Here is a 72,089-nt window from a genome sequence, read left to right as displayed (position 1 = left end):
TTCATTTCTTTCTGTACACTATGAGATGAAAGCCATTACTACATACAATTTGTGTGTATATCTATTTTTATGCCAAAATGGCATATCCACTCTAATCCATGACTCATCTTCTGAAACACAGTTTTGACATCAGATATCTCCTTTTTTGCCGTGTGATTAGGAAAAAGTATAGAACACGACTTAATTGTGTCCCTCTTATCAATAAGGTTTACTTGATTGATGCAACAGTGAAATTAGCAAAATGATACACAAAATAAGTCCTAACTGATGCATTTTGTCCATAAAGAAAGCATTTTATTTTCTAGCCAGTTTTATGAAGCTGCACTGTTGAAGAAATTATTATAAAAGTCCTGTAGACGGTATAGCTCACTGATGACCTGACACCACACACATCTAACGCCTTTCACTTATTAATCCCTCTTAGGACAGTTTATCATATATCTCCTTGAGGGTGAAGTTGCACATCTAAAAAAAAGATGCCTTCATGCACTGTTACGCTACCTGTTTTGACCTGGCTTCCACTTTAACTTAACCTTACTTGTTATGCGGAGAGGAAATTGGTGAAATGATGTAAATGCGTAACCATAAAAAGAATTTCAGCTGAACAGACAAGAATTTTTATGAAATAAAGGGAATTTAGAGGTATGTTTCATGAGGGAAAAAGTCAGAGAAATGATGAGAATATATTAAGATAGTGTTTTAGCTGAAAAAAATGGCATTACATTTTGAAAACTAATTTCTGAAAACCTGGTTTTACTGTCTTATAGATGGAGAAGGGATGCAGGTTTCAAATTAGGTATACTTTGAAGTGTGCATTATTGTATTTAAACATAATTTGAATAAATGTTCTATATAACCAAACATTTTAAAACCCACTTTATTAAGTTCAGTGTTATGGGGACTTGGAGTCTATCCCAGTACCATTGGGTGCAAGGCAGGAAACACATCTGAGCAGGATGCCAGCCCACTGCAATTACCAGTCCCCTAGAATGAGTGACTTTGGCAATGTGGGATAAACCTGGAGCACCAGGAAAAAACAAACAAACAAAAAAAAAACTCACACAGGTGTAATAACTAGGCATGGAAATGAAACCCAGAATGCTGGATCCAAGAGGCTGTAGCGCAACCACTCTGCCACCTTGCTACCTCAGTTGTTTTAGTTTTAGTATAATTGTTTATTTTGATAGAACAGCTTTGACTGGATTCTTATTATTTTGAAGGGGAATATATTAATGCTGTGGGTAGTAATGATGACTCCCATTACAAGTCATGAATGTTTATGAAGCAATTAACTTCTAAGTTCCCATGAGGCAAGTATATTTTTCTGGATCTGGCAGATAGATAGATAGATAGATAGATAGATAGATAGATAGATAGATAGATAGATAGATAGATAGATAGATAGATAGATAGATAGATAGATAGATAGTATATCCCAAAAATGAGCGTGTCCTTTTAATTAGCTTGTTGATTCGGTGGGCCTCTCTCAAAGTAATGTTACAGGCTTGGCACACCACAGTGTAGAAAACTGCAATGGCCATCACAGAGCAGAACTACAGAAGATGTGAAGGATGTGACTACCCACATTAACGCAAATCAGTCTCCTAAGGAAAAACAGCCTGGTCTGCCCTTTCTTATATAGTTTTTCTCTTATTGATGTGGAACCCCAAGTACCTATAGGAGTGGACCACCTCTACATCCACTCCTTGAACAGTGACCAGACACAGAGGCTTTTTGGTGCAGTGAATGTCAATAACCTGTTCCTTGGTTTTTCTGATCTCAATATGGTGCAGACAATTCTCTTTGCACCAAGAAACAAATGCTGCCATCCAACTTCTTTACTCTGTCTTATCCCCTTTGTCAATACACCTCATAAGGGCAGAATCATCCTAGAGTCTCTGCAAGTGACATGACCTTGGTGTAATATTTATAATCTGAGGTGCACAGAGTGAAGAGAAAATGAGACAGGGCTATCCCTTGTGGTGCTCCAGTGTTGATCACATCCATAACAGAAACACTGTCCTTAAGTCTCACACACTGATCTGCCCGACAGATAGTCCATTATCCACGACACCATAGGCTCATCCACTTGTATATCTCCGAGTTTACCACTTAACAGGGGCGGCTGTTAAACTGAAGTGTGCCCGTTTAATCTATCACAAGAAGACTCATATAGTCCATGACCAGAATCTCAAAGCATTACATGATGTGAGATGTGTTTGTATTACCTTATTAATTTTAATACTGGAGGCAGTATTTCAGTTGTGCTTTTAAAAAAAAAATTGCTCTTTAAAATTTTACTTGATGTCACATGGTTGTACCTGATATAAAATATTTACTTTTTAAAATTTTATTAGAATGGTAAAACAAAGAGTTAAAAAAAGATTTGACACTGAATGTTGCATACACACTACCAGAATATACTGTACATATATCCTACTCAGCAAATGAGTTTCCTGCCACTGGCTATTATTACAAATGCAATGGCAAAAACTAAATATAGCAAATGCAGATGCTGATTTAAATGAGGGCTCATGGGTTTGCAAAGTTCATGGGAAAAAAAGCTTTAATGTTGTAAGATTGCAAGGTGCATTTTAAACAATCAGTCTTTTTGTTACTCAGTAATTTGGCAAAAACAAAATTATGTTCTGGTTTTGGAGACATGTTTGCCTACCCAGCTAGGCTTGTTTATTCCTCTTTCATTGTAGTGGTAGTAGCAGCTTTGGCATTGTCAGTGTACACACTATTGTGAAATTCTTATTTGTATGTCCAGCCAGCATACAGCATGTCACCAATTTCTGGTATTGTGATAAACGTTTCCTTAATAAGTGACACAACTCCATATATGCCCCTTTTCATATTCTTTCTCAAAGTTCTCAGAACATTCAGCTAATTTTTGGCCTATAGCTGCAATTTTGAATTCTAATTGTTTTCAATATTTCCACTCACACTTAATAATGTAATGGTACATTGTCACCTCTCTAAGCCTTAATCAAAGTTGGCCCACAGCAAAATCACCATAGAAAATAGCCTTGGGACATATGTCCATGGTCATTGTGTAGGAAATGACCTGTGGTATAGTCTGGAGTACGTCTCTTTGGTGGGACAAACATATGAAGCATCCAACTGCATCCGTTTGCCAGTGAAAAAGAAAGATATAACCCTATCCCTTAATCAATAACGTGTGTGCTTTCAAAACAATTAAAAGAGATATGGATTTGGAGAACTGCTTAAAATGACAACTGAGCTTGACACTCTCTTGTCACTAGGAAAAAGGAATGCTGCTCAGTGATACTCAATACTCATACTCATGAAAACTGGAATATAACATCTTCCTACATCATTAAACCATGAAATCTGTCCCTATTTCTGCACCACAAACACACAATTTCAAACCACACAGTAACCCAAGGATAGAAATTTCATCATGAATTAAACTGCTTAGGTTATTTCAATACATTTTCTCTGTGGTTGGTTGTTAACCTGACTTCACTGTTCTCTGTGGTTGGTTCTTAACCTGACTTCACTGGGTATGAGGCAGGAAATAAATCTTATTGGGAAGATAATCCATAACAAGGTACATTCATACAAACTCACACAAAGCCTAGTTAGACTCATCAATTTAACTGAACCTTCACATTAACAGTGTGCAGGAGAAGAGCCCATAAACCTTGATAAAAGATGCTTACCATCCACTACTGTGCACTCACTTTGGATGGTCTAATCACCAATCAGAGCTCCTGCTGTCAGTTTGCAAGAAGATAATGAAACTTGACAAGCCAGCAAGAAAAATAGTTGAGGGCAGTGAGACAGCTTTGATTGTGTTACCTGGGACATATTTAGAGATTTCTCATGAGATGTGATTGAATATACCAGCATTGTAACGGAATTCCTTAACAAATATATGGACATTGATATGTCTTTGAAAACAAACCATATATTTTCTAAAAAGAAACCAAGGTTAACCTTTGATATCAGGAATTTACTTAAGGAAGGTAGCAGTGTATTTCAAAGCAATGCAAGAAATGCAGGTAAGAACACCAAAAAACACTCAAACTAGCTAAAGGTCTGTATGACAATAAAGTAGATGCAGAGCGTAGCAGCGATAATAATTCACGCAAACACTAGCATGGATTGGAGAAGTTTACAGTTTACAAAGTAAAAACTAATTCAATCTCGTCAACATTTTCTCTCCTTAATGAATTAATTAAAAGCCTCTAAACCCATCCCGGATTTTAGAGTCAAAGCAGGCTTACAGCCTTCCCTTTGTTTCTTTAGTCCAGTGCAGAAATTCTTGCCAGTTCCACTTTTTTTCAGTATCTGCTTGCAGGGTGGCAGCTGGAGTACGGACAAGTGACCAGACCATCAGTGTGGTTTGATGTTGCTAATATGCACAGTTATTATTATTATTATACACAGCTGCAGATAAAAACAATTCACAAAAAAGAATAATAGTTTCTTTGAAGTAACAAATATTTTCACTGAGCTTTCCAGAGATAAGCCAATAGTGTTGACTGGTAAAATTAACTGAAACGTTTTACACAGTGAATATGGTGTGCTGGCCAGTGATCTTGTTCACTGAATATTTTCCTGGAAATTTCCTATTCAGCTGGATTTTTTCCAAGCACCCCATGATGTTTTACAAGCCTAATTTGATGTCACAGAGTGTAGCAACCATGCACGGAAATTTTACACATGCATAATGTAAGTTCATTGCCAACTCTGGGTTGCAAACACACAAATTAAAAAAATAAAGCCGCATCACACTTGATGTCACTGAGCGATACTTTCCTCCATTTCTAACCATACTCATTTTACCAAGAGGAAACACTGCTCTTCCACTTGCTCTTTTTTCAAATCCTTGGCACTTCGATTGCTGCCTCTGGGTCATCAACGACAAAGATTGAGAAACACTGCTAGATTTCCATTCCACATGCATTAAAAAAAAACAAATAAATAAACTTGTAATATTTTCATTTGAGGGGTTCCTTAACTGACCACAATGAGAATATTACAAATACTGTCACAGGATACCTTTAAGGACCAAATGACTAATTATGCATGCACATTAACCATGAGCCCAGCTAGGATTCCAAAGGAAGCCTTAAAGAAACTCTCCCATCTCCCTCCCCTTCATCAGAAAACACAAGACACTCTGTAAAATAATGAAAACAAAAGATTTATTTGTATTTACAAGACATTTCTTTCTTCTTGATGAAAGTATCTGTACAGATAAATCTGAAACAAAACAAATGTTATAGCTGATCTTGCTCAGAGCCACATCAAACCCTGGAAATGAGCCAGTTCCACACCACTGCTTTGTGGCATGGTTAACGTGTGTGCCAAGAGTAGAACTCTAAGAGTGCAGTAATCTAAATTTGATTTACTTATTGCTAGTTTGTGGCTGTTTATTGTATTTTGTTTGCAGTACTCCTTCTGTCAACATTTTTTGTTGTTTGAGGCCCTGCTGTCGTACAGCTCAGATAACATATTTGGCCACCATAATTGGCAGACTTTTACATAGCCCTCAGGGACACTTAAAAGACCATTGCATCATTACAATCCCCTCAAAACAATTTTTTACTTTTGACTTTAATGCATTTCACCGAGTTTGGCAAAGTTTGAACTCCATGGGGTTCACTCATCACTACTAGCCAAAAAGGGAAGTACTGTATGACATTACTAAACTTTTAACTGCATAGACATATTAAAGTACATAGTTAAATATCTTTGTTAATGAGTGACTAGGAAAAGTATAATAAAGTAAATTAAAAAAAAAAAAAACTCATGAAAAAGCACTAAGTGCTAAGTTCAAGACTGAAAAACTATCCACCAGTATTCAATTTTCTGCATTTTTTAACAGTATGGAGGTCACTTACTGTATGTCAACCTCAAATCAAGATACATCATGTAGTTCTTTAGCTGAGTAAATGGATACATATTGTCAAGGTTAATTTTCCATTATACGTTGTGTGGGTGAATGCTAATAAAAAGTGCACAGTTTTCCTTAATATTCAGGTCATCGGAAGCACTGTTGCAACACTCCTGTGATGGTAATTTTGCAGAGAGAAAGTATTTTTGAATAACTGATAGATACAGTGTTGTTGTGTATAACCTTTGTTCTACATTATATTATAAATTGTGCATGCGTATTCTATAGCTGTGCCATACAATCTATAAAAACATATTATATTTACAGTATGTAAGCAGAGCTTAACATATTAAAGAATTACCAGATGTCAATGTTTAAAGTAAACTGTATAAATGAGGTAGTGCAATCCTATTATAGGGTAAAGCTCATTTCATTTAAAGCAAGCAGAGTGGAATTATTGATATGCTGTATTTATACTATTGTTTTAATTAAAGTCAAGTGCATCTTCTATTAATACATTTTAATCTTTAAAATAAAGGAAGTATTGATGAAAGAATGCCCTTACTTGCAGGCAGTGATTCCACATGAGATATGGTAGCAAAACCTATGTGGTTTTCTCTGATTTAAATCGCTGTGTTGCAAGTAATCGTAAGACATTTGTCAAAGAAAATATCACTGTAGGTTTCTTAATACCACTTTAACCTGCACATATCAGACTTGTTAATGATCATGAGTAGCTTCATTTGAAATTTTCTTTTAAAATGGATTGTTGAATATCTGCTATATAATGAAACGCTAAGGTCTATGTGTGGGTTCAGTCCCTTAGAGCAACTTGATTGTCAGTTTGCCTTTGGTGATGTGATTGAAAGAGGAAGTGTGAGTGTCATTGTCTTTTTGAGGTTCATTGAAAGTCACCTTCAAACTTTGAAGTTGGAATACAGTAGACATAAAAGCTGACAGGAGATAAGCAAGGAGCCTCGACATAACAGTGTCTGAAAAGGAGGCATTACGGGAATGAACTCGACAGAGGAAGTGTTAGTCAAGAGAAGTTCAAACACAAGGATGCTGAGGAAAGCCACTGAAAGTACTTGTAGGGCAAGAGATATCAAGTATGTTTTACATTTATTCTATTACCTGTCTTCAATAGCTAATGTGGCTTTAAGTAAATAAAACAGTGAATTAATATAATGTAGTCAATTGATTAAGGTGCTGGTTAGTGATTTAGTAATTTAGACTTACTTTTATATTAACTTATCCTTACACTTTTATGCAGGAAACCAGGTGTATCCAGCATGAGGTTTTTTAACAATTGAAATCAATGAATCTTGCCCACTCCTCCTCCTAAGCCCATGGCAGATATACTAGAATTAAATAGATATTACACTGAAGGAAAGATGCAATAAGTTAGATTGCAATTTGAGCTTACAGAACCAAATGAATACAACCAAAAGAATCCCATGGAACAGCACATGGCCAAAGTGAGTCTCTGATGTCCATCAGTGTTGTTTTTTGTTAGGGAGTAGGAGTCATCTTCCTGGATACAGAATTGGGATGTCCTCTCTTCTGAATAAGCATGACGCAAGTACTAGTGCACATCAGTGAAGGGTTCCCATTTTCTCTAATATTTACTTTCTTTTGAAATTAAGTGCTTGCTAAATTGTGACTAGTACTCTTCTTTTAATATAAATTATTAACACATAATGACATATTTTCAGTGTCTGCTTTTTGTTATGAGAAATGTGTTCTGAGATTTTTCAGGATTGGAAGACAGACCTTTCGAGGTGTGTTAGTTATATTTGCTAATTATAGTGCAGGAGAGTAGCAACATTGCATATTGATTAGCACATACAAGTAAGACCTTAACTGTACTCTCTACACATGTCAGTAATGATCCTATAATTTTGTGAATAGATGAGCTGTGATGTTGTATTGGGTGCGTCACATATTTTGGCTGTCATAACATAGCAGCCTTAACTGAAATACCAGTCGACTACAGACACATTCTACAAGAATTAACACACTACACTAGCTAACATCTGGTTCCTCTCTGTTCTGAGCAGGCAGCTGGACAATTCACTCCTCCCACACAAGCATACTTTATTATCAGATTCCTACCGAAGTCCAAGCCTGAGGTATTGTAATGTTGCTGCCTTTATTAACCCTTTGTCTTTTTTTGTATCGTGTCTACTAATTAGCCATCTTAAACATCATATTTTATTGTTTATATCATATTTCATTGTTGACATATTTGTACTTCAACTTCAGCTTCCAGGAAAAGGTAAAGCATTTAGGTGCAATGTTCCTACTTCTTTTAACCCGGTGTCATTTTTTGTACAGTGTCTACTGATTAAGCTGCTATTATATTGTAATGACCCGGCAGTCAGCGCTGGCGGCATGGTGCATTGTGGGTATTTCTGTACCGTTACTGTTTGTACTGGGCAAGCAAGGCAATTGATTTCCTGTTGTACTATAAATATTATATGTGTTTGTGTTGCAGTTGCTTGGGTGGGCTTGGGTCATTTGCAGCCCAGGAGTGGTAAGTGTAACAGTTACCATCATGGAGAAGGATGTCTTTCTGAATGACCTTGGCAATGACCTTGCAATATGTGGAGCTTTGTTTCTGACTATCTGCTCTAATAAAGAGATACAAAAGGACAGAGCTGTGTGTTGCTAGATTCCAACTATGCAATTATGTACGGAGACACTCGGGGTCGTGCGGTGTATGGGACACAAGTGTTCGCTTGCTTAATGAGCTAGGTACAGCTGCGTGCATGGCGCTGGCATTCCGCTGGCCGACCAGCTTGGGGGAAGTGCACGGCAGAGTTCGGCTCTGAAAACTTCAATACTCAACCACGGGTTGTTACAATATTTTATTGTTTATACGTATACATATTACATGTCTCAAAAATGTTACCCATGTAGTTATGTGAAAGATTGTTAATACTCAGAAGAAGGCTAAGAATTTTTAATGAAAAGGGTCAGGATATTAGAAGTAGATAGAAGTTAACTAGTTACTAGTTCTATTTAATTTTAGGACATGATTTGATCTGGCTTTTGGCTTGTCACTGACCGTAGCCACTACAAATCCTATAAATGGATTTTAAATTTACCATTGATCTGCCGCTGACATTGCAAACCCAGGTGCCATCTCATCTCAACTGCCTTTCAGACAAACTGCAAACCTCAGGAGATGTGACAGGGTGAGAAAAGAGTCTCTCAAGGCTACCTTATGTCTGCAGCACCTGAAAGCTACTGAGAAACTAAAAGTGAGGTGTATTAAATATTCTGGTAATCAGCTGCTAGCACTGCTGTCATGAGTGCCTAAGCAGCTTTTGTTACACCCTACCATAATATGTGTTTTTCTGAAGATAGAGATATTTGTTATCTATGTGAATGAGGAATGGTGTAATATCACAGTTAAACCTAAAATTTGTAATTCAGACACTGAAATTCTGGCTGTCAGAATCTTTCCATGTTATTTTCCCAGGGAGATAAGTTTTATCATCCTCATTAATGTTTATATTCCTCCGTCCACAAATGGGAACTCAGCAAGAGAAATGGTTCACTCCATTACCAACGCTCTAATAATGAATCATTCTAACCCTACAGTTATAATATGTGGTGACTTTAATCAAGTGACACTGGAAGAAACAATGCCAAACATTCTCCAGTATGTGTCATGTTCCACTCAAGAAAACAAAGAACAAGCTGGACCTGCTCTACTCAAATATTAAATATACTTTAAATATAAATCTGTGGTAGCTTTGGACAGATCTGACCACAATCTGATCCATCTAATTCCCACCAACAAGCTTGCGATTAGAGAGCAACCTTTTACTACCAGTATAGTGAACAAGTGAAGTCTCGAGGCCAAAATGATTAATTCCAAAGAACAGACAGGAAAATGATTTGTAAGTCACATGGAGACAGTATTGAGAGACTCACTCATGGGATCATAGACTATTTTAACTTCTAACACTATTGTGCCCTCAAAAACAGTGTGCAGCATTGTGACAGGTGTCCCGGTCACACTCACAGGAAATCTAACTTAGACACCATTTAAATATGAAAGGTGCAGATGACTAAACTATGGTGACAACCCAAAACACATTCACTACGCCACCCAGTTTTATTAAGAGACTGGGAACTTCTGAAATTTACCAATAATAGCACACAGGTTTCTTTAAATTGGGCAGTGAGTAAACACACAATGAAAGACACAACAGTAATTTCAATTACACCAGACAATAATAAGTACATTAAAAAGATAAATGAACATAAACAAAATCTACCAGCATCAGGAAGAAAATTCCTTTTTTTGAAAGGAAAGCACACAGTCCACCCTCTAAAAGTCCATTAAAAACAAGAATTGGAGGATACAACCTTTAGTGGTGCAGAGTCCAGTTTGTTCTCTGTGTTATCCCAACACTTAATTGTTCAACTGTCCACCGATGCAGTCTGTTCACCGGACACTCGTTTCCCAACAGAAGTTTTGACAAAATCACAGAATCCCTGTCAGCATCTCTTCGTCATTCCTGTTTTTCCACTCTGGGCTCCTTGTGTTGCTGTGATCTAGGCACGCCTCATTTCTCGTCTGCCAGTTTTGCTCAGTCCTTTCATGCGGCTCCCCTCTCTCGCTGGACCAACAACTGACGTCTCCTTGTGGAGCTGTCTCTTCCTTCCTGGAAGTAAGTGTTGCCGTCCTTGTGCCTTATGTCGTGCCAGCCAGGTACCCTCATCTGCCTACGAGCACCTGTGCTCTGTCCAAGTGTCTTGGCAGCGTTCTCAGTGGACTGTCCCTCTCTTTTCTTTCTCCTGCCCAGAAGTTTAAATTCCCTTCAGTTCCTGCCATTATCAGTTCTGAACATTCGGATTAAACAATGGAACATCTAAATTTCCTGGGTTTAACAAATAATGAAAACACAAGTTAACAAAATGTATTGTTACCAACCATTAATGAGTACAGATCTGCTGTTTAGAAACCAATATTGTGAAACATGTTAATTGCCAAGTCAGGTAAATACAGACATCCTCCAAGGAAGGAGCAGTTCTGTTATCACAACTTGGTATTCTTTATAATATCAACCAGCCAAAAACTTCAAAGTGGTGACTCTTTTGCAAGGCAGTAAATACCGATATCCTGTAGACAGCCATCACAATAATCAGTTACAATATTAACCCAGGAAATTTGCCTTTAACTTCTTGCCTCAGTCCAAACAATGGGTGCCTATTGCCTGTTCATCTGCTGGGCTTTAAATTTAATATTTATATGATTCTTTTCCTAAGAGAGAAATGGAATGGCCCAGTGTACAAAAATGTCCCCCTCTGACAGCATTCCAAAAACACCTTGGATTACTAAAGAGTTAAAATGTCTTCAGAATAAGAAGAAGACAGCAGTCAAATCTGGTGACAAAGAGGCTTTAAAGGACATAGGGTGACTGTTGAAGAAAAAGTCAAGTGAAGGAAAAGAAGCTTACAAAGCTAAAAGAGGAAACAAATTCACTTAAAGTAAAAAGAAGATCATTACTGGACTCAAGCAATCCAGGGCTCAGGTACTAGAAAGGAATGTGGACAAGACTAATGCCCTGAATCATTTTCTTACTAGAGTATTTCTCCAAAATAACATTCAACCAAAATTTGTAGGTCCCTACACTCCTACTCTCTGTCATACTACCTGGTAATTTATTCTGTGTATTTATAGTTCTCTGTGTGAAGAAAAACGTTTTGTGAAATTTACCTGGAACAAGTTTCCACCTGTGCCGCTGTGTTCTTGTTAAACTCATTTTAAAGTAACAGCCTCAATCCACTGTGCTAATCCCTTTTATAATTTTAAACACTTCAATCATGTTGCCTCTGAAGCTTATGTCACATTACACAACTTTTCCAGTGATTTTCAATCATAACTTTCATTTACATAATCTTGGTGAGTCGGAGGCAGTTGGCGGGCATTTAGTGTTGTGAAGTGCTAATCGCCTAATCCTACGATTCACTCCAACAAGTCCACAATTCAGGTTTGATTTTGTGTTTAGTCAGAGGTGGGCTGTGTGTGCAGGAGAGCTGAAAACAACAAATGCTCATCTGGAAGTTCAATGCATAAGATGTAGTGATGAGGAATAAGGAACACGTGTTTTTTGAATTTCCCATATAGAAGAGAAGCTCATCTGTCTGATGTCTGGTGTTTCAAAACAGAATAGAAAAGAGAACAAAAAATGAATGAAACCCTATTAACACTTCTTACTGTGCCAGTTCCATCAGGCAGAATGGGGGCTATGGACCCCACAAACTGAAGAGAAGTTTGGCTGTCTGATTCCTAATATTTTACATACCATCACAGAATGGAAAAAAGAAATAAAAGGCTGACCTGCTGCTGAACTCACCCTTTGAACAGCATGGACTCCTTCAGGCAGCAAACTATTGGCTGTCAGAAGAAGGAGCGAAGACAAGTATACTGGAAAGTCAGCACACAGCCAGTAAATGTGACATGGACTGGGATTTCTACTCATGTAATTTGAAAGGGTGCAACTGTGAGATCAGCGACTGTGGTGAGCAAAATCTGACATACCCCACAACAAGACGACACGTAATGAAACAACAGCTTTAATCTTTGTTTGCTTGAAAGGTTCGGCTCCCATAATATTTCCCCGTAACACATAGGCTACAGTCCCAAAATCAGCCTAGTCACTCTTCTCTGGACTTTTTCTAGCACCACTATGTCTTTTTTTTTTATAGCTTGGAGACTAAAATTGCATGCAGTACTCCAGGTGAGGCCTCACTTGTGTGCTATTAACCTCCTATGATTTGTATTCTACACATCATGCTATATAGCCTAACATTCTGTTAAACTTCTTAATAATTGCCATAGCAAGAAATAATCCTAATGTCTAAAGAATAGCGGCACCTGTGACTGAACAAGATGAAACAACATTAAAATTAATCAGCTTATCCATAAATCATTGTAGATAAAAGCAAAGTCAGGATTGAATTCTTCAGGTGACAGAACCCCCAACCCTGTTGCATACTTTGCTCAAAACACTTCTGGAAATCCCATTAAATATGTACAAAAACACCAATCCTAACAAATATAAAGCTTAAGGAACAAGACCCATGGCACTTAGAAGATACAGGTCAGGAGTTGTTTATCTTTCCTTTTTGTGACAACATTAAAAGCTGAAGTACACTTTTGTTTTCAGTAGACTAGATTATTGTAACGCACTCCTCTCAGGACTACCCAAAAAAGACATCAATCACTTGCAACGAGTGCAGAATGCAGCTGCTAGAATCCTAACTGGGAAAAGAAAATCCGAGCACATTTCTCCAGTTTTGATGTCACTACACTGGTTGCCTGTGTCATTCAGGATTGACTTTAAAATGCTGCTTATGGTTTATAAAGCCTTAAATAATCTCGCTCCATCTTATATATCGGAATGCCTGACGCGTTATATTCCAAATCGTAACCTCAGATCTTCAAATGAGTGTCTCCTTATAATTCCTTCTGCCTTCTGCTGTTATGCACCTAAAATCTGGAATAGCCTGCCAATAGGAATTCGCCAGGCTAATAGAGCACTTTAAAACACTGCTGAAAACACATTACTTTAACATGGCCTTTTTATAACTTCACTTTAACTTAATACTGATACTCTGTATGTTCAATTCTTCATAATAACTATTCATAGTGGCTCCAAAATCCATACTGACCCCTACTCTCTCTTCTGTCTCTTTTTCCGGTTTCTTTGTGGTGGCGGCCTGCGCCACCACCACCTACTCAAAGCATCATGATGCACCAACATTGATGGACTGAAAGCCAGAAGTCTACGTGACCATCATCATCAGGTCCTTCCATGAAAACCCTAAATACAAAGAGGACTGTTTGATTTATGTTACGTAGATTGCCCAGAGGGGACTGGGCGGTCTCTTGGTCTGGAAACCCTACAGATTTTATTTTTTTCTCCAGCCTTTGGAGTTTTTTTTTTGTTTTTTCTGTCCACCCTGGCCATCGTTGACTTATGTTTATTTTTTATTGTGTCTTCTATTTTTCTATTCATTTTGTAAAGCACTTTAAACTACATTTTTTTTGTATGAATATGTGCTATATAAATAAATGTTGATTGATTGATTGATTGATTGACTGAATGGTGAAGCATCTTAAAAACATTTATAATTTGTCATGTGACTGAATTTTAATATTATAACAAAGTGTAAACTGATATACCCCTTGGAATTGTATGACTTAGCAATCATTACATTGTGAGCACATTATTCTGTATGTATTTATATGAAGTAGAGGATATACAGGTGAATGGAGAGATTTCAGATGCAGAGTGCTGTTGTCCGAATAGGTTGTCCACATGAGCATCAGTTAGGAAGTTCTACAACAACAAAAAAAGGAACTTGTGCATTATGGAGTACCAGAGCTTTAGTTCTCTAACAAACCACAGACAGGGTAGTTATCAGAGACAAAAACACCTTCTAGCTACCAGGCGACAGCCTCCTGCTGTTGTGTGGCATCCTGGGGTTTGCTTATGGCTTCTAGTTTCTCGCATTAAAATTGCATGAGCAAAATATATATATATATATATATAGATTTACACTTTTAAATAAAGTGACTAGCTAAAAAATTGAAAGAGAATGATTTCAAGTACATACAAGCTTGGTTAACCATCAGTGCTTAATCTGCTTGTGTTAAGTGTGGACGTGTGTCATGAATTTGCTATGATGGACTACTGTTCTGCCTTTTTTTGCTTTTTTGTGTCCCTTGTTACTTAAATAAACTCTTTTGATTATGCAATGAAAAAGCAGGCATGGAAACTGAATGAGTGGATGGGTGCTCCAAGTGCTATGCTTTTGTTGCATTTATGCTAACACTTCAATGTTTACTATGTAAATATGTTCATGTGATGTCAGATGAAAGAAAACACAGCAAGAGGTCATAGCCCTGGGTGTTTTTAAGATGGCCTTTAGCTCTCTCCTCAAGCAATTTTTCATAAAAAAGATATCTAATTTTGCAACAAAATAAAATAATTAGTAATTAAGGAATTGTTAGTTAATAAAATGGTAAGGTAAACATCCTCAAAATTCAACACAATAAAGCTAACATGTCACTTAAATCTAGCAATATTTTCATTTTTACTCTAGCACAAATGCACTTATTCAGAAACCAACACCTATGGCTGGTTCTCAGCTGCATAGTAAATTGGTGTACCATTTAAAATGACTTTACAGAAGCAGTCCAGTGATATTAGTGCAAAATTAAAATGATGCTATTTGTGACAAACTTTAGTGAAAACCTGCTGCCCCCTACAGGACAGCCGGGTATGACACTTGTTAACTTCTGGGCCTGATGAGGATGATATGAAGACACACAGAGGCAATGTTGTACAATTGACAAATTGTTCAAAACTTAACGCTATTTAATTGTATTTATCTCCAAAAATACATTTGAAGAATGTGGGAAATTCATTTATTTACTGTGTTAATACTGAAGGTATTTTTAATATTATTAATTATTGTCAGCGTACACCAATCCATTAGGGAAAAAATATCAGAATTATTTGAAAAGAGATTAAGTGTAATTTTCTAAGAAGAGGCTTTTAAATGTCCGCTGTTGGTCTTCATCTCTGGATGGGCATGTATTTTTTTCCTTTGTGCCTGTGTGTATTGTGGAGGAAAGGGGTGGTCTGCTCATGGTTCATTAGTTCAAGGACTAACAATCCTTTAATGTTATGAATGTAGATTACCACTTAGAAATAGTAACCTAGTAACACACATAAAACCTCTTATGTGCTGTTGTAAAGATAACATGGAAAATGTTCAGGAAATAAACAGACTATGTGGTAACTCTGCTAATTTAGATCTGCCACTTGAGAGTATGTACTGCATAAAATGGACATGTATTAGACACGACAAATAAAATATAATTCACTTTAAATAAAAAAAAAAAAAAAAATACGAATTACCAATGTAATTTAAGCTGCTCAAATGTAATGTAAAAGTATGTAGTGTAACAAAGGCGCTATATAGGCGCCTGACCCGGCACAGATGGACACAGAGGCACGTATAATAAACACAAAGCCTTTATTTTTTTTCAGCTGTGGGACACGTCTTCCCCCTGCCACACAGCCCAAACACAGTCCCAAAAGCACAAAACACAAACAATTCTCCACCTCGCTCCACCACTCCTCCCAGACAAGCTTTGTCTCCTTCCTCCCAACTCTGGCTCCATGAGTGGTGGTGGCTGGGCCCTTTTATAGCCCACCCGGAAGCGTTCCAGGTGATTAACCACCTGGTCCTAATTGCACTTCCGGGTGGGGCTGAAGACTCGTCCAGCCGGGCTGTGGGAAGCAGACAGCGCCCCCGGTGGCCATCCTGGGCCCCGACCAAGCTGTGGAGGACTCCATCTTCCATGGAGCCCTGCGGGCGGTTGGGAAATCACCGTCGGCCAGGGAGGCTGCCACCAAGCATCCCGGGGGAGGTATTGGACTGCCCATGGAGGCTCCCCCGGAACATAAGCAGCAGGGGCGTCCCTGCCAGGCATGGGACCCGGCTGTCCTTCACAGTAGATGAAAATAAGTAAAAATTGAAAAGAACAGTATGTGTTCGTATTGTTTTCCATATATCTGAAGCAGGTTGTCTGGCTTGAAGTACTACCAAGGATTAGAAAAGATGGACCCTGTTGAGATATGCGATGCCCCAGAAGTGTTTACTTCTGATAATGAGAGACAGAAAGACAGCAGAAGTTCTCTTGTCCTAAAGGGAGTGAAGAAAAAAGATGTCTTGCATGAGACCAAATTAAAACCTGCTGCTGATTACAGACAGAAGAAATCTTGGAATTTTGTCCAAATAAAATATCTTTCCATGAGAGAAGACAACATTGCTGGTAGTTTTATTCATTCTATTTCACAGGAGACAGAGGGAAGAACACAAATACTGAACCTGGAATCAAAAGACAGACACGTTTGTTCATTTTTGTGCAGTCTTCATTTCTTAAATAACTTGCCATCGGATACATCATCAATTATAACAGGAAGGCGTCCTTAGAAACAAAAATGAATGTAAAAATGAGAGACGTCAACAATACAAGATGAAAGAAAGAAAACAACAATATTAATTTTCAAAGAAGTAAAATGTGGAAATATTAATGCAATATTAAAAGCAATAAAAAATAAATCTAACCTTCAAACGACCGTATAGGAACCTACCAACAGTGTCTGACTGTAACTATCAATTGGGGCTCAGGCATATTAGAAAACCAGGGGTCACAAACACCTCTGGCAGGGTGACCACAGGATTTTTTTAAGCTTGTTGCTTATCTCAGACGTAATTCTGGGCTTGCATTGAAGTTACTCTTAGGTGGAAGCCAGCTTCGTATTGAGCTTGCAAAGAGGCGAATTAACTGAGGAGGAGGCAGAACCCCATTTTTTGCCGGAGTTGATTGGGACCTCCAAAAGTTCTCCAGGACTCCAACATCAACATGGAACAGTTGTTTTTTTATAATGTTTAAATAAACAAAGCTTATTACAAAGATTTTATTCAAACCTTATTATAGCATCCTAGCTAATGTTATGACTGTTTTTTTTTAATTGGTTGATATGAAAAAGAAAAATGTGCGGCAAAAACACCAGAATAAATGTACTACGCAGAATGCGGAAATACTAATTTATGCATGTGAGTATATGTGTAAGCAGGACTGATTTCATGTGTTCAATAGTCCAATGACCTAATTCAACATTAACAACACTGGCGTCTGGCGCCTGATTTGCCGTTGTACGCACACTGCCATTCCACCCCCAGACAGTCACTATGAGTTCTGGTACCTGATGAGTTACAAATTAAGCACTGGAAGGAGGTTCTTTATCCATGCTGTAAAAGGAAGGATAGAGTTAGAAGAGAATTCAAGATGCTCTTAGGTTTACGTGAACTAGTACACAGTCTGATAGTTTAAGACACGTGCCCGATTCTAGCAAGGCCGAATTGGACAGATAGAGATATTCCTGTGCTGTGTTTTGTTTGACACTTTGTGTTCTGTCTTTACAGAATATCATCCTGTGACACAGAATTGAGTTTTAAGTTTTATACAGCTAAATATCATGGAGCTACTAAAGTGAAACATCAATGTTAAAAAACTGCAAATACCATTAACATTCAATAGCGACCTGAAACTCCATGGGGAGTGCTGCTGGGGATGGTCCTTGCCTTTCTAAGACCTTAACGTTGGATTAAAGTACTGTCAGTGCTTGAGAAAATAAATACTCAGTGCTGCAAAGGACCTGGTACATGTGCTTATAGTCTTACATCCAGTGCTGCTGGAATAATAATAATAATAATAATGTTGCATAGGTTACTTTTTTAATCGGACAACATAACACACATTACTTTTAATGTGTTGCCCTTCTGCATGCAAGATTATTTTGCTTTTAGCATTGCAAGTTAATAATAATAATAATTCTTTACATTTATATACCGCTTTTCTCATTACTCAAAGCCCTCTCTGCACAGGGAGGACCCAGGAAGCGAACCCACAATCTCCTTACTGCAAAGCAGCAGTTCAATTCATCAACATAAATTTAGCGATTTCTGAAATATTAAGACAAATTATTTCAGCCAGGATGTGACCACCCGAACATTTTCCTCTGAATTTGTTTTGTGGACGCTTCTACCCGCAGTTTCTGATAGTTTGTGCAAAGAAAATACATGCGTAGGCTGACAGAGTGAAATGGACATGTGCTGACTACAAAATCCTTAACAGTAACCGGTTAAGGGTGTACATGGCACATTATTTATTCACTGAGAAATCTACCTCTGCTAACCAAGTTTTTCAGCGACCAATAACTAGACTTCTCTAACCAGAATAAGAGTTTACATGACATTTTAGATACCAGATCACCATGTTATTGAGGTGCATGTAAACTTGGTTACTGAGTGTGAGTTCCTAACCCCACAATACACACACAGGCACAAAGGAAAGGAATCATCCCTAACTAGACCTGAAGTGTTCAGAAAATGAATGAATGGATGGAAAAATAAATTAACAGTCTATTACACCTTTTGATTTTCTGACATTTCAGTAATCATGGAGTTTTCATTATGATGGAGTTATGTTTATAAAGGAGGCATCACTTTATGCATGAGCCCAAACACAAAGAAAGCAACCACTCAGTTGGTATTTCATACTTATTGTCTGCATATAGTGGTGCACAATGAGCCATTATAATATATAGTCCTTTCCAATTGAGCAGCGTCAGGAGATTTAAGACTTTTTTGCTGTTATTGAACTTGGTACAGGATTTTATCTGATGAAAATATCGTACTAATTAGTACCCAACTTCAATAGCTTTGTGCTACTTAGCTAAATATGTAAATTGCATTTGACCCAAAGATTAACCAAGTGCATCATTTTATACTTAATATGCATATGAGATGCTCTTTTTATTAATTACACTTTTGCTGTAATTATTTTACCACCGAGCTTGAAGAAAACTGCATTTGAACTAGTTCTCTGATTCATATATCGAATGGTCTCCCCTTAATTACAGCACTAGTGCTTTTTCCCTTATGAGCAGGAGTTCACAGCTGTTGTTTAAGAGCTGAGGTTGATTTTTCTCTCATATCATATTTCAGAGCAATGTGGATTCAAATACCAGTGTGCACTAAAAGAATAGGCCTAGTGTATTGGTTCAGCTGATTTGACTGCTGTGGGGGCGAGTAAACTGTGGTGTACTTCACACATAATAACCCTACTGTAGCTTTCATTTCCAATAGCAAAAGAACGAGTGTTCTGAGGTCACGTTGTTCAAAACAGATCTTTGAGTTGCAAATGAGTTATTACAGATTGTTTTCTAGCTCACAGTGTAACCAGGAAAACAACACGCTGGACATTACAGGGGATGCACAGGGTATGGTTAAGAATGGCATTACTTTAGTTATTCTGATAGGCGCGTTCCTGCCTTAGAAACTGCAAAAGGAAACATGGCTTCAGAATAACATATGGAAGACAGGAAACCAGGGATAGAAATACTCCCCAGAAAGACCACCAAACTGCCTAATGGAGTAATCATGAGCATAAGAATGACACACTTGTTTTTTTAGAGAAAACACAATGAATAATATTTGGAGCTTCAGCAGCCACCTCAGAATGTAAAGAGACAAGCAAGTAGGACAGAGAGGAGAAAATGAACTTGTTTTTAAGAACCTGTTGAAAAACCAAGGGTGGGCACCATATCAAGGGGCTGACTTTACTCCAGTCCTTCATTGTTCTACTCATATCTCCTCCTTTCTCCTTCTGTCTTGAGCATTTTAGTAGTTGTGGCTAACACTGAATTTGACACAGCTGCCGAATGCTTTTATATCAAGATCATCTATTTACATGTATGTATCGAGGCTGCAAACACCCATATTGACAGCAGAATGGTCAGAATGATTTGGTTACAACAAACCAGGCATAGTTTGTCTTTTATCATGGACTGTAGTATTGGGACATGTTTGGTAAAAGGCTTCTGTGTGTGGGTATCCAACCTGGGTATCAATTTAAAAAAAAATAAATCTATGGCTTGGTAAGATTTGATTTTAATTGGAGAGTAGTTTAAAAAAGAATGCATCACAGTTCCCCAATAATTCCTGAATGACAGTGGCATTCACAGTAAGTTGTATTATCATTATTATTCCTTGTTTAACAGAAATTGTATCCAATGTGACAAAAAAAAAAAATCAAAACACATGCATTTAAATGCTTTGTAAGACAGTGCAAAGTAAAAAGGCAAATGGTAATGTAATACAGGCAGTCAGGAAGAAATACATTTAGGTAACAAGCCAAATGTAATGAGAGAAGGCCTCTATGGCAGCCTTCCACACAAAGAATAATTCCAATTATAGAAAAAGTGCTGTATAAATAAATACCAGAACACAGTGGAGTAAATAAGAAAAAAATAACTTGTAAATGCCACATGGGCTGGGCGGGCATCCAGAAGAGGGGAGGAGAAGGGGATCAGACCTGTAAGAGAGAGCCAGAAAGGATGGACAGATAGCCCACCCCAAGTGGAAGATGTCACTGGGGACACTTTTCACTCCCCCAGCATGCTAGATGGCAGTGGTCCTGGGTATTAGTGCCCAGTAGGAAGCCAGCAGGGCATGCCGGGCTGTTACGCAGACCAGCCCTGCTGGGATCAGAGGGTGTCGCAAGAGGGCGCTGCAGAGAGAGATGCTCCACTGGCAGCAGCCCTGGCACCAGAGGTACTCCTGGGTCCTTAATAAAAGGGACCTCAGTCCCTTATCCAGGCGAGTCGGAGCTGGGAGGATGGAGAACAACACCCAACTCTAGGAGGGTAGTGTGGTGGTGAGAGGTGAATTGTGGAGAAAGAAAAAATATGTGATTGTGTTACATTGGAGGTATTGTGGTGAATAAAAACCATCCTATATTTGAACCTGGGACTCTTGGTGTGTTCGTGTTGGGTTTTGGGGCTCGCTGATGCCCTGGTTTCTATCACAAACTAAAAAGATTAAAATATCCACATGTCAGCCTATAGGATGTTAAACTCTCTAGTTCACTCAGTTACTACCTTCTGTTTTGAGTTGCTGGGACACACGATCCACTCCAGTCCGGATGTTTGCTCTGTGCTAACTGCAGGTTGCTAGCCTTGTACTAGTGACACCTTGGTTACAGAGGCTCTCAAAAGCAGCTCCACAATTCTTTGAACAAGGAAGAGGATACCTCATGCTTTGGTGTGCAGAAAAGGCCTCTAAACTGCTGCACTTCCTTGGTGACATTAGCTGAGTCCCCACCAAAAGAAATTCTCAAAGCGCTTTGTGGCTGTCCAGCAGGTTTCTGAACCTGTTGAACAGATCATGGTGTTTCCAACCACTCCATGACAAAACAGCCTCTCATGTTCACACACTCTTTTCCTGTTTCAAGACCATTGCCTCTTCTTTCTGCAAGTCTTATTTCATTCTATCTCTCCTCCCGACTCTAGACTCTTTGAATTTTGAGTTCAGTAGTTACTGCATTTTTGTGCCTGATATATACAAGGTTTGAATCCTCTCTTTTCTATACTTAAAGACCCTGGTCTATCTCAGGAAGCTTTCACCTCCATTCCTTTAAAGGGGCAAACCTATGCTACGCTCAGTAAATGTATGGGAGAGTCTGGTCCCCTGCCAGTCCTGGATGAATTTATGTTAACAGGGGCGCCCTTTCCACATTTTCCCCAACAGACTACTACCTTGGACAAATCGTCCCTTAATTACGGTTCAGTTAAATGCTGTAGACTTTCTAGCCACTTCACTAACTTCTAGTCGCCTACTTTCTTGGTTAAAAAAGAAGGTCAGTAAACACCACTGCTGACACCTCTGTCTTCTTACTAATGATTTGCAGGCAAAAGACAAAAATGTAAATATATTGGGAATACATAAGGTTTTTGAGTCTCAGCTTTGCAAATAGACATTTTCAGGCCTATGAAACTTAGCTAAATGCAACTTAGCTAAAAATAGTGCTCACTACTGCATAGTGGGGTTCTCAGGCTATTTTCCACAAGGTTTCAGGAACTGGGAGCACCAGTGAGACAAGTGTAAGGAGTAAACTAGGTAATACAGTTATGTGTTTAAATGCTTTCTTGTTTATTATAGCACTGGGGAGTAACAATGTGTTGCATGTTGGTCAGTCATGTCACTGCTCTGGTGCTCTGACAAGGGTCATGGCAATAACATACTTGTCTTGCCTGACCATATTACCCTTACCACAGCATAATGACCATATGTTGCTCACATCTCAACCTCCTGCATGAACTCTGGCTCCTTCGTTACAACAGAAGTTATGTTCCACTCCCCTGAAGTTTCCTGTTTCTAATGTTACAGTAAGTTCTAGTATGCCAAGTTACATGACAAGCTTGCCTGTTAGCTGACTAGCACTGCAGCCCACCTTCTTCCTTCACCGTTGTAGGTGGTGAGACCACACAGTAGTTCTACATAGCTATTTCAGATTGGGTCAGATTGGTTATGTTGTCACCTGGCCACCAGGCATTTGTTGGCAAATGTTACTCAAAACTGTGGCTCTAGGACTTTGTCTCAGTATTTCTGTTAAAGGCAAAGTTCTCTTTAATTTAATCAAGATCATCATGAGATGTATTAATGTATTGTTTTTTTGTCCCAATATGTGGTCTATAGAGAGCACATATGTCCACACATTATAATTCTAATGATTGCTGAGGCAAACAAGGTCTTCAACTTGTAAGGGTTACAATCCTATGATAGGTAAGTGTGACTATTTACATTAAAATGTAACACCAATCAAACCAATAACTTTTCTTTTTTTCCCCACTGACATCCACCTTTTCTAAAATATGGAGGGCAGTTTGGAATTAAGGTTAGCCAATAATGTTACAAATTTTAATTACAAGGACAAAAATTGCATACATGAACCATACACTGCCTTCTGTTGAGTTTGCACAATCCTGACTGGCTGTTACTTTTATTCTTGAAACATATTCTAACTTTCCAGACTATCATACATTTACTGCAGGCTTCCTGGGATTGGATCCTAAAACCAAAGCCTGCTTAAAAGTTGTGAAAAGAAGCGGATCAAGTAGATAAGAACCTAAGAAGAAGTGCTGATACAAAAGACCACTGAGTCCATTTTAGCTCATCATTTATTTTCATGTAGTGTTGCCAGAATTTTGTGTCGAGATATCAATGTCCCTAAGGTACTGCTAGATAACTAATTAAATTTATCTAAAATTCCTTTGCTGAGATTTACAGTATCCTCAAAGTATTAATGCTAAAGAAACATTCACATTCCTGTTTTTCAAATAAAAAACCCAGAATGTGTAGGATATCAAGCAGCGCACACAATAAAGCAGTCGTGGGTGACTTGTGATAGTGTGGGCTGCAACTCACTTTTAGTAACTAGAAGATCTTTCTCTAAAATCATAGGACTACTATAAAAATAATATATTTCTTAATAGTAGTTCATTAATTAAAGTTTCTGGTTTTAGATTTCCTTTGAAATTAGAAGCCAAAGCTCTTCTATAAAAACACCACAACACATTTTTTAAAGTGTTTTCCTCCATCCTCCCTTCTGTTTTATGATTATTAAAATATTTTGGAGTTTTTGTAGCTCTGTAAAATTCAGTCCTTGAAGGAGTGAAATTCCATCACAGAGCACACAGTAAGCCATCAAACATAACTGTGGGTAATCAGGCAGAAATCACAGGGAGACATGAGAGCAGGGAAAGGCCACCAAGTATCAAATCCAGAAATGGGACCAAAGCACTATGAGGTGGCAATGACTAACTGTCACAGTCTTTTCACTTACACATTGTTCTCCTTATAATATGCCTTTTAATACTTTTTGGAAAACATTTAATTCTTATGGCATAGCCCAATAAACACGGCCTGGAATGTGCCAAATTTAAATATGAGTTAATGTATTACTGATTTTAAATTTCTTCTTTAAAAAGCCATTTTTGAATAACCATTTAAGGAATAATTTTCAGATTAAAGATATATTTCCCTTTTGTGGGATCATAAGGTAAAAAATAGTATTGCTTAAATGCACTCATACCACTTCACACTTTCTATGACCGAGGATCTTATTCCCTGGCTAGTCACCATGTGAAGTTTGAATGGTTACTTTGTGCATGTGTAATGCCTCTCTAGCTGCTCTGGTTTCTTTCTACATTCCAAAAACATGCAGCCTAGTTGATTAGTGACTTTCTAGCTTGCCATGTGTGGTTGTGTATGCCCAAGTGTGTCATGCTATCATCTAGAATTCTATTTAATTTTGGTTCTTGCCATGGTGCAGGAAGACACTTTGGTGCACCTCTGGTGCGCTGTGATACTGAATCAGAATAGGTGGACTTAGAAAACAACACTTTAAACCTTTTCAGTATTAGCAACATTTATTCTTCCAGAGAAGCATCTCATTTGTTGTCACTCTGCAGTCAGTGAGAAAATGAAAGCAGTTTAACCAATTCATTAACATTAGCTAACCACTTTGATAAGTCTCCTATTATGGGTTCTTTGTGAATTCGGATACCATAAATGTTGCATAAGAACTTTTCCACGTTCAAGTCACGATGTATAAAACCTACACTTGGCGTAAAGCCACGCACTTTTCCACGGTACCTCATGCCTTGTCGTACGCAAGTTCTCCGCTCGGTTTTGATGACTGGCGGCACCCAGCATCAAAGCAGTGCTACTGTTCCTGTGTGGTTACTCATTATTTTCCTGACGCGGCTTTATAAATACACAAACTAGCCGCATATTGTTTATTAGTGTAATGCATTTGATTGTAATTAACTTGTAACAATATGGTCCAGGGAATAGCCATAGTATTCCAAATACCATAACTGCTTTAGCGTTGTTACTCTCACTGCACCTTCCTCTTCTTCTTTCAGCTGCTCTTTGATATCTGAGCTTTCAAGTTTCTCCAACACGCTATGTCACTCGATCAACTTCCTTTTGTTGATTATGCCACGGTTTGATTAAACAAATAGTATGTTTTTCCTTTGCCTCCACTTGGTATTTGCTGAAATTCTTATTTTTTCCCCTGTGCTTTTCCCATTGTCTTTTCACAGAAGGCTGAGCTTAAGGGTGATTTATTTTGATTTGCATATTCAAAGAGGTGTAATTCTGGGAGGAGTTGGGGCGGGACATAAGACTCGTGCACGAGCGTTAGTTTTCACGCTGACCGGGATTTATGTAGCGGAAGAACGTGGAAGTTGGAGTACGCACAGATCCTGCATCTGAATTTTTCTGTGCGTAAGCACATTTCGGCTTTTGTGCTTATGCCATGTTATAGTGCGAATTCTACGCACGGCGTTATACATGAGGCCCCAGGTCTCTTTTCTATTTGCATTCCATTATCCTGTGGAACATTGAGAGCAATTGGTTCTCCTCTTCTGCCCACAATTCTATGTCATCTGCAAATTGGAAGTTTTTAATGATGGTTCCCTGTATTATCACACCACCAAGGTCTTGCGCGTCCATCCTTTCCCTAATTTTTCTTCAGAATTGTTACAAATAATATTGGGGACCCTGGGTCATCTTGTCTGTTGCCTGTTATCACTGTAACTCATTCACTCAGTCATTCCTTGGTCTTGACATCCATCTCTGACATTTCATACACACTTTTTATTGCTCGAATCACATTTTCTGAAACTCCCATGCTTGCTAGTGACCTCCATAGCCCTTCATGCCATATAGAGTCAAACTCCTTCTTAAAATCATTGAAACAGAGATTGAGGTGTCTTGGTTTGCTTTGCATCTCTTCAACAATTTATCAAACTTTATCAGATCAGAATCTGTTGGATGGTAATTCAATCTTTTCTGTAGCCCACTTGTTTCTCACTCAGGTTTTCTTCCATAGCACCTCTTAGTTTCACATGCTAAATACTCTGAATTATTTTCCACAAATGTGAAATTAGAGCTGTAATTTTCTGTAATAAATTCTGTAATTTAACATTTCATGAAATCTCCCCGTTTTGGTAATGCCACCAGGATAGATCTACACCAGTATTTTGGGCATTTATGCAACTTTACTGCAGGCCTTCCATGTTTCTTCCACTATTTGTGGTCCTCCTGCCTTAATCACCTCTGCAGGTTACACGTTGATTTTTCATGTTTTGTTATTTTTCAGATTCTATTGCTATTTCTACTTCCTCCTCATTGTTTATGTCTAATGATATTCTGTCTCTTTTTTCAACTCCTCTAGTACATCGCTTACATATATACACTGTATCAACATCTGTACACAACTCTCGGACGTATACAAGATATCAGGTGCAAAACCTAGAATATTGTTCATTTACCAGTGGATTTTATGTTTTGTGAGATACAATTTGATATGTTTGCTATCATGAGTGTAGGATAAAGTAGTTTTATGCACTAATCCTGTTAATCTACTGTATAATCATGGCACTGGAGAGTGGTAATGTTTAATATGTTGATTAGCACATGCAAGTAAGGATTTTACTGAACTCTGTAAATGTGACAATGAGCACACTATAATAATAACCATCGATCTTGACAGACCATAACATGTGCACATATGGATGGCATAGAGAATCGTGAGGTGCTGAAGGTGTAATGCTTGTTGTGGCTATAAAGCCTGATTTTTGAGTGGCAGCCCCTCTAGCAATGGCTACACAAAACACTGCTGCTGCCTAGGTTCATTTCCTCCATTAATTTTTGCCGCACCCTCTTATCTGCTGCAGCTTGAATCTGTGTGGTCCCTCTTTTGCGCCAAATTTCCTGTCTCCAGCAATTACAGGCACAATGCTCCTAGCTGTTGAAGTCAATGCCCATGGACTTAATACCACACTTGTAAATACCCTTATGACTTTGTGCCATTGCTCACCATAAAAGAGATCCTTTGGGATTCATCCATCAGACATGACCAATCTTCAGCATGGTGTAAAGAACGGGGATCTTGGCATGTGCATTTGTTAATGTGTGGGCAGATTATACCTTAAGCTAGGAAGTATCCACGTATCAAAACCCAGACACTCCCACATTTCCCCCTCCTAAATACTCAAAGGATTGACAATGCCACCCCAAATTTATAAGGTATGGGGTACCTAAATAGTATTCCACACTGATTCACACCCACTGTTTAGGTACTTTTTATCCCAGAGTTGGGGTTGTGCAATAATTCCAGGACACCAGTATAACTTTTTTTTTGCTTTTTTTACTTAATAAATAATCCTAACAAAAATACATAAAACCCACAATTAAAATATTCAAGACCCGCCTGTATCCCCATCATCTGCAATAAAAAACAAAAATTTCAAAGTCACACAAGGTCATTGAGTGCCACGAAATGTCCATCCTCAAAAAGGGCAAGGAGGGGAAAAAGAAAAAAAAATCCCTCGGAGCATCGTCTTTAGCAACCCCTGCCTTGACATAATACACGCGATTGCCGTCCTCGAGCCTTCAGCCCAGTGTCTTCATATATGGTCCCCGTTAGCACTGCATATTCTGTCTGGGCTGTGGACACACCCAGACCCCATTGCTCATGCCTTGTGGTATTAAGCCAAACGAGACACTATTCTTCCATTGCCTTGGCCAACTGTTTTTCCCTCACCCCTCTTAGGCACTACCTTCTGCTGTCCTGGGTTCACCCGTAGTGCACCTCCAAAACAGAAAGTGGATTCTGTAGACACCAGTCTGAGACGATTAAAATGCCTTTTTTTTTTTTTACATTACGTGCCATACACAGCTTCCTATATGCACCTCTTTATTTTTGTCCCTTCCCACACACCTAGGGGCACAGCTGCACCACTTAAAAACTTACAGCCCCCGCACAACCCATACATCATTGGCCCAAGGTTCACATCATTCAGCGTGCATAGGTGGATCAAACAGTCAATCAAAATGTTTCCGTGAAAAGAAAGGAAAAAAAAAAAACTATAGCATCCAAACAGAATAACGTTGCCACACAAATCTAATAATCAAAATATTTATAAAATAGTGCTGCACTTCCTATACAATAAACATATGAAAAAGTGCTCGATTCTACAAGTGCAAACAAAACAAAAGTACTGTGCTCCAGTCCAACAATTCCGATTCTACCTTGTAACACATGGACCTCTTTGTTCGACATGTGGTCCTGCCAGCTGATGTCAAGATTGCACTTAAGTTTATGTATATAAAGGGTATTTAATTGCATTTCTTGTTTGGAGTAGTATTTGCTGCCATGTAGCAGAGTGTTGAGCACATACTGTAAGCACTGCAGAAAGCCATCTTGGTGTAGAGAGTCATTTCATGTCATTTCAATCAGCTTGGCAAAGGTTGAGAGAGCAATGCTTAATCTTCCGGACAATCACAGCATCCAGGTGAAAGGTGCTAGTAACTGTGGAGCCAAAGTAGGAGAACCTTACGCACCACATCCAGCTTGTAGTCAGAGATGGTAATAAAGATTGGACTCTCAACACCCTGGCCCATGACATTGGTCCTCTTCAGACTGATGCTGAGGCCAAATCCCTTATGTGTTCTGGAGAGCTGATCCATCTGTCTCTGCAGTTGCTCTTTTGAATTGTAGATCAATGGTCTTTGCTTTTTGGTATGACAGGCTGAATAGCTTGCCATCAGACTTTGTGCAAAGATACAACCCCTCAGTAAATTCTTTGAAGGCATGTCTCAGTATCAAAACAAAGAAGATGCTAAAAAGCATGAAAGTAACACAGCCTTGTTTCACTTCAGCTACAGATGTTGAAGGTGCTAGATGATGCACCGTCGAACTGGACAATACATGTCTGTATGGGAGGATTAAATCAGGCTGAGGAGCTATCTTACCAAGGATCTTGAACAGATAATCCTGACTGACAAGGTTGAAGGCCCTGGTCAGATCAATTAACGTGCGATACAGAAGAACTTCTGCTCTCTACTCTACTCTTATTGCTTCTGTAGGGAAAAGATTGTGTGAGTCTTGGAATGTTCAAACTGGAAGACTTTTCTGTGAAAAAAATGCAGCTGTGAATGTAAGTTCGGCACTTGTGATGTGTAAGTGAGTGTGAAGGGAATAATAGACTGTATGTACATTAGCAATGCAGAACAGAATAAAGTAGAATTAAAATTATTATTAATGCTACTTTTCCACTAGCATCAGGTCCCAGAAGGAACCAGACTATGCCTATATCATGTTTTTTTCCACTACTTTTCCCTCAAATGTTCAAATGTTTCTGGCACCACTCTTTGATCATTTAGTCTGCTTGTTTTTTTCTTGAAATATGGAAACTGTGCCAACCTGTGTACATCTTCAACATGGCTATGGACACATTGTTGGTGCTGATTGCTTTCTGCCCATCTCATTTAGCAAGTGGTAAGACAGTAGTTTAAGTAATGTTGTTTAGGTCAACATTTATAAAAACAGGTTTCAGTGGTTTTGCTTTCAGCCATAGTCAGATTTTATTAAAAATGTCACTATAGATGTATAGAGTGGTCCAGATCTAAGTATGCAATTTTCATTACGCTATAACAATGTGCAACGCAGGATGTTAGAGGAATTTGGACCACCTGCAGTGCATAGGAACACAATCTCCCAAATCAACAAAATGTTTGACTGGACTGGTAGCGCCAAACACCCGAAATTGTATTGTTTTCCTGCATTGCATTAAGAGTTGCATAATTAGATCTAGACCACCCTGTATTGGACTACAGACAAAGTACAAGCACATTTTGGGGTTTGTTAAAGTGTTCAGTGTGACTGAAATTTCAGTTTGTAATTATAAAGTTGTTAGAAAATACTAAAAAACTGGAAGAAATAGGCAAAATGTGCAAATAGAAATAGTGGTGAGAAAAAATAATTAAAACCTCAAATAAGATTGAACAAAGCAAGTAAAATGACAATTAGCACCACAGTAACGTAACTTTGTATCATTTTGTTGTATTGCCTATTTATTCAAATCCATGTTACTTACAATATAGTGGACAAGATCAATGAAAAAGTGACCTCTAGAGCCGAGCTTTTTCCTGTTGGTTCCAGGTGTTTGTGGGTGATAGTATATATTTTACCACATAAACAGAAACCACATCCTGCTTTCAAACATACAAGCTAATAACCAACTCTAACAGTTTGGGTTTGTCTTTTAAGTAAAAAACAAAATGGTAAATAATAACTTGGACCAACATCGGACTGTATTTTTATTCATCTGTAGTAAAAAAAACCTTGCTATAGTATATGCCAGATCTAACAAGTACAAAAAGCAGAAATTAATCCTATATTTTGAAGTGCACAGTTACACAGCAACCCAGTGGCAGCACAATTCTACTCTAAACTAGAGAATGTGGTTTGTACTATCTGCAAAATGAGACGTTTGACATAAAACCTTTAAGAGGATCGCACACTCCATGACAAGAAGAAACACGTGCAGCACACTAAATCAAAACTTTTTTCTCATTTCACTCAAAACTTATGGAAAGATTTTAAAAGAACCATTCATTTAGACCAGTACTTCTCACTTTTCAAAACAGTACCACATTGAAATCTGAAAATCCTCAAGTTTTAAATGTTAGTTATACGGCTACTTTGGCTAATTGCATTTTAAAACTGACAAATTGGAAAACTTTTTAGTCACCTTTATTAAAGAGGCACATTGAAGAACAAACATTAAATTAACAGATGGCATCAGACTTAGTTATATATTCATCCATCGATTTACTGAACCCCTTTAATCCAATGTTTTCATCATGGGGTGCCGGTGTCTTTTTTAGCAGCACTGGACCAAGTCAGTACTGATCAGTCAACTGACATTAAACCTTTTTTTATCTTCTTATCATAAAATTATGCTCATTCATAATGACCTATTTACTAAACCCATGTTTTTCACACACCTTTGACAGATATCATTTTTATCACTTTTTATAATTACACCAATTGTCCTTTCAGTGTCCGTTTGTGTTACATGAATGCTTTGAATTGTTTCAGGTTCGGTTTCTGAAGTGATAAAGAATTATATCTCTCTAGTAAGATGTGTTTCTATAGAATTAAAGGTTGTCATATGTAACATTTTATGTCACTCAAGTCACATTAACCCAGCTTAGTTTGTTTGCAACTACGCAACAAGCAAGCAAACAGACATTAACCCAGCTTAAAGTTGGTCATGCCAATGCTGAACATTTATTAAAAAAATCATTTAATTAATTTAAAGATCAGAGGTCTCATGTATAAAACTTGATTAAGGCATTTCTTACACAAAAGTTGAGATTTATGAAAGACAAAATTGGTATGAAAAGTGGCTTTAGCCGCTTAGTCCCGTTGGTTTTGAGCATCTGTAAGTCCTGCACAGACTTTTTTTGTTGTTGGCACTTTAGCATCACTAGCCAGCAGGACAATGGAGTGAAAAGAACATTTGGCTTCATTGCAAATTTCAATGTCACATTTTGATGGTCTTGGATTAGTTATATCATAGTTTATTGACATGTTCTCGCAATAGTGCTGTCTTAAATGTTGGTTGTAACATCTAAAGGGTATGATTCACGTTCATTGTCTTACGTGTTTAGCTTACCTATATTGCCCGTAAAAAGGGAGTGCTGTGTGTTGTAGGACATAATTGGTAATGGCGGCATTAATTCTTTTAGAGAATATCACCAATGGCAGGCTATGAGGGATTGCAATAATTTTTTTGGCATATGAAGATGACTGACTTATAAACCAAATGGACTTCACACATGTTGAGATAAAGGCACTACAGTAATCCCTCGCTATATCGCGCTTTGACTTTCGCGGTTTCGCTCTATCGTGGATTTTATATGAAAGCATAACTAAATTTATAACGTGTATTTTTCGCTGCTTCGCGGGTTCTGCGGACAATGTGTCTTTTTACTTCCTGTACATGCTTCCTCAGTTGGTTTGCCCAGTTGATTTCATACAAGGGACGCTATTGGCGGATGACTGAGAAGCTAACCAATCAGAGCACGCAGTTAAGTTCCTGCTTGCTGAATGCAGTGTTAACCAGGAAGTCTCGTCTCGCTCATTCAGCATCAACGTGTTTCGCTGTGTAAAGAGTTGTGCTCTTTTGTGTTTATCTTTGTGCATAGTCAAGCCCTTCATTATGGCTCCAAAACGATCTGCTACTGCTTCAGGGGCCGTGCCCAAGCGCAAACGGAAGATGTTAACGATTGCCGAAAAGGTAAACGTTTTGGATTTGTTGAAGGCTACGATTCTTTTTATTTAAAAAGTAGGAAAGGAATACAAGATCTACGGCCACAGTGTCCTTTTAACCAGGGTGCAAAACAAGTTGTAAGTGGATGTAATAAGGCAGTAGTCTGGATGGAATCTGCTTTAGGGATTTGGATTGAAGACTGCCAGAAGAAGAACAATGGCAGTGCTACACAATCGCCTGAAGTGGCTCCTTTAGGGGCTGTAACACTCTCCTTTTTTGTGCAGTAAAATTAAACTCATTGTTATCGGACAAGTCATCGTGTCATTGTTGGTGAGTAACCATAATTAATTTTCTACTTACAGTGCTTAGTACATGTACGTACGTTTAGTGTCACTGTACACACACATTTACTGTATACTATTTTTGTTGCAATGTACGTATTTATTGCTGGTGGCATGTCTATCATAATGGCTGTAACGTGATATCGGAGACACTCAATATCTTTAAAATAATATTTAGGTTTTACTGTATATAAACAGTGTGTTTATATACATAATTTCAATGAATCTTACCTAATATCTAAGAGAATACAAAGGGATTATGCTGTATAACTCCGCGGGGAATATTTATAAACAGTGTGGGAGAGTTTATAAGGGATTAAAATATATAAAAATAACCATAGAAACATATGGTTTCTACTTCGCGGATTTTCACCTATCGTGGGGTGGTCTGGAACGCAACCCCCGCGATTGAGGAGGGATTACTGTATTACATAATGAATGTGCTTTTTTGAACAGTAAAATACTGTACAACTACAGTCATATGTGATGCTCAAAGCTGTCTGACTAATGTTGTTGCAAGGTGATCTGGCTATTCCTTTATTTTAACAGATAGTAGTGTGGGAAGTAGACTTCAGGGTCATGCTGTGTGTGATGTGATAATTGGTCTGATTGATAGGATTGCAGTTAAGTTTAGTACATTACAAACTACTTGTATAATCTTTCTTTCAGGTCATAGAGGGTACATCACAAGAAAGGAAATATAATGAAAGGCACTTCACACTTGAATGGTAGAAGAACTGATAGATATAATAAATTATCATATTAAATATGATAACTTGCTTTGTAAGTCACCTTGGAAAAAATACACCTGCTAAATTAATAATAATAATAATAATACTAACAGAATGGACCATTGGTTCATTAAAAAGTAGATGGCGGTATTTGGACTCACTGGATGGCAAACTACTGTACAACCCCACAGAGGTTTGTTTCATTGTGATGGCTTGTGCAGGACTGCATAGCACAGTGCAGAAACATGGGCTGCCTCTGCCACCTGAGATAGGCCAAGATGAGCACATGGGTGACCCAGGATCTGTCCCTCAGAATATCAATGCAATGGCAATTCAAAGACCTTTGGATGTTGTACTTCAAATGTAAAGGGATTTGTATGTATTACAACATTGACATTTATTTGACAAAATGATATTCCTTTTTTGTAGGTTTTTAGTATCTCGCAGTTGTGTGCATACCACTTGCATCACTTCACTCTGTGCACTGGTGATGGTCTGGGCACTGCATGATGGTACATTGCTGTTTCTCTATTCACATAGCTGCTATCAACTTCTAGCACTCTTGGCTTTTTCATTCATCAAAAAGAATGTTTTTGCAGTTCTTCATTTCAGTCAGTAATATCTCAAGTTTACATTCACTGAAGTTTAGCTTTCTGCCATGTTTATTCCACTGTTCTTCCATGATTTGTAGTGAATACATCACTCAGGAACGTGGGCAAATTAATATGGTAATTAGATCATGAATATTCAAAAAAAGGCTTTCGTGCTTTAAAATGGTTTCTGACAGTCAGTGAGAGGGAGTGGCTAAAAGTGAGCACACAAGGCCAGTTTTAAGTTGATTTGAGATTTGGAAAGGAGCTTGGTGCAACATAATTAATGTATTCCTCATAAATACTTTTTTTTCTGCATATGCCGTTTTCTCCTTTACTAGAATTTCCAATATTTTAGTATGGAATGCAAGCATGCTTTAAGTACAGTGGTCATCAGTCCCGGTCCTGGGGGCCGGAGTGGCTACAGGTTTTCATTCCAGCCAGTGTCCTAATTAGACCTCAGTCCTTGCTGATAATGACAGTTGGTGTTTAACTCTAAGCCTTGTTAGTCCTTTCATTCATCAAATACAAATTTTAATTACTTTGTAGATCAGAGGTCCTTAAATTACAGTCCTGGAGATCTCTTATGGTTGCAGGTTTTCACTTCAACCAATTTCTTAATTAGAACCCTTTTATTTACAACTAAAGCAATAAATATTTTGGGCTTAATTTTAGTTCTCTTGCATGTTACCATTCAGAATGCCTATTTTAGATTTTATCAGCTGCATTTAAGTTTTACTTGTTGTCTGTCTTAATCAGACATTAGTTAATAATGAGATGCAGATAACCAATAAACCAGCAGTTCTCCAGCTAACATGCTTACCTCGAAGTATCTGTGATAAAAATATTTTGAAATGAATGAGAGGGGCACTGGAAGGACCATTAAGTTTCAATCTATTCTGGACAATGTTCTCACATAAAAAAACTCTACAGTGCAATTAAAATTGCTCTTGGATGAATGCAAGCATTAACAAGCCAAACAGTTCAATACCAAGTTTCATGATCAGCATGGACTGCTTTCTAATTAGGAAACTAGCTGGAATAAAAACCTGCAGCCACTGCAGCCCTCCAGGACTGTGATTGAGGACGCCTGGTTTAGTACATATCCATCCATTATCCAACCCGCTATATCCAAACTACTGGGTCACAGGGGTCTGCTGGAGCCAATCCCAGGGCGCAAGGCAGGAAACAAACCCTGGGCAGGACACCATCCCACCACAGGGCACACACAAGGGACAATTTAGGATCGCCAATGTACCTAACCTGCATGTCTTTAGACTGTGGGAGGAAACTGGAGGAAACCCACGCAGACACGGGGAGAACATGCAAACTCCAAGCAGGGAGGACCTGGGAAGTGAACCCGGGTCTCCTAACTGAAAGGCAGCAGCACTACCCACTGAACCACCATGCTGCCCTTTAGCACATTTGGCCTGAGTTAATACAAATGATTTTGGTTGAGGCAGCTAAACACGTTGTCTGTCATTCATTCAAAAGTAAGTATTAATTATTTTATAATTAGACAACAGTGTGGCTGAGTAAAAGGTGATTCCCATGTGATTCATTAATCCTAGTTATCATTAACATGTTAATATATTTGTGAACTGAGGCATTCAGCTTTCTATATAAAAGATAAGATGTTGCCTTCTACTATTCTGGTTTCAATGTCAGTTTGCATATTTTTATTTATTAATATGAAAATAATGATTTGGAAAATGCCAATTTACCTTTTTGCTTGAATACATTTATTTGTATTTATCAGTTTCTTACATGGAAATATATTTTCAATTTATTTTTTGATTGCTAATGAACTATACATAACCTACACAACTGTATTTAGAGTAAAAGAATGTTTTTCATTAAACTTCAGTAATAAGCAAGTGTCAGGGATGCCAGGGGCAACGACCCGGCCGGGACGCCGTGAGGGACCGGAAGAGGGTCAGAGCCCACCCTGGATCACGTGGGGGCCACCTTCCTGGTTGCTCTGGGGGCCACGGGTACAGGGCATGGAAGCTCCACCCTGTAGGGGCCCGTGGTCACCGCCAGGAGGTGCCCCAATGCCTTGGGGACCTGTTACCCCAGCACTTCCGCCACACCAGGAAGTGCTGGGGGGAAGATTTAGGACGGCACCCGGAGAGCTGCCAACCCAGACACAGACAGGCGGACATGTTGTTTTTCACCACCACATGTTTTATTTACACAAACTATTTACAGATATGGTCACTCAGACCCAGTCCATTAGTGCACAAAACCCCAAACACTCCCAGTCCTGGCCACAAATGCCTTTCTTCGGGCTGCCTCCACACCTCTCCTGTGCTTCGTCCTTCCGCCTCCCGACTCCAACGCTGAATGAATGGAGACGGCCCCTTTTAAACAGTCCCCGGATGAGGCCCAGGTGTTCCCGGCATTCCTCCTCTGGCCACGCCCCAGCGTGGCGGAAGTGCCGGCTGTCCTCCTGGCACCTCTCCGGGTGCCGTCCTAAATCTTCCCCCCAGCACTTCCGCCACACCAGGTCCCCAAGGCATTGGGGCACCTCCTGGCGGTGACCACGGGCCCCTACAGGGTGGAGCTTCCATGCCCTGTACCCGAGGGCCCCCAGAACAACTAGGAAGGCGGCCCCCACGTGATCCAGGGTGGGCTCTGACCCTCTTCCGGTCCCTCACGGCGTCCCGGCCGGGTCGTTGCCCCTGGCATCCCTGACACAAGATACTAGGTAGAAAAATATCAATCCATCATTTAGCTTTACGTTTTATAGCATTTTAAATAGGATGCCTTAAAACACAAATGTAATTACAGTATAATACAATAACATAAAGTTAAATATAGGTATTCAAAACTCTTAGCAAACATCAGAATAAATTGAATAAATGTAAGATGTTCAATTGTTTAAGCTGACATGAAGCAAAATATAGAGACCGTTAACTCCACATACACAACCCAGGAAATGCAGCCATACAGAGTACTGATGTGAACAGATCTTTAAGGTAGACGTGGTCAGAACATTTCAATGTTTTAGGGATGATAAAAGAAGTTTAAAGTGCAGCTCAGATGTTAGATTCCAAGTTTAAATTACAGCTGGGTGCACTACGAAGGCTTGTCATGGAGAGCATGTGATAACTAGGCAACAACCAATGTTCAGTCAGAAAGAATAGAACTTCTTCAGTCGAGCTGGAAATCCCACAAGAAGCAATTCTGTTTTTGTTAGTGCCAAGCTAAAGGAAGTCTGCAGACCACCAAACGCTGATGTCATTGACACAGACAGTCTGATTGTTCATTAAGGAAGTGCATCAGGGAATGATCAACACTTAGTACTCCATGTCAAAGAAAAATTCTCTGCATTTTTGATCATGTTTTTGAAGGCAAATTATGATTAATGAAATCATAATAAATGAAAAAAACTTCAAGTAGTCTGAACTGTCAGGAAAAGTCTGTTTTAAAAAGCAAGGAGTCTAACAGAGATGGAAACTGAAATAGGATTTGTAATAACGTGAGTTTGACTATTGTGCTTAGCCATGCGGCAAAGCCACTAGAGTCTGATAGATAGCAGGATAACAAGTTTTCATTATTTTGTTTTTAAGAAATGTTATTTTTCTAACAGTGCTTTTAAACAGGGAAGTGCAGTAAGAAGATAAGATTCAAAAGATCAGACTTGCCCAAGGCTGAATTCAAAAAAATTAAATATGTCTGGGGGGTTGCGGTGGGCTGGCACCCTGCCAGGGGTTTGTTTCCTGCCACACACCCTGTGTTGGCTGGGATTGGCTCCAGCAGACCCCCATGACCCTGTAGTTAGGATATAGCGGGTTGGATAATGGATGGATGGATGTGTGGTGCAGTGAAAGGAGTCTTTATGGAGCGAAAGTTCAATCAGTCGCACTCCTTTGATTATCTATTGGTTCCATCCTACCTGTACACCTGAACACTTTTGCACATTATTTTTTTAATACACACCAAAGAAGTGCAGCAGAAAGTTCAACATTATTAATGATTTTCAACCTGTAATAAAAATAGCTAATGCCACGTTTTTCACAAATGATAGAAATGAAATCTAGAAAGTCCAGTATTTAACAGCTGATGTCATATTCCTTACATAAAGTATTACACTGTGTACAGTTAATTTTGCACCTGACATATTCAAAGTCCAAGTCAAAAAATCCATCTACCCATCCATTTCATGAACCCATTTTTCCATTACAGTATCCATAGCTCATTATGACAGAATTGGGAAAAAGGTAATCAGTCAGTTACATGCAGCGTCGGTCTTAAGGCCTGATGTGCCAGACAGTTGCCTAAAGCAGCAAATTCGGTGTGTGTAGGGGGTCCACAAATTTAACTTACCTTCTATCCTGAAATAATACATATCAAGCAGCAAAAATGCTCAAAATTTTGAAATAGTAAATATATTTGCTTGAACAGATCTCAGTATGTTTTCAGTCATTAAAGAAAAAGAATGTTAAAAAAATCCCTTCCAGGCTATATGTGTTTGTATCTTGCTGTGATTATTTAGATGAGACTGCTATAGACATTATTAGTTATGCATGTACCAAAACTTGCAGAATTAGCAAGTTTAGAACATGGACAATGGTATAGCAAGAGAAAATAAAAACACCACAAAGTAAATATGCGCCATTGACCATTGGTTTCTTATCAGTTGTTACATTTTTCTGCCTTTGCCTTTATATAATAGTTGTGAAACTCAAAAATGCTTAACATTATTTCTGTTTTTATGGCGTGAGCCGTGAGCCTTGCTTTGAGGTAAAACTTTCTTTTCTTAGTGAAAAATACAACTACTACAAAGAAATCAGAACCTGGAAGTTCTCTAAAGAATGTGACACCTACTGAATCTTTGTTTCAATGTTGTACAGGGTGGTCCAGATCTAATTATACAAATTATGAAAAGGCGAACACTTTGCACCCGCTGTTCTACTGACAACCGTCTCCCCGCCATTTTGGAATGCAGGTCAGGTGCTGCCATCTATCGGCAACAAAAAGATTTTTTTGTGAATTCTCTATGTAATAAACTTAATAAGTTATAGCGTAATGAAAATGACATAATTAGATCTGGACCACCCTATACAATTCATTGACAAGTGAAACCAAAAAAAAAGTTGAGTGAAGTTAGAAACCTTGAGAGCAGCAACTATATTGATCTGGAAAATAACCAATATTTACTGTTAGGGATGCATTTGGAATCTTTAACTACTTGATGGCTCTTTAATAGAACTAGAAATTAGCTGGGATTAGAACTGGTTAAGAACTTCTCCTGCATCCTTGTGAGTAATAAGAATCTTCACTGCCATAATCATGTTGGCTGCTATTGGACTTTTAAGTTAGATGAAGATGTCTCAATTTGTGCACAACAAAGTCAGGACTACTGAACAACATCAGCTTACATTGTATTCATTATTTCACCGAGTGATTTACTGCTTTCTTTGTGTGGGATGGAAGGTATTATATGCACTATTTTTTTACTTGCTTCTAAAGGTAAGGATGAAAAAGAATTCTGTTTTCTTTTTGGTTGTACACTGTACACAGTAAATAGATTTATTTTTACATTGTATCCTACTTTAAAATTACAATAAAGAGGTTAAAAATAAAAATCAAATCACATCTTTGAATAAATTATTATCAAAATAAATCAAAGACCTTGAACATAAGACCATAAGAAATTTGAGTCCTTCAGACTTGGTTGTTTAGCTCATAACTAAGCTGTCCCAGCATCTCATCCAGATACTTCTGAAAGGTTGACAGGGTTTCGGCTTCAACTCTACGGTTCTGTAGTTTGTTTCAGATACCCACATCTTTCTGAGTAAAGAAGTGCTTCCTGGCTTTAGTCATAAATGCATCACTCCCCTTAATTTCCAGTGGTGTCCTCAAGTATGTTATTCACCATTAAATTGAAAGAATTCAGCTGGATCCACTATCTCAATGCCTTAGAGAATTTTGAAGACCTGGATTAGGTCCCCTACAATTGCAGATGTCCACTTAAAAATCACATTATCATTAAGCAAAAACACATTTTTTCAAAATCATGTTAAACTTTTATCTTAATTGAACATGCTTTTCCAATCTTGTATACAGAAATGAAAATTATGTACTTCTTGGAGTAGCTTACTGGCAGTATATCAAAAAGCAGCTCCTTGGTTATTGTAGACCTTTATTTATTCTTCAAACAGACATTTCTTTTGTTATGAGATTATTAAATTAAGAGATTATTAAAATTTGTTATTTTCGCACAGAGTAACAAGATTAATTGTACGTTATATAGGCCGTCTTTAATCAGTCAGTCAATCATTTTTGTAACCTGCTTCGTTCTGAACAGAGTTGTGGGGGTCTGCTGGAGCCTATCCCAGCTAGCATAGGGTGCAAGGCAGGACCAAGCCCTGGACATCGCAGGGCAAACACACACATTTGGGCCAATTTAGAATTGCCAATTCACTTAACATGCATGGATTTGGACTGTGGGAGGAAACTGGAGCTACCCAGATGAAACCCATGCAAACACAGGGAGAACATGCAAAATCTGGGAGAGGATCTGGGATTTGTACCTTAGTCTCCTTTGTGTGAGGCAGCAGCGCTACCATTGTGCCACCCTCTCTTCAATCAAATTTTACTAAAAATCTTTTGAGTGTTTCAACAAAAATTGTTCTTAAATTGTCATTATATTATCAACGTGATAGTCAATTGTAATTCCACTCAAATAAATATTTAATCTTTGGGTTAATTTGCAGTATTGACTTCAAATATTATTTCACATTACTCTCTTCATCTTTTCATGCTGAGAAATATATTTGGAAAGTGATTTTCTTGAAATGTTTTTCCTTTGATGTTCTGTTGGAGGAAATCAGATAGTGAAAGGAAAGGTTTTCTTATCTTTCAAATGCGTAAGTTGTTTTAAAATACAAACAAAACCAACACAGTTTTTTACTATCTACTGTAACACATTTAAAAGTGTGGATGCTGGAAGAGCAGATACTGCATCCTATCCGGCCAAGAAGACTTTTGTCTATTTCCCTTGAGATCAGTAATAGACAAACAAAAATTATGTGATTCTTTGGAATATTGTCAAAACAGAATTTTATGGTATTGTAATTTGATTATGCTTTTAACCGTTCATTAGCAGGGCATAAGACATTACTGAAATGTAATCACATTTGTTCATTTTCTAATTTCCGCTTATTCCAGTGTAAGGCCATAGGGAGCCTTTGCTTACCCTGGCAGCATTTGGCACAAATGACTCTAGGCAGGATGTTAGCCTATCACGGGGCATACTAGTTACATACCCAAATGCATACAAAGCAAATTAACTTAACTCACATCCTCTTTGCGATGTAGAAGAATAATCAAAGTATCAGGAAAAAACTATGGGGAAAAAGGGAGACCATACAAACTTCACTCAGAAAATAAAACAGAGCTCTGAGATAGAAGAGCTTACTGCTGATCCATTGTACATCCCCTTTCACAGAGTTTCCAAATGTGATAAACCCACATTCCCATTAATTGAAAAAGGAAAATGAAACATTGCATTTAGACTCTTAAAAACTACAGCAAGTGTGGGTATTTTGTTAATGATTCATTAATATCTGATAAATAGTAAATAAAGGGGTGCCAAGTAGGCAAGGGGTTGCCAGAGGCAAGTGCTCCACCTATCAGTACACTGTCTCCTGTAGGACAGAAAAAAACACACCACCAGTATGACAGGGTAAAGGTGTTATGATCCATGTGTGTCGTGGGTGGCCAACAATAGAAACAGACAAGAGTGCCAAAGAGGAGGGATAAATTACAACCTGGATGAAAATATTCAGTGTTACCTACAGCACTGGGCAGGGGTGTCTAACACTCTTTTGAAGAGAGCAGGCAAGTGGCAACAAGACCTCTTTACTAACAGATGACAACACTTTGTCAAGCTGGAATAGACACCATGCAAATATGAAGGTAAATTTAGGGAAGACTGGCATGTAGTCAGTGCTGTCCCACCTAAGCACCAGGAAAATGGTAATAAAGAGGCTTTTTGGGTGAAGGATTTTGATATTGTGGCATCAGGGACCGCTGTAAGGAGTTCTGGCATGTATTTCCTACCTCAAAAGCAGGACAGTCTTTGACCTACAAAGTGACTTTTGAGCTTGGTCAGAAGCAAACCAGCAAGTAAACTGAAGTTGTTTCATGGCAGAAGAATAAGTCTTTAGTTATAGGCAGCTAAGATTAGAATTGAGAGTGAGTGTGGAAAAGAGAATTGGGTGGTGAAAAGGGGAGCACTTGACGTTACTCAGGAAGGGGGGAAAGTGACACTCTACCTGATAGACAGGCTTCAGCACCGAATGTGCAGATAGATGGCAGAGTGGTTGTTTTTGTCTGATTATTTGTACTTTGATATCTCCCTTGTGAATTCCTGTCAGGGTGCTTTAGTTTTAATAATCGCTTCATTTTGTGTTTACCTTTGGTGCCCTTGCCATTATTCTCAGTGTCTGGAGGGTGGCCATGTGAGCCCAGTCCTGTCACTTAACCCGAACCAGAAGAAAGTAAGAAAGATGGAAAAATAAATCAATGGATATGCATTATTCAATAAAGATAACATTGTAATTATAATAATTTAAGAGATGAATAATATTTTCTACATTGCTGCATTAGGAATCAAATACCAAAGTAATTAGAAATGTAATTACCACTAATTGCATTTCTGCGTTTTATCATAAACTGCTTGGTTTTCATATCTAGACATTAAAATTTTATTTCAACCTCAATTAAAAAAAGAAACTTCTGTAATGTATGATCAGACATGGCTATTTATTGGATACAATAAAAATACAAGCAAGAAATGATGCTTTCATTTGATAACATGTAGCATCATCCTGTTTATTTGATTGCAATTAATGCTATTAATGACAATCCATTTATCAGCATCCTAAGATTTAGTATTAGTAATTAAGATCTGCAGTATTCAGTCATAATAATGTAATGTTTTATTGCAGTGACATTCATCTTTATTTAAACAGCCTAATCACTGCTAATCATATCATACTATATATATATATATATATATATACTATTGTGATATGAAGAGACAAGAGACATGGCAAGGTTTGGGGCAGCCACTCATATAATTCTGTATCCTGGCTGCAAAAAGTAAATGGTTTTAGATTGAGTCAAGTTTACAAGACAGAGTCCAAAACAGAACTGAATTCCAGGGAAAAGGTGTGAGGCTTTATAGGAAGTCTGGAGGTAATGATGTCATCCTTGGGGCGGGGACTGGAAGTGATGTTATCTGAGATGCCATGACCAGAAGTGATGTCGTTCTTGGGGCAGCGACTGGAAGTGATGTTGTCTGAGGGGCCTGGATCAGAAGTGGGTGTCCCAAGTCGAGGTGGTGGCTCCTGGTGGGATTTCCCTAGAAAGGTCTGCAGGGAACTTAGAAAGAGCGTCAGCCCTTCAGCTGCCTCCTATTCACACGTGTATGACACTATATATATATATATATATATATATATATATATATATATATATATATATATGTCTATATATATATATATCTATATATAGACTGTATATATATATATATATTGTCGCAAGCGGCTGGGGGTGGAGCCAGCCGGGACGACAGAGGGGACCGGAGGAGGGCTGGTGCCTCCTCCCGAACATGAGGGGCGACCGCCCTGGTTTTGTTGGTGGCCTCGGGTAGGGGGCTTGGAAGCCCAACCCTGTAGGGGCCCATGGCCACCGGCAGGCGGCACCCCGGTGCCTGAAGAACCCTGGACCTCAGCATTTCTGCCACACCAGGAAGAATGGGGGGAAGAAGAATGGAGACACCCAAAGGGTGTCCAAGGAAGAATGCCGGGAAGCAGCTGGAGCCCATCCGGGGTGGTATAAAAAAGGGTCACATCCCTACATTCGAAGGCGGAAGTCGGGTGGAAGAGGACAGAGCTGGAGAGAGGATTGGAGGCAGCCAGAAGAAAGGCATTTGGGACAGTGTAAAAGGCCTGGACTTTTGGGGAATCGGTGCTGGAGGCGCTGGGTTTGTGCACTGCTACACTTGTAAATATTGTAAATAGTTGTGGTTAATAAACGTGTGTTGCGTGGAAGATACGATGTCCATCTGTCTGTGTCCAGGTCCCATTCCACAATATATATATATATATATATATATATATAGTGATATTGGCGCTCGGTTGGAGCCAACCCGATACAGACTGACACCAGAGGCATGGGCAAAATAAACAAAAAGATTTATTTTTTCTTCACCTGTGGGGCATGTCTTCCCCATGAACCCCACAGGCACAACACAGTCCCAAAATATAAACAAAGAAATATCACCCCCAAATCACACTCTTTGTCTTCCACTCCTCCCGGGGCAGCTTCGTCCTTCTCCTTCCGACTGTGGTGCCCTTAGTAGTGGCTGTAGTCTCCTCTTATAGCCCATCCAGAAATGCTGCAGGTGCTCGTTGACCTACTTCTGGCTGCACCTCCGGGTGTGGCTGTGCTCCTGCCCAGATGGGCTCGTTAAGCTGGGCAGCTCAATGCAGCTCCCCTTGGCAGAGGCTCTGGTGTTCCACAAAAGTGGCCGTGACGCAACCCCAGGGGGGCTGCCACCAAAAGTTCCAAGGAAAGTAGTGTGGCTCCCATGGCTGCTCCCATGGATCTAGTGACAAAGGAGTGTTTTGGCCAGGCATGGGTCCCAGCCGTCCCCCACAATATATATATGTGTGTGTGTGTGTGTGTGTGTGTGTGTATAAAGGGTGGTCCAGATCTAATTATGCAGATCCAGATCGTCTGGATGACTTTGATTTATGCGGGGATGATTTCAGTTTGGCACAAAGACAATTCTTCATGTCGTCAGTTCACACACTTCTCTATGGCCTGGGATGATTTTTTGGGTAATTTTCTATGTAATAAACGTAATAAGTTATAGCGTAATGAAAATTGCATAATTACATCTGGACCACCCTATATATAAATATATATATATATATATACACACACACAGTAGACTCCTGCAAAGTCGCAGCATCAGTCATTCGCGGATTTTTCCTTAGAACCTATCTATTAATTGTTAGCGGAAACCGCAAATATCCTCCACTATTTCTATGGCTTTTATCATGGCAATACTGCATTGTAGAGAGAGCAGGAAGTAACTGAAGTGGAAAACACGGCTTGGGATGGTGAAAGTAGCCAATAGAATTTGAAACTGCAACTCCCAGCAGTCCCTGCAGTGGCTCTGATTGTTCTTCTGCTGAGGGTGCTGGGGTTGTTGGGGTCAAAGGATGTCAGCATGGCTTTTAAAAAGGGGGCCGGTGACTAAAAGCAAAAAAAAAGTTTTTGTCATTTGTGTTTCAAGTTCCTGTCTGTCTGCCTTCTGTTGGGTTACCTGTACTTATTCATTTTTTCCTGGATCGTTTTGTACGTCTTGAATGTCTGCTGTCTGCCTGTGTACATGTGGACTGTAAGTGGATTCATGGCCATCCTGCATAGAAAGGAGCACTCCTGAACCCGTCAACCCATCTTCACCACTTCAGGAACTAGCGGTAGGACTATCTGTACATTCCCATTCAACGTGCGGATCTCTGGACTATCTATTTTCATCATCACATTTCATCTGTTAAAGTTTTTCATGATTTACTGTGTGTTTTTTGTTTGGGCTTTGTTGTATTTAATGTGTAATCGCCATAAGGGGAACGGGTGGCATCGTTGTTTTCATTACATTCTTTATTTGCTGTTTGATTACTGATTTGCTTTGTTTTTGTCTCTGTGAGTGCGGCAGGTCGGGCCAAGGCTAGGTGGGTCCCTGGAATCTCCACCATAAAAATAAATAAATCACCGTCTTCTCGACGGTGTGAATCTTAATGGCACCGGACTGCTACAGCGTTATTCATTTCTCCTTGCTGCTGATTGACTGTGATGCATCACCAGCTGAGTGTTCTTGTGTTTTCCGTTTTGTTCCTCTTAACCCTTAAATCGCCACACCCGGCTATACATTACTCGTTTCCTAGTGCCATTTGAAAGTGCACAGGACCTGATCAGTCAGTGCCGTACATTCGTTGAATAGCCAGCTCATGACCACTGCCAGCCCCTTGTGAGCAGGGGGGCTGAATGCACCCCTAGAAGACACAGACGCTCCTCAAAAACTCCCTCTTAAAAAACGCTAAAAGATTACCCTCACATTGCTCCCTTACTTGCTGAGCTTACTAGGGCTGCTCTGTTGCGTGATATGTTTCTCGCACGAATCTAAGCTTACTTAAAAGCCTGAACAGCACCTGTCTTTTTTGGCTGATTGCTTTGTTTCTCTCTCCTCCCCCAGACATTCTCTGCTCCTGTTGGGGTTTGTGCTCCTCTATGATGTTTGTCTATTTTTTAATCGATAACTAACTGCATACTGAGCTTGCTTTACTTCTGAAAGAGAGATGTTTGTTTTAAGTGTTTGAATAAAGTTCCTGTTTCTACAGTCTACTGTGTTTCGGTGCAATTCTGTGACCCAAGCGTGACACACTTCAGCACTGCAGCCTCACTGTCCCTGGGATTGAGCCGCTGCACTAGACTAGCCTGCCAACATCAGCGCTTACCTCTGTGTGCTTGCGTGTAGCCAGTTCAAACGCAGTTGGCTCAGTGATTTACATCCATGGCGTCAGTTGCACTTTGTACATATTGTTCCAGTAGTTTTTAAAATAGTTTTTACAGTTCATTAGCAGTGTGTAAAATGATTAGTGTTGCAGTAATTGTGATGCTCTTTGCATGAAAAAAGTGTTCCATTAAAATTTCACTTTTTCTTTGTGAATTGTGACGTTTACTTAAAGTGCAGCAAAAAAGTATTTGGCCCCTTCTTTTTTCATTCGGTTGTAGTATACAAAAACATGAGACATCAAACAGACAAGCTTCTCTTCTGTCTATGAGGTCTAAAGTGCCCGTGTTCCCTATTCTTCATCACTGCATGATACTCTTTGTACTTCCAGATGAGCCCTCATTGGTTGTCAGCTCTCATGCACACAAAGCCCATTACTACAACAAAAGACGATATCAAACCTGTTTGATTTTGTCAAAGCGGGTCACAGATTAGTTGAAGTGAGTCATGGGGCAGATCATATTATGTGATATTGTCATATTATTATTCACAGGAGCATGCTGCCGATTGCCTCTGACTCACTAAGATTATATAAATAAAGACTATAACTGAAGATAGCTGTAAATGCTGAGTAATGTGACATAGCCTTTGCTTATAATAACTGCTTATAGTATGTGTTGGATTTCTGCTCTTTTTAAATGTAAAACTGCTTTTTATTTTCTGCATGGACTTGTTATGAGGGAATTTCTTAACAGCACATTGCCACATTATTCTCAGTTGTTTATAGGCATTGACTTTAGGCACTATTATAGAAAGAAAACGGGTAAAACAACTACTCTGTAGCACCCATTTCTTTAGGGCAGGCCTAATGAGTGTAGCTCCACCACACAGAATGCTATTAACAGTGACATTTTCGCATAAGATTTCTCAAATCGAGACGAGTATCTCCGGCACTCTACCTCCATTACTAGTCAGAGCAGTTTCCTGTACACATAATGATTCCTTCTGACCATAATGATGTTACCAGTATCTATGGTTTGTGACGCAATAGGATAAAAATGCTATTTCAACTGGATTTTGAATTGGGCACAATTAGGATGATAAAAATGTACACAGAGTGCTGTAATCAGGGCCTCGGTATAAAGCACCAGAAACACTCATCTGCCCTCTGTCACATTCTAGCCGTCATGATCTCCAGTTATTTTTGATCAGTTTCTTTGATTTGGAGTGTTTTTCACTTTTACATTTTTTTATATTTACTTAGCTTTCATCCTTTTGTGTCCTGCTTTTAATGACATTGTTATGGTGTACTGTGCTGTCTGCCTACAGATGCATTTCTTTAGCCGCACTTCCACTCCACATGCATCAATTGTTGCCATTTTTGATGATCTGTTATTTAAGGGTTAAGTGCTGCAGTAAAGTCATACTGGAAATTTACCTAAAAACTAGAGGAAAGATTCTGCAAAAAACTAATAATAAAGTGTGGCTTTGTTCAAGAAATCAGGTTTATGGTCCAGCCATGTTGACTATGAATACTATTTTTGCCTAAGCAAGAAAATTTGTTAAATCAAACAACCCCCACTTTTCCTATAGTTAGAATTCCAAACCCTTGCTACTCAAGTTTAGATTAAACAGAACTTTATTTGTCCCCAGGGGAAAATTTGGCTTTTTACAGAAGCTCTTTAAATAAATAAATTCATAAATAGAGAGATAAATAAATATATATACACATGCACTATGGTCTGAACACACAAGAGAAGGACTAAAAAGGAAGAAAAATTTAAAAAGAAAGAAAAGAACACTTCTGGAAAGAAAAGAAAACTTCTGACTTTGCGGTGACATGAGGTATTAGGCAGGCGTATTGCTGTTGGTATAAAGGAGCCACAGTTGTGTTTCTTAACACACATCTGCTGAATAATTTATTGGCTGAATGTCCTTAGTGTTAGTGTGTCAGAGAGAGGGATGTGCAGTATTGTTCATAATGGCAAAATCCTTTACTATGACCTCCAGGGGGCCCAGAGTGTACTCAGTATCTGATTTGCCCTTTTAATTAGCTTGTTCATTTGGTGGGCCTCTTTTGAAGTGATGTTACCAGCCCAGCACACCACAGCATTGAAAACAGAACTGGCCATCACAGAGTCATAGAAGATGTGAAGGATGTCACTTCCCACATTAAAGAAGCACAGTCACCTCAGGAAAAAGAGCCTGCTCTTCCCTTTCTTATATATTTCCTCTGTGTGCTGAGACCAGTACAACCTGTCATTTATGTGGAACCTCAAGTTCTTGCAGGAGTGGATGACCTCTCCATCTACTCTCTGAATAGTGACTAAGCATACAGGCTCTTTGGTGCAGTTAAAGTCTAAAACCAGTTCCATGGTTTTACTGACATTAAGGTGCAGATAATTCTCTTTGTACCAAGAAAAACAGCTCTCCACTGCACACATATACTCTGCCTTACCATACCCCTGCTATGAATACACCCCATTATGTGCAGAATCATCTGAGAATTTTTGCAAGTGACATGACCTGGTGTTATATTTATAGTCTGAGATGTACAGAGTGAAGAGAAAGGAGACAGGACTCTTCCATGTGGTACTCCAGTGTTGCTCACATCTGTATCAGTCCTTGAGTCTCACAAACTGTGGTCTACCAACAGATTGTGCATTATCCAGGACACCACAGGCTCATCCACCTATCCACATACTGTATCTCTGTGCTCACCCCTTAATATAAATGGCTGGATGTTAATGAAGTTGCTGGAGAAATCAAAAAACAATTCTCAAAGTGCTGCCAGTTTTGTGCAGGTGAGAATAAGTCTTGTGGACCACACAGACAATTGCATCCTCCACTCCAATTTTTGTCTGATAGGCAAACTGCAGTGGGTCCTAGTGGTCTACCATATAGCCCAGGACCAGTCTCTCAAATATTTAAATAAAACTAAAAGAACTGGGTGGAATCTGCTTTGTCCATGACATGTCTGCTTAAGAAACCCAGAGTCCCATCATGGATTTGGTGTTGCTTGTAGGCAATAGGGTGCTAGCAGATTTCTGCTTTCCTGTTCTGCTAGCAACTTACAGTTTTGTGCTCATGGTTTGAGCCCCTACAAGGTTCAATAATTCCGTGGGACAGTGTCCATGAACATCAGCAGTCTATTGTGCCCATTAAGTGAGAACTACTAGAAATAATTGCTGCTCTGTCCACTGCACAAGTGGGACCTTATCTTCTGGTGACCCCTCACAGCTAATATCAGTTGATACTGATGCTATTGCATGTTTGATATTTATAACATTGGTGGAGTTTTTTACTACTCCTGACTCTGGTATTGCACAAGCTTTGACGACACATGTCTATATATATATATTCATCCATTTTGTGAGCCACATTTTTTTTTCTATTAGAAAAATAAAGTGTAACTACAATCTTCATTAATTTCACAGAGAAATGGAAGTGACAGCGAAGGTGGTAGGGAATGAAAACGGCGACTGTACGCAAGCGCTGCATGGCCGCCCTGCTGTGCACTGCTGAGAGTTGATTCTACAATAAAATAAAATAAAAATAAAATGAGGAATGACCTTGGAGTTCAATCATCACCCCTAAAAGCGGATAGTAGACATCACATAGTATATGTGTACCAAATTTCTGGTCAATAGTTCAAACGGTTTGCGAGCTACATGTGATTTAAAATCCTGGACAGACAAACAGACAGCCATGGTAGCGTATTGTATAGGAAAATAATAAAGTTTCTTTACAGGATAACCATTGCTCATAATTTAAATTACAGAATCTTGTTCTATCATAGGCCTTGTTTCCCTGATAGCTCATCATATTAAACACAAACATTAACACTGAAGCAAAATACAACTAGACGCAGTCAGTGATTCTGCTCAGACTCAAAACTAGATGCCGCTAGCTGTGAAGATGTACCACCTCAGGAAATGGTTAAAATGTTTAGCTTTAAGCCAGACTAAAAACTACTGATCCGTGTAAGTAATGATTCAAAAGTTTAAAGTGCCCGAGGTTACACAGCCTGAGTTATAAACAATGAACCAAACTACTGACACATACAGAAAACTATTTATTTTTTGTAGGTTTAGAATGCTAAATTATGCTTGGGGAATTCATAAAAGATTATAATGTGACATGCATTATTTTTCCTTTCCACATTCAGTATTAATAGAAATAGTTACACATTTCAAATATAATACCACCTGAGATAGTGTGCTTAATTTATGAAAACACAATCAATTTATTTTATGATTTCTATCTATAAAAGTGTATCATCAGCCAAGTAGATCTTACAATCTGACTTGTTCTGCATGGATGTTATTATTGTTAAGGTTTAATTTATTTGTTTAGGTGGCCAGTCTGTATAAGTCTTGGATCATCTGTTACTTCTGTTTCACTTTTCAGTCCAGAAATATTCAATGATACTAAACACATGCTGACCAAATGTATTTTGTGAGATTTGTTTTGATTGGCTGCATGACACATTATCTGTGTCATGTTATGTGACACATATTGAAAACATTTACCCAAATAAGCTGAAATGAAAACCACTTGCTATGTTGATTGTAAGTTGTATTCAATTAAATTTTATCCATGTCCAAATATAAACCATACGTTTACAGTTTATTCTTAGCAGAACTTCATAAATAAGTACAGGACAGTGGCAAGTCTGTAAAATATCAAAGCCACTCCAGAGTTTTGTGCTCTAAGAGGTAATCTGCACCACTGAGAAAGATATTATGTGATAAAATTTATAATGTTTTCTCATGCTATGCAGCTCTATGTAACGCGCATGTTATTGTGGACAAAATTTACTTCCTTCTTAAGGAGGGCATACAATATATGATTTTAATTTGACTTGCGAATTAATAAGTGGCTTTTCAAATCAGTACAAAATCACAAGAAAATCTCCAATGGCTAGGTCTGAGAATATATTCCGACCCAAGCCAAGTGACTCTCGGACTCCCTAAGGGTTTTTTTTTTTTTGGCCTGTCAAAAGAATTTGGGTTTTGTCAGCTTGAGTTCATCAGGAGTGAGAGGTCAAACAATTTTGTGTTTTAATTTCCAATGACAAAAAAGTGATTTCATATACAATCTTTGATAAGCATGGCCACAAAATATTTGATGGTGTGTAGCAAGGAAATTGGCTGAGATGTAGCAAGAGAACCACGCACTGTATGATATTGCTTCCTAGAAATAATACAATTGCGTCTTCAAAGAAAAAATGCTGAGGGACATCAATTAGAAGCTACAAACTCCTGGAAGCATTTCATACTTGTACTTTTAACAGTTTAGCGTAACAGTTATCTTTTTCTTTATATTTTTCTTTACTTTACAAAGAACAAAGAGGGAAAAACTCTGGGTCTGTCTCAACAGGCTTTGAACCACTGTCTTCCATATGGGGTGGAATTCCCACTAGCTCACCTCAAAGCATCCCTTCCCCATGTTCTTTCTTTCTTTCTTTCTTTCTTTCTTTCTTTCTTTCTTTCTTTCTTTCTTTCTTTCTTTCTTTCACGACTCCACATTCTGTTACTCTTCTGCTGTGTTCACTTTGGACAAGACCTTTAGGGTGAGAATCAGCTTTACTTTTGTTTGCACTCTGTGCCTTCAAAACTCCTGTTTTCAATCATCCTGCATGTTTTCCACTATTTTTAAAAATAATGTAAAATTCTTGGGGTGGCCTGGGACTGCCTTTTGGTGCCTGGACTGTATATTTTCCATTACAAACCTTTTTCCAAATTTGTCAAACATTTTAGACCAGAGAATTGTCAAAGAATATACTGTAAAAGCCAACCATAAAACTCAGTTAAGTTAATCTTTAAAAAAAACATGTATGGTTCCTCATTCAAAACTACAACATCATTGCCATCGGAGGTGACTTCCAAAGCTGGATTGCAAGATGATTAATAAGTAGACAACTTAGAGTTGAGATAAGAGAAGAATGTATCACATGTGTAGGGTCATCATAGATCCATGCTTAGACTGTTACTCTTTCTTCTTCTTTCGGCTGCTCCTGTTAGGGGTTGCCACAGCAGATCATCTTTTTCCATATCTTTCTGTCTTCTGTGTCTTGTTCTGTTACACTCATCACCTGCATGTCCTCTCTCACCACATCCATAAGCCTTCCTCTTTTTCCCTTCCCTAGCAGCTCTATCCTTAGCATCCTTCTCCCAATATATCCAGCTTCTCTCCTCTGCACATGTCCAAACCAATGCAATCTCACCTCTCTGACTTTGTCTTCCAACCGTCCAACTTGAGCTGACCCTCTAATGTACTCATTTCTAATCTTATCCATCCTCGTCACACCCAGTGCAAATCTTAGCATCTTTAACTCTGCCACTTCCAGCTCTGTCTCCTGCTTTCTGGTCAGTGCCATCATCTCCAAACCATATAACACAGCTGGTCTCACTACCATCCTGTAGACCTTCCCTTTCACTCTTGCTGATACCCGTCTGTCACAAATATCTCCTGACACTCTTCTCCACCCATTCCACCCTGCCTGCACTCTCTTTTTCACCTCTCTTCCACAATCCCCATTACTTTGTACTAATTTATATTAATTCCGATATATGAAAGCACAGTGATTACCACTGAAGTTCCAGCAGAATGGGTCTGAATCTCAACCACTGTCTAGGTGGATCTTTCAAGTTATCCCTATACCTGCATTATTTTTTCTTTGGGAAATCCAGTTTTTCTTCCACTTCCCAAATATGGACATATTATGTTGTTTAGCTGATATTACTGTGTAGTAATGTGTGGCAATATTGTTGCAAGGTGGTTAGCATTTTTGCTTCATGCTTCTTGAACAGCAGGGCCACCACATGTCCAAATTTTTAAACTGTCCCTGGTTGTGCAGGGTTTCTCTTGGTACTCCTCTTTCCACCCCCATTCCAAACACAGGTCAGCTATAAACTGGTTATGGTGTGTACTGTATGGGTGTTTGCAGCAGTGTGCCCTGCAATGAGCTGGTGCTTTCTGCTGCCAGTGTAATCTCGAGCCCTTAGTGATCCTGTGTTAAAAAGGTGGTTTAAGGCTATAGACGGACGGATATTTCTATTTAGTCTCTCTAACTTTTCCTACATTTTTTTTTATCTTACTTAGCATGTCCAAGTTTGTCAAGGCTGGATGGGTCTTATGACAATCTGTCTCATTAGAAGACTGAGTTATGAAAGCCTCCTCTCATCATGATTTGCCCCATCTCTCACAATTTATAACAGGTAGTTTGTTAAGGTGCATGAAAAGAGCTATCTCAGTGTCTGTTAAAACACTAGAAAGTTATATAACTTTCAAAAGTAAAGGAGATATTGCATGGACTGTATGAGGACCTTAAACAGGTACAAACTGTTAATATAATTCTTCTGACAAACCATTTTTCTTATTTATGTATTCAAAGATGTTATTCTGAGAAAAAAGTAAATCTGATATTCTGCTTATATGCATTTATCTTAGGTTTCTTAAACAGACATTTGAAGGTTTGTTATTTGTTCACATTATGAAGTATCCTATTTGAGACAATGTTTATAATGTTACATGTGCAGACAGTATGGTTGAAACAAAATATTTAAGGAAAGAAATTGCAAACATCCAAATACTTTTAAAATAAATACCAATAGTAATTCATTTATGAAAACCTTTGATCCAAAAAAATTAATTTCTTGTTACTGTTTAATATGTCACTGTGCTGTGTACAAAAAATATTGTATAAATCTGCTTCTTCTCACATGTACAGCTAACACAAGGCCAGATTTAGCTCACAGGGGCTCATCATTTAGAACTGCTAGGCAAGCATTAGAAGACAAGAAAGGGACAACTACGAAAATGGGCATTGTACTATTTCTGTGTGACAGAGTCAGCATTACATTGGATCTTCTTTTCCTTGTTTGGAATGGCATGATTTACCTAAGTGGCGGCCTGCACATGGAGAAAGGGTTTAAAACCTTGGAAGAAAGTCCAGCACATCTTTGAAGCCAACGGACACATGGGAGATAACGTTATTTGATCATGAAAATTCTTCCAGTGCATCGACGAAAATAGCAGACTATATACATCGAGCTCCCACTTTGGTGAAAGGTCTTGTCATGGCTTCCTCGTCTCTTATATCACGTAAACCGTCATTAAAGAAAACTAAATTATTTCTCCTATGTGATTCCTTACCGCCGTATCACTAAGGGCAGGGTATCGCCTTTTAATATTATATCTATATAGTTTCGGGTTATGTAGCATGCCGCAATAAAAAAAGAACTTATTCCAACCAGGCAGCTAGCACCCCCTGCTGGATAGAGTTATAAATCCTTCCATCCATCCATTATCCAACCCGCTTTATCCTAACTACAGGTTCACTGGGGTCAGCTGGAGCCAATCCCAGCCAATACATTGTGCAAGGCAGGAAACAAACCCCGGGCAGGGCGCCAGCCCATCGCAGGGCACACACACTAGAGACAATTTAGAATTGCCAATGCACCTAACCAGCAAATCTTTGGACCGTGGGAGGAAACCAGAGTACATGGAGGAAACCCACGCAGACACGGGCAGAACATGAAAACTCCATGCAGGGAGGACCCTGGAGGCAAACCTGGGTCTCCTTACTGCGAGGCAGCAGTGCTACCCACTGCACCACCATACCACCCGAGTTATAAATCCTCTTCAAATAACTACTGTCAGACATCCATCCATCCATCATCCAACCTGCTATATCCTAACTACAGGGTCATGGGGTGGCTCCAGGGGTCTGCTGGAGTCAATCCCGGCCAACACTAAGCATAAGGCAGGAAACAAACCCCGGACAGGGCGCACACACACACACCAAGCACACACTAGGGACAATTTAGAATCGCCAATGCACCTAACCGGCATGTCTTTGGACTGTGGATGGAAACCGGAGCACCTGGAGGAAACCCACACAGACACGGGGAGAACATGCAAACTCCATGCAGAGAGGACCCGGGAAGCGAACCTGGGTCTCCTTACTGCGAGGGAGCAGCGCTACCCACTGTGCCACTGTGCCGCCCGAGTTATAAATCCTCTTTAAATAACTACTGTCAGACATTATTTGAAAAAAAAATGGTGGTGGCATCTTTGATTTAACTCATTCAATACAATGAAAAAAAGATTGTTAAAAAATAAAGAACTACTTACAAAACGATCAGTCAGCCTGGTTTTATATAGAACCATTCCAGGTTTTTACACAAGTACAGAACAAAAGTAATTTTTTTTTTAATAATTTTAGCACAGCCAGTTTAAAGATGTGGTTCAGTGTCATATAAAGAATCACAATGGGGGACTATAGAGCCATCTTTTTGGTTTACAGTTCAAAGTGCGAGACACTAAGACATGCAGTGCTCATCTTTTGTAGTACAATTTACCAAGTTCTTGTTTCAAATGCGTAAAATTGTTATGTTTTTAGTAGCAAATTACTTATTTTTAATATGTTAACCAGCTTCCTGCCAAAAGAAAGAGGTTTATTAACATTTTAAAAAAATGTACATGCAAAGAGAAAGTCAAACTACAAGGATCATCACATTTACAATGAAATGTGATGAATTCATTATGTCTTCTGTTTAAATTTTCTCTCTGAAGATGTGGCAGACGTAAAGACTAGGAATTTATACTTTCACAACTTCAAGTATGATTATCTTCATATCTATTTGAACCCATGTGTATATATTACTTTTTTTTCTTAACAACTGTTTGTTGAACTTCAGTATAATGACTCCAAATATAAAGAAGACACAGAAGTAAAATAAAAGCAAATTCTTCTTGACATATTTTATCCACCCTCACTCATCCCAAGCTGAGCTCAGGTAAAGTGTGGAGGATAAGCAGATCATCAGAGAAGCTCGGACATTAACTGCACCACTCAACATCAACAAGGATGCTGCAGAGATAAAGAAACAAAGAAGCAGAAATAGAAGGATGCATCATGGGATAAGAGACACCTTGGCTTTGCATAGCTGAGCTGAAGTAACGAGTCATCATTGGATTTTCCAGATGACTTGTTGATCTGAGTCGCAGACATGGTAAAGTACATTAAACTACATATACAGTACAGGCTTACCCCGAATTACAAGCAACCACTTTATGAAAATCTGCAACATAGGAAAAAAAGTCTGCTAATTCACTTTTTTGTCTTATGAGCTGCAATGAAGCTGATTTTTCATGGTTACAAAGGCTGAGTCCGATACAAAGTCATGCCATATACAGCTAACGTGGGGTGAGAGGATGAGGCAGTCCTTCAGGTGGCATTTTGGCAAGGCATCATTTTCATGCAATTTTATTTTTTTTAAGTAATTTGAACTTTAGAATTGCATAAATATTCAGTTTCTTAATTTTATCAGTACATACTAACTTGTGAAAGGACTTTGAGGCAAAGCCTTGCTGTTGAATTTCTAATGCTACATAACACATTTCACAGAGTTTTGCTGCCCCAGGATCTTCCAAAGATAAAAACAGCACATGTGCATTTTGAAGCTACATGTTAGTGCTTGATATTGGTGTATATTTTCCTGATTTTTCATATATCATATTTACTGTATACAGTATATACTGTATATATATTGATTATGCCATTTTGTATAATTTTGTCAATTTCTGGATTTTTATGAAGATATCATACATACAATGTCTTTTAAACGCCTGTGCATGTTAAGTTGAAAAGGTCAATCACCTTTTAGCTTTCAGGACAGTTTGAAAGTGCCAAGGTATTTACACCGAGAAACATGCAAGTGAACAAAACTCAAAATTATTTTTGGCAGGTCAAACATAAGCAGTAAAATATTTTTAGTGTTTTAATGTCTATTTTGTGTTTTAAAGCTAATAATTTAAATTTCTTCCAAAAACAATAATATACTGGATTTTCTGTGTTTACTATTTTGTCTATTGTTACGAGGTTTGACTGTACCATGGGAATATTGTATTATGAACCTTGTTTTGGAATCCATATTGCAAGGGTCCTCAATTCCGGTCCTGGAGGGCCGCAGTGGCTACAGGTTTTCATTCCAGCCAGTGTCCTAATCAGAAGTCAGTCCTTGCTGATAATGAAAGTTGGTGTTTAACTCTAAGCCTTGTTAGTCCTTTCATTCATCAAAGACAAATTTTAGTTACTTTATAGATCAGAGGTCCTCAATTACAGTCCCAGAGGTCTGCTATGGCTGCAGGTTTTCACTTTAACCAATTTCTTAATTAGAACCCTTTTATTTACTACTAACGCAATACATTTTTTGGGCTTCATTTTAGGTCTCTTGCCTGTTACCATTCAGAACCCTTAATTGTCTATGTGCTGCTACAGCAGCCTGTGTTAATATTGTTATTAGACTGTTTGGTACATTCCTACCTCCACCCCCTATTTAATTAATACATATTGGTATGTCCCTATCACCCTTTTTGCTATTGGCGCTGCTTTAGCCCTTGCTTTACCATCCGCCATATTGTATTTTAGGTTAAGGAAATTATCGTCCTTTTACCTTCGAGTTGTCAATGGTTTTCACGTCCTAGTACTTGTATGACTTCTTGCCAGAAATCTATATTAAAGTATACAGACTCTCAGCCTTGACTTTCTTGGTGAGTAAAACTATCTGTCCACGTTCACTACAACCAGCGGGGCGACGCTAACTCTGTATGGACTGGGTCATGGGAGAGAAGCCTCGCTAATATGGCATTCAGGGACAGAATAATCTATTTTAGATTTTAGTAGCTGCATTTAAGTTTTAATTGTTCCCTGTTTACTTAATCAGACATTAGTTAATAATGAGATGCAGATAACCAAAAAACCAGCGCTAACCATGAAGTATCTGTGATAAAAAATGTTTAGGAATGAATGAGAGGAGCATTGGAAGGACCATTAAGTAAAAAGCTATTCCGGTTCACAAAACACATGGATAATGTTCTCAGAGAAAGAAATTTTACAGTGCAATTAAAATTGCACTTGGATGAATGTAAGTATTAACAAGCTAAATAGTTCAATTCCAAGTTTCATTATCAGCGTAGACTGCTTTCTAATTAGGAAACTAGTTGGAATAAAAATGGGCAGCCACTGCAGCCTTCCAGGACTGTGATTGAAGACATCTGCCATATTGAATGATGTGGATTTGGTGTACCATCTCATGGCTAGTAAGGATATGTGGGGATGGATGAGGTTGGGAGGGTTTCTACAAATGTACCTTCTCTCAGACAGCATTATTTAGCACACCGGTACTGGTATGTGGAACAAAGTGTGGCTAGATATTTCAGGGTCTGGAGATGGTGATGAGGAATCACAGTGTCTCAGAGTTATGTGACATTCAAAGGCTATACTAGATCTTTAGGCTGCAGAGAGAAGTACTTATAAGTTCATGTGTTTTCTGCTTCACTCCGCACTGTCCGTGCAATGCGGCTGCAGAGAGCTTAAGCAACTCGGCACATCCACATAAAAAACGACAAGGGGTGAGTGAGTTATCTTGAAGGCTTTTACTGGACGTACCTCATTGTAAACTGAAATATATACAAAAGAAACATAGGCTACAGGCATTTACATGTGTACAATCAAAAGCAATACATAGCAGACAGTGTATATTAAACAATAAAGCTTTAAAAGACACTTACAAGGCGAGCGATTTCCACGGATGGATTAAGACAAAGAGAAGCGCATAGACAGGGGTTCAAATTGCTGCGTACCACAACTAACCAGACCCAGGGGTTTATATACCCTAAGGATACATTTTGGATGTGACCGAAACTAGAGATAAAGGGGTGCCTACGTGAGAGACATGGGGTGTATTGTATTCAAATGTTTATTATGGGACCTACGTGCTTTACGCGAATTTCATATACTTTTATAACACCAATGTGAGTGTGGGACGTGACTGACTGGTGTGTTAATAAATGACAAGATGAAGGGGGAGCACAGTTCAACAAATAACAGTCTCAACTAACAAGATGTGGGGCAGAACAATGTGCTATGGTTCAGACAACTTGGCATGTATTGCTCACAAGTCTTCTCACGTTATTCGGAACATCATGACTCCAAAAAAGATTATAAAATAGTTGTAAAACCTCAAGAAAGATCAAAAAGCTATTCCTTTGAATGTGAGGCTTTGAGCAATCAAGTGCAGGTAAACAGCTTTATTGAACAGTATTTAATTAAGGGAAATGTCAAATATGGGTTTGTTTGGAGGACTAATGCTATTATCGAACTAATTCTGTATTTTCTTGTTATCTGAACAAAAATGATCTTTTTGGGGACCAGGAATGTTTAAAAATGTTTTTAATTTAAATTTATGGAAAGTAAGAGTTTATATTATGAAAATTCACCCCTCAAACAGATTAGCTTTGTAAAGCTAGAGAAAGCCTATATTACCTGTTTTAAAAGTACTGTATTTCACCCACCCATTTTCTGATACTGCTTTTCCCCAGTAAAGAGTTGTGGGAGCATCAGGTTTAATACAGGAAGCAACCAGCCTGTTAAAGGGAATACTTATTCACAAAGGGCCAATTTAAGATTAAAAATTAACTTAACAACATATAAATCCAATGAAAATGGCTTCTTTTCAGGCAAACTCCACTCAGAAGAAACCACAGTCACAGTTAATCAGGGTCTTGACAGTTTGAAAAGACTGAAGAAATGTTAAGCTGGGTTGTTCATGTGTAACAAGGATATTTCTTGAACAAAAACAGCAGAAAAAACATATACTTTGGTGAAATAATTTACTTTGGTGTAGTTTGATTGAGGGTGGCACGGTGGCACAGTGGTAGCGGTGCTGCCTCGCAGTTAGGAGACCTCGGTTCGCTTCCCGGGTCCTCCCTGCGTGGAGTTTGCATGTTCTCCCCGTGTCTGCATGGGTTTCCTCCGGGCGTTCCGGTTTCCTCCCACAATCCAAAGACATGCAGGTTAGGTGGATTGGCGATTCTAAATTGGCCCTAGTGTGTGCTTGGTGTGTTTGTGTGTGTCCTGTGGTGGGTTGGCACCCTGCCCAGGATTGGTTCGTGCCCTGTGTTGGCTGGGATTGGCTCCGGCAGACCCCTGTATTCGGATTCAGCGGGTTGGAAAATGGATGGATGGATAGTTTGATTGATGGATATGTTTGGGAATTTACTTTACACATTATAATTAGCTTATAGAAAATGCAGTTTGAGACACATGTAAATGATACAGCAACATGCTCACATCATGAGAACAACAACACACAATATTAGTGTTGATAAGTTAAGATTTACAAAAGTGGCTCATAGGCAATTAGGAGTGTTTTCTAGACCTGTCTGCTTTCCTGTTCTTGAACAAATTGATCTTTGTTGATGTGAAAAGTTTATTCCTCTCTTGAAGTATCTCTGACCAGAAGGCAGTAGTGTGTTGTAGCACAAACACAGCAGATATGTAGCGCAAGACAAAAGATAGAGCATATTCTGCACTAATAGAGTGATCACTAGAAGTAGGTTTCACATTACTGCTGGTCTGCAGAACAGCATGGGATACCAGTGATACCGTCCTGACATGAGAAGAGACGGTTGTGCCCTTTGGTAATTAAAGGTGTCTCAAGGATCTGAAAGATTAGGACACCTTCGGGGAAGATATGGATACTGGAGGTAGTAGAAGCACATAGATCCAGGATGCCAAAGGTGAACAGGTCCGAAATCTAACATGACTGGCTGCTTTTATATTAAATAGAAGACAGTTTTCTTGAGGGAGCACCATACCTTTACATTATTTAAGGTGCAAGGGGTGGGTGTGGGGGTAATAATGGCCAAGGCATTTTCTATTGAGAAAAGTCAGTGGGATACAGACAAGGTGGTTTTTGTGTTATAGCTGTTATTATATATTTTCCCTATTAAATTAATTCACGCTTTTGTTTTCAGTCGTCTAGATTACTGAAACGCACTCCTCTCAGGACAACCCAAAAAAGACATAAATCGTTTGCAACGAGTGCAGAATGCAGCTGCTAGAATCCTAACTATGAAAAGAAAATCCGAACACATTTCTCCAGTTTTAATGTCACTACACTGGTTACCTGTGTCTTTCAGGATTGACTTTAAAATTCTGCTTATGGTTTATAAAGCCTTAAATAATCTTGCCCCATCGTATATATCGGAATGTCTGACACCATATATTCGAAATCGTAATCTTAGATCCTCAAATGAGTGTCTCCTTAGAATTCCAAAAGCTAAACTTAAAAGAAGTGGTGAGGCGGCCTTCTGCTGTTATGCACCTAAAATCTGGAATAGCCTACCAATAGGAATTCGCCAGGCTAATACAGTAGAGCACTTTAAAACACTGCTGAAAACACATTACTTTAATATGGCCTTCTCATAACCTAACTAATTTAATCCTGAAACTCTGTGTATTCCATTCATCATAATAACTATTCATGGTGGCTCTAAAATCCGTACTGTCCCCTATTCTCTCTTCTGTTTTCCGGTTTCTTTGTGGTGGTGACCTGCACCACCTACTCAAAGCATCATGATGCTCCAACATTGATGGACTAAACGCCAGAAGTCTACATGACCATCATCATCAAGTCCTTCCATGAGAACCTTAAATCCAAAGAGGACTGTTTCATTTATCCCTGCAGATTTTATTTTTTTTCTCCAGCCGTCTGGAGTTTTTTGGTTTTTCGTCCTCCCTGGCCATCGGACCTTACTCTTATTCTATGTTAATTAATGTTGACTTATTTTTCTTACTGTGTCTTTTATTTTTCTATTCTTCAATATGTAAAGCACTTTGAGCTACATTTTTTGTATGAAAATGTGCTATATAAATAAATGTTGTTGTTTATCCAAAACTGAAGTATAAGATCTGTTTAGGCACAATTATTTATTTTACATTTGACAAACAGGCAGGTTAACTGACTTACTCACAATCTCACATTAAGTCTCAGGCCAGAACTGAACCAGCTACCTTTGGGATTTAAATAGCCATTGCCTTAGCCATGACACCATACTGCCGTGCCATTGAACTGTAATATCTGCACTCCCTCATTGGTATAGGTGGTAGGAAGGAGCTCTTATATTAGGCACTATTTACTAAATATTCTTATGGAGGAATGACCTGGGATAGACTTAGCATTTTAAAGGGGGTGCTCATATTCAGGACTAAAGGGATACCTGGTACCACTAGAGTGAGACGGATGGTCCTGGGGTTTCTAGGAAGTATTTAAAGTAAACCAACTCCAAAGTGGTCTCATATTAGAAGGAAAAATCCTTTGGTCAGAGCTCATACGTGTATGTAGTTGGGGTAAAGGGTAGCAGGGTACAGTGTGAAGAAGGGGAAGGATAAGGTAACAAGAAGAGACTAACCTGCAAGATACTGATAGATAAGCTATACACTGGAATGACTTTTGAATAACAGAGGCAGGATAATAAAGAGAATCTATAGCAGAAAACAACCAGGAAAGTTGCTATTAGAAATAAAGGGTCCTAACAAGAAAGAGAATAATACCAGTGATAAAAACAAAATGAACATTTATAAATCAAAAATCAAGAAAATAAAGCACAGATCCTAATGTAACTAAACACCTTTTCTATAACTAAGAATCATTTATAAATTTAGCATTGATTTTGGTAATTAAAAAGAAATTGGAGGATGTCATTTGTATGCCGTCACAATTTATACCTCAATAAAGACATTACACAAACCACATAACTCTCAACCTCTCGTGGAAATGGTAAATAAAATGGTAGCATTCATGAAAAAAAATGTACAATGGCATTAAAAAAAAACATTAAGATTACCAAAAATAATTTTAATTCTGAAAAAAATAACTAAAATATTCCTGTAAATTACAACATAAGCAAAATTGGGAGACTCTACCTGGCAAACAGTGAAAGCGTTGTTTAAGTAAACCTAAGGAGGTGCAAAGGTTTGTATCTTAGTTCTTGTTTGTTTTGTATCTTTTGATTCTCGATGCTCTGTATTTTTCTATTTTAATACAAATTCACACAAGGGTGACAATGGTGGCACAGTGGTAGCCCTTCTGCCTCACAGTAAGGAGACCCAGGTTCTCTTCCCGGGTCCTCCCTGCGTGGAGTTTGCATGTTCTCCCCGTGTCTGTGTAGGTTTCCTCCCACAGTCCAAAAACATGCAGGTTAGGTGCTTTGGCGATCCTAAATTGTCCTTGGTGTGTGTGTGCCCTATGGTGGGCTAGCACCCTACCCGGGGTTTGTTTCTGTGTTGGTTGGGATTGGCTCCTGTGACCCTGTGTTAGGATATAGAGGGTTGGATAATGACTGACAAATTCACACTTTCTTTTTTTTGATATTTTGTTCTCTTTTGCTAATGTTTGAATTCGAGGGTGGTTCAAGAGTAATTGTCATATACTTTGAAATGAATACCTATATTTTGCTTTTATATTTATTTTAGATCAACACTGTGTTGCCTTGGTTTATACTGCTGCCTTACAAATACAGACTCCTGAGCTTGCACATTTCTGGAATTTTTCTCTGGATACTCGTTTCTTTAACAACCACAACAATATCACTACTACTGCTGCTACTACTACTACTACTACTACTACTACTAATAATAATAATAATAATAAACCCAGCCACAGGGGATGCACAAACCAGTGTGTTTCTTTGTGCCGGTCCCAAGCCCAGATAAATGGGGAGGGTTACGTCAGTAAGGGCATACGGTGTAAAATTTTGGAAGATCAATATGGGGACAAAAATATAGATTTCCATACCAGATTGGTCAAGGCCCGGCGTAACAAGGGCCGCCACCAGCATTGTTAGCCAAAAGGGTGCTGGCGGAAATTGGGCTACTATTGGCCGAAGAAGGAAAAGAAGAGGGGGGAGACGTGTTCAGAGGCAGGAGGAGAGGAGGAAGGTAAAGAGAATGGAAATGAGTGTAGGAACTTTGAATGTTGGCAGTTTGACGGGTAAGGGGAGAGAGTTAGCTGATGTGATGGAGAGAAGAAAGGTTAATATATTGTGCGTGCAAGAGACTAAATGGAAGGGAAGTAAGGCCAGGTGGATCAGATGTGGTTCAAATTGTTCTATCATGGTGTGGACAAACTGACAAGTTACACTTACTTTTTTTTGTGTCATCCCTCACTTTGCTGCCTTGGTTTTGTTCCCTGTAAGTTTAGCAGGACTTGTATGTACTGCACTCACTTATTAATTTGTTTCCAGGTCAATTTTACTGGCAACATTCTAATTTATTTATTTGTGTGTTTATCCATAATTCCTTATACATGCACAGAAAGACAGTCATTAAAAACACCCTTATGAAAATGAACTATAAAACAATATACCCAAAATATCTGGATGTACTTCAAATATACATTCTTAAGGTTATAACTAAAGTATAAGAAAACATATATTTCCATTAATATATTCTATAAAACAAATTCCCAAGTATATTGACATATGTAATATAGTATGTGTCCAAACCCAAGACAGATCATTCATGCCTTAACATTTTACCTGGTGTCACACACGTGCGCATGGGAGGCAGTTAAAGGGCTTGAGTAAGGGCACTTCCGAATCAGACCAGGATGTGGCAGAGTACACTGGCTCTTTTTCTCTCTTTCCTGCAGACCATTCATGGGAGATTCCACCTGGCCCTCTTGACGACACTTCCGGGCTCGAGCCTATGGTTGAAGACCCTTATGAGCCCGACCCCTTTGACCTCACTTCCTGTCTTCCCCTTTAAAAGCCTCCACCTTTTCCCTATTCCCTTAGTTCTGTTTTGGATTCGGTTTTGTGCACATCAGTGCTATCATTTGCTTGCAATTTGCAGCTAGAAAACCAAATATATGGGTGGCTGCCCCAAACCTTGCTATGGCTCTTTGTGGAGTTTGTCACACTGGAGAAAGCCAAACACAGGCTTCAGTTAACAATCGTATTTCTTACTTGTACATGTTAATTATAGGTTTAAAATTTGTGTTGTGCCACAGTACTGATTGGTTTAGAACATATCTCAGTAAAAGAAACTATTGTATTATGAGATATCTTTTTAAAATTATATTGGAATAGATTTCTTAAATGTATCTTACAGTGTGTTATTTCTAGTATTTTAAAATATATTTTTAGATTTTGGAAAATATGTTTCAGTACACAAAAATGGCAATAATGTACATATGTTACAACACATTTCAGTACTGCAAGATTTTGTAATATATCCTTGAAGTATTTTATATCATTCTTTAAAATATATTTACTATAATTAGACAGTAATATATTTATTAAAAATGTAATTTACATGTGTTTCCATCCATCCATTATCCAACCCACTATATCCTAACTACAGGGTCACGGGGGTCTGCTGGAGCCAATCCCAGCCAACACAGAGTGCAAGGCAGGAAATAATCCCAAAGCAGTACATGTGTTTCATTCTCTCTAAAGGCATGTGCAGTATAAATTTGCTCTATGTATTCTCAGTACTTGCCTTAAATCATCAATGTTTATGCTATCATTGATCACGGTGCTGGAAACTGGCGACATGTTGCTGATTAACACATGTAAGCAGGCATTTCACTGTACGGTGAAAATAATGACGCTATAAACTTATAACAAACCACTTACTTGTTAATCCAAAGTACGGTTTTAAGTGAAGAACCCCATAGAATTAATTGTGGATGTTTTAAGTCACAGGATGTCCTGCTTCGACACCATTTAATTTTTAAATTTTTTTTTATTGATTTTAATTAGAAACAGATTCCGTACAGTCAACACCATTTAACAGGAGGCATCAACTGAGGAACAGAGATCTACAGAAAGAGTGGGGCAAGAGAGGTCCAGGTGGAAGTTATAAGCCATCATCCACTATGCTACTATTTTTAATAAGAATGTCAGTTCATCCAATAAAAAATAACATCAATAAAACTACAATGACTAAATATGGCAGTTTCTGGGTCTATCATGGCTTTGCTGGGGTTTAGTCACTGGTCTTAATTTTGTTTATTTCTGCCTATTTCTTTTTTGTGTGTAAATTGTCCTGTTGTTTCTGTTAATTAAATGTTTTATGTTGATTATGTTAATTTATTTAATCTAATGCCAACGAACTGTAAAGAATTTGTGAGGCAGCCAGGAGACAGTCATTGAAGACAGAAAAAGGGTCAAAAATGCGAGTGTCAAAGCCATAACAAGAGACAAAATTGGAAGGCAAAATAAACAGGAGGAGAAGACAAAACTACAGATGATTTTAATTCCATTGAAGAACACAGTGAATGCTTTGGAAAAGGTTTGTTATGTGCAGCTCGAATGGGGAAGTGAACTCTTGGGTAACCCATCAAACCATTACTCAAAGGTCATGACCTCTGTGGACATGCCCCTAACAATACGGGCAGCTGCCCTAACAATGGGAATCCCAAAATGGCAGGGGTTGAATCTTGTTTTGCTTTTTTGCTTCGTATTTCTATTGTTTTTTGTTTTCTTTTTATTAATTTCAAAGTAAATGGTTGTATCTGTTATGTTATTATTATATGTTTGATTGAGTAGCATGCCATTGTCATGTTCTTGTTTTTGAAAAATATAAATATATATTAAAAAAGTCAGCAAATATGTAAAACAAACAGTATTGAAAAGGACCAAAATAATAAACAAAATTTAAAGTAAATGCAATGCTGGTGCTAGGTTATTTTGTGCCCCAGGCCAAGCTTATTAGTGCGCCAACCAACTGTTCGGTGGCTGACTTGTTACGGCTGGGTTTTTTCCTCCCTTACAATCTGCTCCCCCTTGCGATTGACTAATTCGCCTCAATGGTAGTGCCTGCCCTGTGTAAATAGAGAGTTCACAATAAGGAATCAGAATCTATGACCCAAAAATTGCCCTGAAATGAGTTTCAGATCTCTGAAATTGACCCAGAAAAGAAAATTAAAGGAAAAATCAGAAACCAATCTATAATATTTAGTCGTTTTTCTTTTCACTAAGCTTCTCCTTTATGTTAATCATTTTGATATTTTCTTTTTTTTTTTTGTTTTTGTAATTGTTCTGTTTTATTTTGCTCCTTACCCTTCCCAAAAGAGATGGAGAACACAAAGAATGAGGCTAATTGGGCTACTTCCTGAGCCCCTATTAGAGGGCTGCAAAAGCCCTAGGCTATCCTCTGGGGCACTGAAGTTCTCTTCCCTTGCCATTTCTATTTAATATTTGTTAAAATATTGTTAAGTAAATGCATGCTGTAGTCAGATATGCTTGTTGTAGCGTCTTATAGACATGAGTGATTGTAAGTGCATGTTAGGAGTCTACTCAGGACTGAATTCATCATTTACACCCAATGTAGACGGGTTAACTTCTGGCAACTTGGTGTTTTTCTGGCTTATGTATCTTTTAAATCTGTTTCATTCTCTCTAAATTATTTTAAAATATTTATTAAAGAATAATCAGTGTCTACCAAACACATATTTAACATCAATCAAGCATTAGACTATAGAAAAAAGGTTATTAAAATAAGTAGGCCTCTCAACAAAGGACCACTTCCACTGAACTTAAATAATTAAGAGGGGCTGACGTCTCTGAACCACAATAAAGACACCGCAGTACTGTCCATAATCGAAGAGCTAATGGGTTAGTGATTAAGAATAAGGAGAAGACAGGCAGAGCTGAACTTCTGATAAATACAAATTCAGTGGTTCAAATAGACAAACAGGCAACAGCTGGTGGCCGAGATTACATTAGTGCCTTGGTGAAGTCTTATGATCTCTTATAATTGTTTTAAGTGAGCGCACCATCATTATTATGGACTGTTATTTTAGTTCAAATTCTTCAAGTTTCAAAATAAAAAAATACTTAAAAAACAAACCCTGGTATCTATTTTTTCCTTGTTCATATTTAATGTCTTATTTTTTATTTTGCTCTGTGATTGACAGTCAGACTGCTTTTATTTAAATTATAGGGGAGCCTATGTCCAGCTGAAGATTGCAATTTTATTTCCATTAATTCAAAATGGCATTTCAGTTCAGTGTTTTGGGGGAAGGAAAAAATGTTTTTCACATTTATTTCTGGCAGTCGCATGTATTTATTCATCCTTTTATGCGGTACTGAAAGCTTACAGCTGGGACTTGCTTAAGAACTAAAATATTTTTTCACATTTACGTTATTGATTTTTTTTTTTTATTAAAGTTCTTCTCAGAACATTCTATGTTGAATAAGCTGTAGTGGGCGGTTCCATCTGTTGCAGTTTTAGCTTTTTAAATTATAAAGGTGACCAATTTAGTATCAAAAAAGATTGATGCAGCAAAAAGAATTAAGTTGCTCTTTCAGGAAATAAAACACTTCATTAAAAAAATTTAGTACGATGGTCATTTTTTTTTTGACCTGCAGGAATTAGAGTTTTGAGTTTAATGGTGGTAGACTAATGAAATGTGGAAATATTTATGTTGATTAGAAGTACTAATTAACATACACATTGTTTTGACATGCAAATAACAATTTCAAAGTACTCTACACAATGGAAATTAATTGAAACTGACCTTATTTTTCTAAAGTTTCAAACCTGTGAATAGAAAGTGGCAAACCTAACCCTTTTCCCATACTTACGTAAATTCTGGCGTCAAGTTTTGTTTTTTGAATCCCGACCTTTGCATGTAAATTTGCATACTCTTATTTTGAGCCTGTTTTCTTTGCACATGCAAGTTTTCTAAATCTTATCTCTGGTCTGTGGTCCAAACATCACACCTAGTGACCCTTGATGTCCCTTAATGTTCATAACAAGGAAAAATAATTGAAGCAATTATTTAGGAAACAATCAAGCACCGCATATCTAGAATTGATGTGTTAATGAGCAGTCAACATGGCTACAGACAGGGGATGTCATGTTTCATGCTGGAATTCAATGAAGAAATAACAAAAGAATGTGATGAAAGTGTATAAAGCAGTTTCCAAAAGGTACCACATGAAGTAGTAATGAACAATCTGAAAATGGAAATTCAAGTGGCAATGTGTAAAGTCGGTACAAAATTGGTTCAAACGCAAGAAGCAAAGAATTATGGTGAGGAGACCTTTTTCAGTAAGAGGTGTTTACACATTACATACACAACTTGGAAACTAGGTGGGAGAACAGATAATGAAGATTAAAAAAAAAACTGTTAGAGAGACCTGGAGAGCATATATACAGGCTATGGCAGACTTGTAGCAAATGTAAATTAATGTAAGAAAACATTTTACAAGTATTACATGTACGAAGTAAAAATGTTAGATTTTAATTCACAATGAGAGTCTGAAACTTGAAAGTACACCAATTGTGAGAGACTCAAGTCATAGTGGACTTATCGCTATCTACATCTAGAGATTTTTCAGAAGCGATCAAGAATGCGATTAGGATGTTTGGTTATATATCAGGCCTCATTTGGATTTTTGTGTACAGTTTTGGTATCTCCATAATACTAAAAAGATATATGAGCAGTAGAGAAAGACTGATTCTGAGACTGAGATGTATGAGCTGTGAGGAGAGAGTTGAATGCTTCAGGCCAATGGAGATTAATCTGTAACTTGATTGAAGTGGTTAAAATTATGAAAGGAATAAGTACAATGGATTCCAGCTTACTTTAAAATAAATGTTTCAACAAGAACATGGGGACATTGGGAACTTGTTAAGGGTGGATTCTGCAAAAATGTCTGAAGGTATGTCTTCATGTAAACAAATTTCCAAGTACTGTAATGGAAAAAAGTGGGACTTCAGTCACCTTTAAATCTCACCTTCGTGTTATTTTAGTCAATTAAGGTAAATTGGATGGAAAATGCTTGTTGGGATGAGTGCACTGTTCTCATTAAAATTATTCAAATGTTTTAATGTTCCTCTAGTCCTGAGCCTGGGCTTCAATTTGAAGACCAATGTGAAGCAATTGAGCCTGTTATAATGTAATGGACGTCCCTGCTTCCACCAGATGGAGTGGGAATGTTTGTTAAATTATTACACATTCTTCATTGCCCTGATTCTACCTAACTTTCCCCGAAGTAATCTGGCAGTATTGTCTATACTTCCAACATATCTCGAAACCCCCAACTTTTGATATATTTTTTAAATTAATCAAATATATGTTTATCATCTGCTAAAATATTAACATTTATTTTAATTAGCATCTTTTTCAGGAAGCATCACCAAAAAACCTGCAGTGGATTACTTTTAAGATTTTTGCATGTTGACAATGTGGCATGATTTGGGACAAGATTCCGGATAAAAACATTAAAATGCACTTTAAATTTCAAACTTTCATGTAACTCTTATTAAAAACATAACTATTCTATTGTTACATTATTAAGGGTAGAGTGCATATTGCAATATGTCACTTTTTTGAAGAAGTACTCAAGAACAATGATATGTTTCAAACATAATCTTATTAAAGCACTTAAGTTCATATGATAGTTATCTCTCATAAATATAATTCATATTCACTAAGAGAATCCCATTAATTTGATTACGTTTAACTGTGTGAACTCTCTTGTTCATAGATTTCCCTTTTAATGAATGATTCAGCTGCTCAATTTCACTGCAAAACCACAGGAAGAAAAAACATTCCCACAGATCAAAAGCTCGCCATCAGGCAGGAAGGAAATGTGGCCATAAAGAGCGTTGAGGAGCAGAGTGAAGGCAGTGGTGAGCAAAAGAGGGGAGAAATTGCATTAGCATGAAGGCTGACTCATACTGTCAGTTTACAGCATCATTCAGTGGACACCCAGCATCCTTGTTTAAACTGATGCAGAATGGACCCACAATTACACAAAAGCCTTGGCATCCAATAGTGTGTGCAGTCTCGACTGTGTAGGCTGTGTCTGTCCAAATGATTTTTCCTACTGCATTCAGACCGTAAAACCCTATCAGCAGAGAAGTTGTGTCCATTCATGTGTTGCGGCCCAGAGTATTACAGTTTATAAGTGCTACACCATCATGCCAATGTCATTCAATAAGGCTGTTTCTGAGCTTTAGTGTTCATTATTCAGAGTCAGAAGCAGAGCTAATTGTGTTGGCTGTGCTGCTGGCTCTCATGATCAATGCCTCACACCTTCTGGAAGACACTCAGGTCATGCTGTCACTTCTACTATTGTGTCCTGGGAGTGCTACAGAAGAACTGTGGAAGAACTGCTTTAATAGTCACCAGCCCAAATTACAACAGAAACACTGGTTAGGTTATGTCTTTCTAACATTTTAATATGTTAATTGGTAATAGAGTATTTACATATTAATATTAATTAATTAAGTTGTTGGCATATTTATTTATTTATTTGCTTGTTTTTTAGTTTCATTTGTGTTTTTTTCTGTTATTTTTATGTGTTGTCTACTGAGAAATTGAGGGATTAATGAAGTGTCTTGTGGATTATGTTGACCGCCCACATTATCATGATTTGCTTCTTTTTTATTTATTTTTTTGTTAGTAATAATTATTTATATACATTTTCATGTTAATGAATCACTTCCTAATAGTAAACTTCTGATTTAATTTTTTTTTAAGTATTTGTTATTTATTTACATTTTCCCATGATGCTTTTTTGTTTTTCCATAAAAATTGCCATTTTCCTTGGTTTG

At 38.3% G+C, this 72,089-nt stretch overlaps 1 long non-coding RNA gene across 1 annotated transcript; it reads left to right on the top strand.

The window, feature by feature from the left end:
• Nucleotides 1–41,862: 41,862 nt before the first annotated feature.
• LOC120523762 lies at nt 41,863–67,431 on the top strand. The gene is made up of 3 exons (XR_005632695.1): nt 41,863–42,045; nt 53,765–53,880; nt 66,278–67,431. It is a non-coding gene; the product is annotated as an uncharacterized LOC120523762 (long non-coding RNA).
• The last annotated feature ends 4,658 nt before the right edge of the window (nt 67,432–72,089 follow it).

This window comes from Polypterus senegalus, chromosome 2 (genome assembly GCF_016835505.1).
Source record: "Polypterus senegalus isolate Bchr_013 chromosome 2, ASM1683550v1, whole genome shotgun sequence".
NCBI classification, from domain to species: Eukaryota; Metazoa; Chordata; class Cladistia; order Polypteriformes; family Polypteridae; genus Polypterus; species Polypterus senegalus.
Note: the sequence above shows the minus strand (reverse complement) of the source record. Positions and strands in the feature narration are given on the sequence as shown.